Raw genomic sequence first — 72089 nt, 5'->3', positions numbered from 1 at the left:
TTATTTAAAATACAATAAACAATACATGATAAAAAAATATTTGGTAACATTAGATGAGATAATGAAATAATAAAATAAATGTACACGAAAGAAAATTTAAAAGTCGAAGCTCTAACTCTAAAATGTATTGATTTAAAAGAATTTAAAATAATTGTCCGGTGATAAAATTATTTGGGTAACAAAAAATTAATTCTGAACATTAGTTATAATTATTTTTTTTATATTCACACTAAAAAAATCAACGGCTAAATTAAATTAATAGATTTTTCTATATTTATTCATTTTCTTTCATAATAATATGATAAAAATGTTCATTTATTTACTAAACATTATTATAAATATAGTAATTAAAAATAAAAAATTTCACTCTAAATAATATGGCAAATAAATAAATTAAGTGTTTAAACAATTTAAACATTATTAAATAATATTATTATAATATTTAAAGAAATTAAATTGTCAACCTTTATAATTATGAGCATTAAATAGTTATAATAACAAGTTATGAAAAATATAGTTAAAAATTAATAAAAGATTGTTATTGATAAATTATGAATCAATTTATATTCAATCTAACTTAAATTTGTTTAATTCACTGAATTACGTGATTTAGATTTCATATACCGTACTCTTTTTTTTTTCAACTTAATTTACCTTAAATCCATGATAAACCAGAGTTAGAATTCATTTTTATATATATGCTTTTTAATTTTTGAATTTATCAGCTGAATATAAAGTAATATAACAAACAACCCAAATCATATTTATGATTTTGTAGTTTCATTAATTTTAACCAATTAGAAAGAATAAAACGAGCACTACGTAGCTAGTTATTCTTCAACGTGAATTTTTTTGACAAGTTGTTAGCAAAATCTCTATTCATAATCCCATTTTTATCTATAAATCTGAAATTAAAACATCATTTAAGAGAAAAAAAACTTTGGATCAACAACTTGTTGGTCTCACCTTTTCAATTTTAAATTGTTTTATTTTATTTTCCTAATTAAAAGTAATTATTTTCTTGAAAATTCACTAAAATAATTGGTTACGACTGTATAAAGAAGTTATATTTTCAAAATTGATTATTTCATTTTCATATTAAATTAAAATGTTAAATTAAAAAATAGTGTAATCTCTTGTTTGCAAACATAATTTTAATGAATTTTTTTTTTAAAAAAAGTTGTGCTTATAGAAAATGAGATTAATGTAAATTAAAAAAAAATGTTAAACTTTTACTTATAAACATAATATCACTTTTTTTAAAAGAAATTAAATCACACTTCACAATTCTATTTTACAAGTCATTATTCCAAAACACTAGTTAATTATTTACATAGTATTTTTTTTTAAAATCCAAATTAATAATCTTTTATGTAAAATTGGACATTTTTTGTGATTGTTGGACCTTTTTCTGCAAAAGGTAATTAATGCAATTCACGGACAGCTCTTCTTTAATACTCGTCACGTTCCTTTCGTATTAAAACTCAAAAGCTCTCTCTTTGTTTCTTCTTCATCACACAGCTGTCACCACTCATGCATCCACTTCTTACAAACACTCAAATTCTTTATATTAATATCTTGGAAAATCTTTTAATATTTATAAACTATTTTTATCTTACATTTTAGTCTTTCGGATTGAGTTTCTTCTATTAACATTTCAAAAGTTTGGGATTAACTTTTTCATTCTTCATTTTTTTTCTATTAATTACATTATTTTCATGAGTTTATGATCATATAACCTTATATTTGTTTCTGTTTTATTTAAATGATATTAAAAATTAAATTTTAAACCTAATTCAATTCTAAAAATATGTATATATATAATAAATTAGTTTTATCTTTAATCGATGTAAGATTTTATATATATATATATATATATATAACTAAATATTAATACATAGTTTAGTAAAATATAATATATCAAACAAACATAAATTTTACTAAGATAAATTTTAATTTATTAATGTAATATTATATTAAAAATTAAACTTTAAAACTATCTACATGATCCATTTATATAATAAAATTCTAACTTAAAATTCTAATATTATATTAAAAATTAAACTTTAAACTTAATTTAATTCTATCAAATTTCTATTTATAAAATAAAATTTGTATTCAAATATATAATTTGATTTAGTTTTATCTCTAATTATCACAAGACTTTAAATAAATATTTAAATAATTTTGATGACATTGAATAAACTTGTTCCTGTCATTAATATGATAGCCAGTTCATAATCACAAATTTGAATCACTGAAAGAACGTGAAACAAATATGAGAATTAGTTGAAAATATCTACAAATTTTCATCCAATAATTCGGCTGTGCCATTGAAGCCAGAATCTAATAATGAACTCACCAAAAAGTGCTTACTGTATATACAAAAAGTGCTTTTCTCGGCTCTTCTAATAAGTTTTCAACTAATAATAAGGACTTTCCGGAATAGTGTAAGGGAGAATCTCACTGGCATAAATCTTTCTCATAACTATATACAATACAATATTTTTCAAATAATTATTACTACGAGGAAGAAACATCAGTGTAATAATTTCTAAGATAGGTTATGTGGGAATAAAATATGAAAAGAAATTATTCATGAACTTTAAAAATAATCAGTGAAACTCTAGTTTGTAAATTCATGTTTGTTTGTAGTAGTTAGCGTTAAAGGAAAAGGTGCCATGTAAATACTGAATTCAAACACGTAGGACTTTAAAGTACACACGTGAAACAAGACAAAAAAGAGACTTTCATATAAATTAAAATTTGGAAAAATATTTATTGCATCAACTTTTCGAAAAAGGAAAAAACTAATTTTAATTTACAAGTCAAACTTAAGTGAAAAATTATTTTCACATTTGTAAAAGTTTTTTAAAAGTTTATCAAAAACATGTCCTTGTACACTAAGTCAGATTAAACAATTATGTAACAAGAATATGATATGTTAACAAATTTTTTAATAACTTTTTTACAAATTATTTTATATTTATTTGATATACATTATAAAAGTAAAATAATTATAAAAAGGTAAATTAGTATACTTTAAAATAAAAAATAATATCAAATAAATATAAAAAAATTTACGTGTGTAGAAAGTATCATTTCTGTTCTCCTTATATGATGCTACTGCTTTAACCATCTATCTATACAGATATAAATCTGCTATGGAAAAAAAATGCAGATGTATAGTACGTTTGTTCTGTAAGAAATTGAAATAATGGAGGTCAAATTTAGCAGTTGGAAATAGCGATGGAACTGTATCGTGATTATTCATGACGGTGCTTGTAGGAGTGTTGAGAAAACCTATCACTCGTCAATGATTTGTCGTATTTACCATCATTTATAACTATCTTCAACTTTTTGGTATGCTTTGTGACTAACTTATTGCATTATCTTCTTTATGTTGACCAATATCAACCATGCAAGTCCATTTCAACTATAAATATATCATTTCAAAGTCCTACCAGATCAAATTACAACAAGAGAAAGACATGTTTAAAGATTCTTCTCACTTCTATTCAAACCTACTACCATGAATCTACCATTATTGTTATGGTGTGACTATGTCAACTCACTAATTCCAATGGAAATCTATACCATCCATTAGATATAAATCACAACAAAATTTGTATCATATTATAAAACCCTTGATTTTTATGAGTTTTTTTCAACTATATATATATATTACACAACTTGCTAACTTTGAGTTAATGCGATATTTATTTCACTAATGTATCAGAAAATTAAAGTTTAGGAATTTCAAAACGGGTGACGGTGGTTACCATTAGGCTAGTGTGGTAGTTTGAGACTTTCCAATCACACCTTTAGGCTTTGTTCAGAGTGGATTTGGGGGATAGTGATTGAGGAGATTTGAAGGTAAATTTTTTTGTTGTTTATTTGAATGGATTTGGAGGTAAATGAGAATGAATTTGGAAGTAAAGTTTGTGAGAATTAGTATAGAATTTAATTGATGTGACAGATTAAAAAATTTACTTCAAAATCGACTCTCACTTACAACAAAAAAATTTACTTTCAAATTCTCTCAAAATCCCTTAATCACTCTTCCCCAAATCTATTCAAGTAAACAAAGCCTTAGTGTATAATGTTCTTACAGCTACAATGATAAAAATTTAACAGATCAGACTTTCTTGTAGAGAATAATATTTTCAAGCAGTATCAACAAATTGATTTTAAATTTAATTTAATTATACAAAAGTAATTTATAAAATAATATTTATATTTTATCTATATATTATATAAATTCCTTTTATCTCTAGTAGTAGATGAATCAATCAGTAACAAATTTCAAAACGAAAACAAACTTTGAGTAATTAAGAGCAAAGAACATAGATGGAGATTGATGCATACGTATAGCTAAATCACGCTTTTTCCCCGTTGAAGAAAGAAAAAGTCAATGAAAATTAACTTGGGTCATGCATGTTAAAGTCTAAAGGCAAAACTTTCCAACTTGTTCTTATCCACTCGTGAACTAGTCATGATAAATCATGCTCAAGCTAACCAGCTATATTCATGATATATGAATATATTCAATTCTTTTTCTATCTTTTCTAATATCCATAATTTTACTCTGCATTTATATTAATTTACTTTTATTACTTTATCACATTTTTTTCACCTTTTTTTCTTCTTCTTTTCACTGTCTATACAATGATATTGATGTTGGATCCCTTTTATGATAGATTCATCCTGTATTACATGGTGAATGCAATGAATTGAATAGACATTTTGAAATATTCTAAGCATTGACTTCAATGTAACCTATACCTATGAGTACAACTGTGTATAAGGTCCACAAAAGCTTTTGTAATCTGATTTTGAACCTACATATATTAATCTGTCACTATATTGAGTGTTGACAGATAGTTCATAACCCAATCTTTTAATATATACTAATTTTAATACGATTCTTAACGAAGAGAAAGGAAGATATAGTTATTTTAACAGATTTTTTATTTTTATTTTACATTTACTTTTACATACTTTCTACAAAATATGATATTTTTTTATTTAAATTCTTCTGCTACATCATCGGAAAAGATTTTGATGATCATGGATGAAGGTAAATTTTTTAGTTGATATTATTTTAAATTTAGTTAATACGATTATCCATGATTGTTTATATAGTTGTATTTTGATCTTGGTAATTAGCTCTTTCACATTTAGGTCATAACATGCACAATTATGGTATAGTGATAATTAATACAGTTACATAAGCAGGGCAGCAGATGAGTATTTATTATCATAAAAATATTTGAACTAGTTGTCTTTGGAAAAAACAATAACATCATTTTCCTTGTGTGAATGAAGAGTTGGGGCGAATAGAAAACACATGCAAATGTTGGTAACAGAAAATGACTTCCCAAGGTTCATAGCCTGGCCGAAACACCAACCAAATTTAAGGTTGTGGATCCCAGATTCATGTTAACCAACATATGTATTGTCAGTGCTTCAAGTTGAACATTATGCAATTCTCCATGTGCTCACATTCATTCTAAATCCAGCCTTTTCATTCTAGAACATACAATAACTTGCAGTGTATTTTACCCAAGGATCATGCATTCCTTCTCTTTCATCCTTATTCTGTTGTTACAATGGAAGTCTTGTAATATTTAGAAACCAAAATGATTGGTAGTTGCATAAATACTTTCACAAAACTGGAAACATTCACAGGAGACAAAATACAAAATAATATATATTTCAAAACCTAGGTGTGTCCAACTTTTGTAATGAAATTAAACAAATTACCTGAGACCTGTATATGCGATGTATCATTGTCATATGCAACTACAGTGTTTATATTTTCTCCTGAATTGTTTTCTTGGTCCTCTCCTGGGGCCTCTTTAAAGAGCAAGACCATAAAGACTTACCATACATATATACACCCTTTTCAACATCTAGACATCATGTAGTTGATTCGGACATGAGTTCATCAAAGTTTCAAACTAATTAATAAAAATATATTTATGAAAATGAAAAGTTAATTTAAGTTTTTTTATTATAATTAAATACTCGCGAGTTTTTACATTTTTTCTTTTCCTTTGTAAGATTATCTATTCACAAATGCAAAATACACATATTAAAACAAATTATATTAAATCGTTTGTAGAAGAACTAATGATGTAATGTAAAATACGATAATAGTTTTGTAAAGATTAAAACTACATTAGAATGGTTATACGTACTCATGATTTAATATGTACACATATTAGATCGGTTACGAAGAAAACTAATTGGTTAAAAGACATAGTCTATCTAATAGACCTTCTTCTTTATCAATGCAAAATCCTTCTTTTACTTTTCGCAAAGTTTCTTATCTTTTCACCACTTTCTCTCTTAATTTCGAAGCCTCAAAACTTTCTCTTTTAATGTAGTCATTTCTCTTATTCATTCATATTCTAAAGTTTTATAACATTTGTGATTGTAAGGTACATAGAAACCACTTTTGAAATTTCTTTTTTCTTTCTGGTTAAAAGTATTAAATCAGTTGTTTTAGAACGACATGTGTATTACGTTGACATATATTAGATTGGTTGCAAAACCGATCTAATTTGCGTTCCAGAACTGATTTAATATACTTAGTTTGATTTAGTGATTGCATTACAATGACGTGAGAGACTTTATAATTGTTGTGAGAAATATTAAATATTGAGTAATAACATTTATATTATGAATGGAATTAGTGTCCTGTCTAATATATTAAATTTATTATATTATTTTATTTTATTTATAATCACTTTCCTTAGATAAAAATGTTTTTTATTGTGTGATTACCGACATGTATATTTTCTTCAAACCATGACCATGAATTTTGTGAATCAAACTAAACGGCTGTCACTTAATTAGGTCAATGTGATACATCATTTTCCGGTGGGCATACAGTGTTCGAGTTTCTCCCTGGATTTTCTTTCATTCTTTGTTGTCTGACATCGCTGGGGTCTATTTTCTCTCCAGATTTTCATTTACTTTTTTTTCTTTTTAAAATGACTTGTGTTTTGGTCGAGTAATATCTCGTATCCATAAAAATGTATATAAGAATTCATCATGTTTTAATCTTCATGCATGCAGATCTTGATGAGTGAATGCATGACTTTCTCGTTATATAGTTCTTCTGTGGATCCATCATGTGGCTAAGCTTCTGCATCACCTGCATTGGCTGCATTTGAAAAATCATATATGATTGCCAATTTAATTAAATTTCTATCATGTTCCGTTAATTGAAAAGTGAGAAACAAATTACATAACTGATTGAAAAATTCTTGTTATGTTAGCTCGTATCTCTCTTAATGGTTGTTTTAAAAGTAATTGCATTTATCGTTTTAATAAACACATGTAATAATTATTAAAAACTAAATACGTATTTAGTTACTTGAAATATTAGTGAAATTCAAATAAAATTAAAATATTTATATCAAGACTATACTTTTTATTATTGTATTAAAAACAAAAATATGACAATATTTATTATATTGATATTTTCATTTATATAATATATATATACATTCTAAAACTTAATTACATTAATTAGTAATGTATCAATATGTTTACACATAGCAAATCGAATAGTTTCTTCCAAAAACAGGATTATAAATATTAATCATTAATTCTCTAGATACCAAAATTTATGATATATATATATATATATATATATATATATATATATATATATATATATATATATATATATATATATATATATATATATACATATCATGAGATATATAGGGTCAGTACAAGGCACTGATACAAATGTTGATAATAGATGATGACTTTACAAGGTTAATAAGTATATAATGTCTGTCGCAAATACCAACCAAATTTATGATAGGTGGATCCGAGTTTATTGTTATTGTCTATGTCAAACCGACTAAGTTCTGTGCAAGACCGAGGCGTTGATTTCATCATACTGAACCTAATTAATCTCAGAACGATGGCTTTCATCTATGGTTTTGCTTGCATTTCATCCCAATAAATAGTCTTACATTATTTAAAAATTGAGCTTAAGATAATTTAAAAACATTTTTCTTATTTATCTCAGATAGAAAGTTAGCAGAATATCGTTATAAAACACATACAGCATAGCACATGTTGGTTGTATGAATCAAAGTACGTAAGTGGTGTGATCTTAGGTAAAGATGACGTATCCTTCTCAGGTAGTTGTACAATGGACCTCTGTCTCGAGTCTTTCATAGAGGAAAACTCATGTACTTGCTGACAACACTGTGTTAAACCTTTTCAACACCATGGCAATATCTTCATCACATGCAGCCATGTTTTCTTTAACCAGTCTCTATGTTTATTAATTAAAGGGTCAGGATATATAGATTTAAGAGATAGGACTCGGTGTAATATAATTTTAATCTTGTATATAGAATGAAACATTCTTTTATATATATATATATATATATATATATATATATATTTTTAAATTTACTTTATCTTTAATATCTAATCGATTTGTAACTTTTAAGTTGCCGTTAGATTATATTTTTGCTCACTGATCTACGATCATTTGGGGTTGGGTCTAACAGGTGGAGATTCACCAGGGAGACACAATACCAAAGAGATATGAGCACAACCAGGATTGATATTACTTTCTATCAAAAACCTTAAAGCAATGAGTTAATGGATCTTTCATCTTTATAGAATACTCTACTTTCTCATTTTTATCCAATGTGAGACTTAGACTCACACTTGAATTCCCAACAAGCTTTTCTTTTTTTTCTCCAGTGATCTGGATATCCACAAATACACATTGCAACACGTTGCCTTGCATCACTAATTTGCAGCTATAAGCTCCATGGATGTTGTTATCTTCTTGACGGTGGTTTCTCTCCAAGGTATAGGGCTGGACTTCAGCCGCAAGTTGCTCATTTTTCGACAGGGAATAATGTTTTTGAACTTTGGTTTCCTCCGCATGTTTTCAGCTACGGTTCATGGGGTTTTGACCCTATCCTCCACCTTGTTAGAAGAGAAGATGGTTCATTCACAATCAAAGAGGAGTGAATTTATTGTAAAATATAAACTTCGATTTTTTATTTATTTAAAAAGCTTCTATCTTGAATTTATTAAAGGAAGAAACTTATAAACAATCTTATTGAATATAAAAAAATAATAAAAATAATAAAAAATCACACAAATTACTTTTATACTGGTTTGATTATTTCCAAATCTATGCTAAGTTTAATCCACACAATCTTAGGTGTATTTCTCACTAATTTTGGAAAAAAGTTTTATTACAAGATCCTCTTAAAAAAAATCAACTTTTCAGTTGAAACACACTCTAAGAAAGAAAAGAAATCAATTACATAAAGAAAACATCAATTACTGTACGAAATTCAAATCAAATTAGAAAAGAAAATAAAGAAAGATATCACATGATGTATGATAGATTTTATACAGAATTATCATATAGTATTGAACATTTTTTTTAAAACAAATGAAATATGTAAAAAGTACTTTCCAAAACAGATTTCTAAATCACAACAGAGATATTTACATTATAAAAACGACAGGTAAAAAGTGTTTTCAAAAGGATGAGAACTTTCTTTTTTCAAAGAAATTTTAAAGTAACTAACTGATATATATATATATATATATATATATATATATATATATATATATATATATATATATATATATATATATATATTCGATTATTTTTAAATATAATCTAGAAACTATTTTGAACCATCATAATCAATTATTATTAAACATAATTAAACCAACATAATCAATTATTATTAAACATAATTAATTATTTTGTGAATTGAGATCTTTTTAACATAATTGATTATTATCTAAAATAATTTGCTATATATGTGAAAATTAGATTTTGATAAGATAATCAATTATTTTTTTAACATAATTGATTATTTCCAACATAATTGAAGTATATTCAAACAAAGTATAATCATTATTGCAGTGAAGAGTTTTAAAGGGTTTTTTTTTTTATACTTAAGAACCTTCTAAGTAAGCTGGAAATGAGGCCAGGAAAAGGAATTTTGATTTGAATGCACAATAAATTGATTATTGAATTGGCTAAGAATCTTGCAAATCATGATAAAAGTAAATATATTGACGATCGATTTCACTTGATAAAAAAACAAGTAAAAAAAGGGAAAAGTAAAATTGAAACATGTAGAAGTCGAACACAAGTTGCGCACATGTACACAAAACTAATATCAATCACTCTATTCAAAAGTAACAAGAAAATAATTGGAATAAAGGACAAAATCAACATTTAAGTTTATGAAAGAATTTTGTTAAATAAATTTAAATGAGAATAGTTAAAGAAATTCAAAAAATATGAGTACTTCATAGTAATAATTATAGACTTTATTAAATTATAGTTGTTGGACAGATATGTTTAAAATTAGAAAATTATTAATTTTTATTTTAGTAATAATTGATTAGTTATGTATTAATTATATTTTAGTAATAATTGTATTTATTGCATTTTCATGGATAAGACTAAAAACCTATAAATAGTAGATGTAATAATCAAATTTTCACTCAACTAAATATATATATATATATATATATATATATATATATATATATATATATATATATTTCCTTTTCTAACAAACAAACTGTACATGTGCGGTTGTTGATAATCAATTTTCTAGATCTATATTAATGATTCTATTGATTCATTCAAATAGTTACATAAATGTTCTCATTTTTTTTTCCAAAAAGCAAATGTTGTAACTTTTTATTAATGGCTTAAAAAGTTTGTAAACAAAAGCCTACATATTTAATACTCTAAGAAATAGTTTTCTTTTACTAGTTCAAAAGGTGTATTTAAATTTGAACAAATCGATCAAATTTAAGAAAAAAAAATATTTATTATATTTCTTAGTTCAATTGGACCCCCTGGTACTCATGGAGAATACTTGTTACCGTTGAAAATGGAAGAAAATCATACGATAAACAATTTCATAAACTAAAATTAATTTATAGTAAAAAAAACTAAATTCGAGAAGTTAATAGAAACTGATTTCTATAAATTAGTTTACAAGTTGATTTGATTTTTTTAAGTGTATGAAAAGGTTTCAATTGAACTCTACAAAGGTAATCACTATTATATAATAAAGAAATTATATTGTGATGTGAAGTTATTTAAATATCATTATATATTAAATAAATTACTCTAATTTGTTGTTCGTATAATACTGTATATATTTTTAAAATACCTTTTTACTATAAGTGTATGTCTAAAGATAATCACTTATTATAATAATGGAGAAAAATAATAACGTAAATTGAATTTGCAAGTTCTGTAATATAAAATTACTTAAATACTATTATATACTAAATAAATCACTCTAATGTGCATATTATTAGTATAAGGCTATATATTTTAAAAGTATTTGTAGTCTAAATATATGTTTAAGAATAATTACTTATACCATAAGTATCCTTTAAGTTTAATTTAATTTTATATTTTACTTCTTTAGAATTTTATATTTCAATCAATATTAACAAATACTAATGATACTTATAAAAATAGTAGAGACCTTATTAATGATTAACCATATATATGGAGAAGTAACACAGAGGGAGACTGTTTTATCGTCATCCCTATTACTAACACTCGTTTTCTCAATGTTTTGTTTGTTTGTATTAATAATGTCTTTGAAGTCAAGCCTTATAGGTGAAATCTAAATCTTTAAATAATTCTCCATTTGAATAGATTCAAGTTGGTTTGATCGGTCAATGTCTAATATAACTTTAATATACCATAGGGTTTAGATAAAAAGAAGAACGAGACTTGTAAAGAAATTGAAATTTTCATTTAATTTCAATTTTTAATTATCAATTCTATTTTCTTACTCAAAATTTCATAAACTTTAATCATTTTGATTTAGTCTCTAAATAGAATGAAATGTGAGTCTACCTCATCCAAATTCTGAAAGTGCAGTTCAACCAATTTCATTCCAATTCAATAATTATTTCGAAAAAAAGCAAAATAATTCAATAATTCAGCATTTCTTATTACGGAAATCAATTAATATGCATTCGATACCAACGAGTGGACAACTGTCCCTGTCCTTACAGATATCCATCTCTGATTACAACCAAATGTTAAACTTAAATTTTTTGCTAATCCAATTGCTTTATTGATAAGTATAAATTTAATGCCGATGTATTAGTATGATTAGGATTGGGGAGAATATTCTAAACGACAGCAATTTCTTAGTAACACGACTAATATAAAGTCAACATCTCAATCAACTTCCAACACCCATGCGTACGTTAAAATATTCAATATAAAAAAAAATTAAATATTTTTTTCTTCCAAATAAAAGTTAAAAAAATTTCTACAAATACTATTATTTAAAAGTAAAATTTATTTCTAGCTATTAGTTAAATAAAATTTAAGAAAATAATTTGAAAATCTATGTTTAAGGAAGAACTTTAGAAGCTATATGCATGCATTTAAAAAATATTTTGCTCTAACTTAATATATTTTTCTATAATTATGACTTGTTTTCAAAAGTGTATATAATAATAATAACAGCAGTGCACAAATTTTATGCACACGAAATAATGAATATGATATGAGAATACGGTGAGTTAGTATTAAATATATCTAAATAAATATTTTATTCTAACTATGTATTAAACTCTCCTTACTTTACTATTTTGTAATGTCTTTATCTAAAAGAAGTCAACTTATTTAACATTAATACTGAATAAAATTATCTCACAATACATTATATATATATATATATATATATATATATATATATATTATATAATTTCAGTCTTATCCTTATTAAATTTTGTAACTGGAAAGGTCATTTCATCTTATCCCTATCAAAAGTGTTATTACTTTGATGAAATTATATCTTTGAAAATAGGATTGGGTCAACACCTTTCATATTAAACATACACTTTTACTTTGACTATGTAGTTCACCGTATGTGATATTTATTTTCAAGTTTAAAAGAAAATATTTTCATATAGCAAAATATGAAATTAGATAGTTTCAGATATCAAAGTGAGTTGCACTTAATTTTTTTATTTAATTTATTTTTGAAATAGAAAAATTTTAAAAAATGTACCATAAATGAATACTTTTTTAGTAATTACGACTTTAAAATTTAAATGATTTACTCGAAAACATGATTTTGGACAAAATAAGAAGAAATCTTGTTTTAAAATACGATTATTTATTAATTTCTTTTAATCGAAGCTGTGATATATATATATATATATATATATATATATATATATATATATATATATATATATATATATATATATATATTCATAGCCGCTGAAAAATCTTAATGCAACATTCTTTTTCATTCGAACATTTGGATGGGTTTATAAGACTGTGAGTGATCCAACATAAATGTTTATATAATGTTTTAATACTTCATGTGTATTTTACAAAAATAAAATCAAATACAAGGAAACTGATCATTAATTTTATTTCAAAGTGTTTTTTTATGTTTATTGATAATTATAAAATACTATTTCTTTTTTCACATTCTAAAATATAGTATATTTATGATTTTCAAGAAGTATTCTTATATTTACTCGAAAATACAATCTTATAAGCAGTGACAACAAAAACACACAGTACACTTTTTTTTATATATATAACTAAAACACTTTTCTAAAAAGCTATGTCTGATACTTTTTACTTTTAAAAAACACATTTTAAAAACATTCTCAACAAAAGTGTTTTTTTTTTCACTCTTCATTCTAGAGTAACTCAGAATTATCTTTTATCCTCTATATTTTATTTTATTCTTCTTCATATAATGTAAAGAGTTACTTATTAGAATAATTATATTTTAAAAATAAGAATAATACTAATAGTATCTAATTGGATATTCTTTGTTATTTAATAGTGGGTTCCTATCCTGTTGTTTGATTGGTTGTTTATGGGTAAGTGAATGTATTAATGGTATTTAATTATGATATGACCAAAATTGGTTAGGGATTTTATGGACTTTGACTCTGAAAACCTTAGTGCATGTGGAAGTTGTAGACTTGATGAGAGGGAGAAACAAAACTTTCACAACATTCAATTCATATTGGTTATGTTTTTAAGGTTTCATAATAATGAAGCTTAGCCCTCTCCATAAACATTAAGATATTCAGCTTCAGATTTTTTTTCTCACTTATTTATTATTCTCTGCGTATTTCCTACTTTTAGAGCATTATGGGTTGTTTATTAATAAAGTATATTATTTGTACATGTATTATACCTGTTGTTCTGGATATGAATTCTTTGATATTTGTATTACATATGAGACAGAAAATATGGAATTTTGAAAAAAAGGATGAAATATTTGTGAACTAAAACAATTTTTAACAATAATATCATTAAAAAATAACTGGAATGGAATAAATTCAATTAGTTGTTTATATTAGACTTAAATATTCTTTTATTTTTATTTTCGTTGATTTTATTTAATATGAGACTCATTTTTTTCATGTTTAATGTGATTTTTATTTTGATAACGTAAGTTCAGTTTGATATTTTTCATTACATCTTCTAAATAGTTAATGGAAGATGAGTTCAGTCTCAATTTTTGTTAATAGTATTTAATTTAGCTTCAAATTTTGTTCAAGTTCAATCTTAATTTTAAATTTACAAAAAAAAAAGTTCTTTATTATCCTTAAAATTAAATGAAAAATTCTTCATTAAATTTAAAATTAAAAAGAATTTTTTGTATTATTTTTAAAATTAAAAAGAATTCTTTTTTATTTTAAAAACTAGAAGGAAAATTGTTCATTAATTTTAAAATCAGAAGAAAATCTTTATTATTTTTAAAATTATAAGAAAATTTCTTTATTATTTTTAAAATTATAAGGAAAATCATCCAATACTTTTAAAATTGGAAGGAAACTTTTTCATTATTTTTAAAATTTTAATGAAAATTATTAATTATTTTTAAAATTAGAAATAAAATTATAATTTATTTCTAAAATTAGAAGAAAAAATATACTTTACTTTTAAAATTAGAAGGAATATTTTTTATTATTTTTAAAATTAGAAGAAAAAATCATGATTATTTTTAAACTAACTCTAACCTAATTTTCTAAATGTAAAACAAAAATCAAACAAAAATCTAATAATTATATTCTAATAAAATAGTTAGAGTTGGTTTAAAAATAATGAAAAAAATATTTAATAAAAATGTGAATTTCAATGAAAATTAAATTTAGTTTCATTTTGAAGAGAGATAAAATTGGGACCGAACAAAATTAACGAATAATGAGACTAAATTGAACAAAATTAATAAAAATGAGAATTAAATTGAATATAAGACATTAACACGTGATGTTGATGACATTGATATTAATTTGACATGTGACACTTATACTAATTTAACTCACTTATACTAATTTAACGCGTGACATTGACTTGATTAGTAACATCAACGTTATCATGTGGCACAATATAAACTTAACATATAAACAAATTTTTTAAATTAAAAATAACTTAAAAAATTACTAAGTACACACTAATCATTTTTCATTAACAATTTATATAACATAATAAAAAATATCAAATTGAACATAATTTATCAAAAATAAAAATTATATTAAATATTTGAATAAAATAAGTCTCTCATTAAATAAAACTAACAACCAAAAAAAAATAAATTAAAATATTTATATTGCAAAACATTATACATTCGAAAACAAATATGATTCATTGTGTTGAGAGTTTTCACCTCACACTAAACATTAAATATTTTTTCAATGATTATTCAGATAATTATGTGATGAAAAATAAATTCACGAACCACAATTCACTTTTATGACAGACAGAAGAATTAGAGATGTTGTTGCTATTTAAAATCATAAATATCCACAAAATATTACTCATTTGATCGTTGTTATAACTTTTTTGATAGGAGGTTTAAGCTTCTTAAAAAAAGGAAAAAAAATAAAAAGTAAAAGATACAAACTATTAAATATATATATATATATATATATATATGTTTGTAACTTATGTAACTATATCAAATTTTAGTTAAAAAAATTACTCTCTTATATTATAAATTATAAGTTTTAAGTTAAAGATATTTAAATAATTTTCTATTTTTTATTTTAAATTAAAAATAAAAATTATTAAACTCTGTGTTTAAAATATATCTTTTTTTTATGAATTGAGATTTTTTTATCAACTAAAATTTGAAATTTAGTACAATTACATAAATTAGCAAACCTTTTATATATATATATATATATATATATATATATATATATATATTATTTTTATTAATATAAACACATGTGCGTTTGTGTATATGTATTTTTTAAATATCTATAATTTAGTAGATAATGATACTACAATGTTATTGAGTTAATATATGAAATTATATTTATTTAGAATTTATGGATTATTATAAATATTTATTTAAATTTTAAAATTAGTAATTGAAAAGATAAAATTGAAAAATATATTTTAGTTATTAAAATAAAAAATATTATGTAAATAAATTTTTTATTATGAATAATTATTTAAATTTTAAAAAGTATTTATTAAAATGGTAAAATATAAATAATAATTTCATAATGAGTAATCATTTGAATTCAAAAAATAGTACTAAAATGATAAAATTATAAATATTTTTTTATTATGAATAATTATTTAAATTTTAAATATAAAAATTAAGAGGATAAAATTGGAAAAACAAAAAGAGAACACCAAAAAGAGGTGTATCTTTTATATATTATAGATGATAATTGGTTGTTTAATTATTTTTTTAAGGATGCATTTCCTTTATCAACTTGCATTTGTTTATTGTAGAACATATAATATAGTTAATTATGACAATCATTTGTTTAAAAGGATGAAGGAGAGATGGTTTAATTGGTGAATTTATCAGAAAATATAAAGAAGGTTTTTATAAAAAAAAAAAAAAAGAACGTGAAAATGTTACCTCTTCCTTAAATGTGTGTAACTATATTGGGTAAGGCACTTTTATTTTAAAATTGTTTTTCTAATAAAAAAAAGTCTTTTCAATCTACTACTTTTGCGGCTTCTTTATTCGAATGTAAACAACCATAATATAGAACATTAGTTGTTTTGTCTATTTCCTGAAACATAATATTTAAACCACCTCTTAAAATGATTATGATACTTCAACAATTTTTTTATAGAATTGAATAAAATTAAAAATATTCTCTAAAATCACAATTCCAGGAAACGATTACGATACTATATATAAAATTAATTTACCATTGTGATTAATTTTTATTAACTTTTTTATTTCATATTTCCTCCATTATTCAGTTGGACAAGGTTACGTATACGCGTAAGTGTTAAATGGGACACTAACTTTGCAGGTTGAATGTCATGTTTAATTTAGGGTTATTGAATATAAATTGATTGTGGTTTAAATATTCATTATTGTTGTACTAATTCATTTTTGAAAATATTTCTATAAGTCTACCTTATTAAAACATAGTTGACCCTCCTTTCTCTCTCTTGTTTTCTTCTTTATTTTCTCTCTTTTCCACATTTCTAATATACTTTTGTAAGAAATATAAGCCTGAGTAAAAAGTTTTACACTAAATAAAAATAATAAATTTGAGAGACATATAAAAGAAAAAAAGATTCATAGACATTAAATTTTATTAGGTTTTTTATATAGACAACTCATATATTAAAGGTGGTTAATCTTCTAATTATATCTCAGCATTTCAACACTGCAATATGTTCAGTTGTTTGTAGTAAGAGTCAAGTCCAGTTAGCATTGGTGAAAATGTGTTGAGATAAATGAGTCAGATAAATATGCATGTTGGATTGTGGTAGACAAATACACATCCATGTAGTGAATGTGTATTTATTTCTTTTATGATAAAATAATAATAATATAAAAGTGAAATTAAATAATTTTTATAATTTTATTATTTTTGCTTAGATAAATTTTTATAATAGTTATTTTAGTTTTAAAAATAATTAAATTTTAGAAAAAAAAAGTCAAATTAAAAAAAAAACAGTTAAATTTACAAAAACAAAAACTTAAAGGATAAATTTGGTTAAATAATTATTTTAATTCAAAAAATACTTAAAGGATAAAATTGAAAATAAAATATGAACAGTAACATCTCATTTTCAGTAATTTATAATTGATAAAATAAAACCAGATTGATAAAGAAAACATATTTATTTCAAAATACAAGTATATGGTATTAATATAATTATAAAAAATTAAATAATTACAATAAAATATATCTAAAATAACTAAGGAAAATTAATAAATAACATAAATATACTCCACAACTGTCCTACACCAGATTTGCGTCAACGTTTACTATTTACCTACTCATGAATATTGCAAAAGAAAAATAAACACACAAGAAACACAGAAAAAAAAAACATGGTAAGTTAATGCGCAAAAAGAGTTTTCATAAACAATTAAATAATCTAGATATACGCATAAGGTAAACTAGCTAAAAAATATAAAAAATACCAAAACACCTAATGACATGTTAAGTTTCATTATACAACTTTCACATATTCATACATGAAATCAGATTCTTCTAAACTCAATTTATCCAAATATGTGTCATTGAGTCAAACTAATGAAGTTATACACTTGGTAACAAAAAAATATTGCTCTACCGAGCTGACACACACTATGTTAGTCCATGTCACAGTCATAAGAACCTTAGAGTCGTCTTTACAATAGGACCTTCTGCCATTCTCACCATCTAATCATTCTTTTCTACATGAGTATGAATGATTATAATAGAGTTCAAAATGGTTACACAAAAATGGAATGGTCTTTGCCTTGATGCACACCCTAGTAAAACACATTCAATGAGATTCCCTTATTGAAAATGTCCTACAATTCATCCATTCACATTAGTATTTCACTTAAAAATAAAAAGATACAATTCTGCCATCTAAATTAAAAGTTTGTCCCAATGATCAATTTTACAATCTCGATTCTTCTATTAGATGAGTAGAAAGGAAGAACTCTTAAAAAATAGTAAAAAAAAAAACTCTACAAAAGTGGTTTTTAGATAAATTATGTGTTTTAAAACAATAAAATTCCTTTCTAACAACACTATTTATATTAAAACATTCTAATATTAAAATAATCAAGTTTTATTATTTTTAAATTATTATTACTTTAAAAAAACATTATTTTTTAATTCTTTACATCAATAGAAAACTTTCTTTATATAATAGTATAAATATGTAGTTTTATATATTACTTTGGTGTATATTTAAATTGTATTGTATAAAAGTATTCTACAAGCCTTTCGTAGTATTACAGACACAAACCATCAATTTTATGAAAATTAGTTAAAAATTTATATCAAAAGCTATTTGTAAATAATTCATGATATAAAAAAATTACTCCATACAATTAAACCTAACTTAAATATGAACTTTGTTGACCTATGTTGCTTTTATTTTACTAAATCAATAAAGCTATTTAAAATTGTAAGACCCATGAAAAAAAATATTTATAATAGTAAATTTTAGCATTTTATTAGTAATAATAATTTTAATGGATAGAAAAATATATATTTTGAATATAAAATTATAGTAATTTTAGAAGAAGAGGTTAAAATTTTTATAACTTATTTAGTATTTTTTTTAGAAAATCGAATAGTAAAAAAGTGAATAGTAAATAGTAAAAAGTAAATAGTAAAAATAAATTTTCAACATTAAGATTCCTTAGCATGGAAGAAAGTAGTAGGTAGAAATTAGGATCAGATTTGGTGAGAAAATGATTGAAATATTATTTTTAAATAATATTAAAATAATAAATAATATTAAAATATTAATGAATAGTAAATTTTTTTTACCTATAAATAGCCATAGGAGGGAAGGGTATTTTGCACCAAGAGAAGAGGAATCAAGTGAGAGCTTGAGAAATAGAGAAGAAATAGTTAGGGAGAAATTTGTAGTTGCAAGAAGAGTAGAGGTTCTGAAGAGTTTTCGGGGAAACAAATTCGGAGCAGGAGATTAAGTCTGGAATAGAGGTAGGGGAGCTAATCTTTCTAAGCTTTTATATTATGATTTAGTACTGTTTTATTACTATTCATGTCTTGAAATTATGTATGAATATTGTTAATGCTTACTGTATGTTTATCTATATTGATATTCGGTGTAAATATTATATGCTGTTGTTTTGAATCTGTTAATCAGAAATTTGTTAAAAACTAGTTGAGGAACACTTTGGCTAAGGAAATACTTGATACTTAAGTTGTCCATTGTGACGCACCTCTCTTTCCTGGAAGTCTCCTCGACAAGTTTTTAACTTAAATCTTGTGTACAGATTATGTACTGTTAAATTATCATGTAATATATCTTGTTGAAATATATTCAGTTTGTATGATTTCTGAAATGATTGAAGTTTATTTGATTTGAATTTATGCATCTGAACATGTATGAGTATTATGGGGAAATGTCGTAAGGGTATAATATGAGTCGAGGAATGTGAGTATGGTATGAGTCTCGCGGAGAGATTCTGTAATGTCATGGTATGTGTATGAGGATTATGGGTAGATTTCGTAATGGTATAATATGAGTTAAGGAATGTGAGCATTGTATGAGTTTCGTGGAGAGATTCTGTAATGACATGGTATGTGTGTATATGTTGATGTTGAGGGTCATGAAGTTGGAGGTTATCCTGATACTCTAATAATCAATCAGTCTCAAGTAGAGAATGATGAATTATGTGGTGAGAGGGGCAGGAGGTCCTGGTCTATGTGCCGGTTTAGGACATAGTGAGGGGACTAACCTTGTGAATGGTATGGAGGGCAGAATGTCCTGGTCTATGTGCCGGTTTAGGACATAGTGAGGGGACTAACATTATGAATGGTATGGAGGGCAGAATGTCCTGGTCTATGTGCCGGTTTTGGACATAGTGAGGGGACTAAGAATGACATCACAAGTGAAAAACCTTCCGTTGTATCGCTCATCAACATATCGTTGGGATAAGTGCCTATGGAATATCGTTGGGATAAGTGCCTATTGAATATCGTTGGGATAAGTGCCTATTGAATATCGTTGGGATAAGTGCCTATTGGGTATTGTGGAATGAGTGTCTATTGGGTATAGTGATGTTTATTGGGTATTTTGGTGTTTATTGGGTATTGTGGGACGAGTGTTCAATGAGTGTTTATTGGGTATTATGGAATGAGTGTCCATTGGGTATTTTGGTGTTTATTGGGTATTTTGGTGTTTATTGGGTATTGTGGGACGAGTGTTCAATAGGAATTGTGGTACGATGGTATGAGGGTGTCTGACATAATTATTATATGATGTTTGTATCGAAGTAATTATGCATGTCTTATAAATGATTTGTTGCATGTTAGCTCACCCTACTTGTTTGTGTTTTGTGTTTGGGTATGTGCGATGATCGTATAATTCGTTATACGGGAGCAGATGAAGGAATGTCGCCTCACATAGTGCCAAGGAAAGGGAGGAGTAGAAGAACTATAATTAGAATCTTTTTACATGTATAGACTTATATTAACTAGGAAATTTTAAAGGGTGAGATTACGGAATGTTACCGTAAATGTAATGTTAATTATCAAGTGTGAAAATTTGGGATGTTACATTAATGTAAAAAGTTGGGTTGTTACATTAATGTGAGAATTTGGGATGTTACATTAATGGTATCAGAGCAGTTCGTCCTTAGGATGACCTTTGTGTCGTGGGTCTGTCGTGTCTTCTCTATGAAGAATTGAGTCTAAATGGTATACTTACCATTTTCTCCAAGTCTAGATAGTAGAGTATTGTGTTTAACTACTCATGACTTTTACGAGAGATGATTTTCCTTTCTTAATTCTCAAGGTTTATGAAAGATATTAGAATTAGTTAAAGCCTTCATAGGGAGATATAATACTAGAATTTGAGTTTCAAAGGATAAGTGAAGATGTTGGTGTTTAGAAGTTATGTTTTAAGATGTTTGCAGGACAAAATCAGGAGATTATATATCTTACGTTTCACAAAAAGGAGTTAAGTTCAAAGGCTAGATTAAGAGAAGCTTTGGATAAGCATGAATGTAGCAAGGTTTGAGAAATCAGTTTGGTTTAGTATATCAGTAATGTTAGAAGTCAGAATAGAGGGAAGTGTTGATGAGAAACGGAGTGGCATTGTGTGAGATTGGTAACATGGATTGATGTATCAGTGATGGTTGGAATCTGAAAAAAAAAATGGTGGAAGATTTGAAGATAAAGTTTAAAATAAAAAGGGATAGGAATACTGAAGTAGATTAAGGATAAATCAAATATTAGACGAAGAAGAGTAGAAGAGAAATGGTATAAGGCATAAAGAGGATTGAGAGAAAGTTTAATAGAAGGAGAAATTTGTAAGTTAAGAGAACACGAGGTCTTTAGAGAAGAATGAAGTATTAAATGGATTTTAAGCTAAATGGATGATCAAAAAGAGATGGTTAGATTTTTCCAGTAAATGTATTAGAGATAAAATTTGAGAGTATGTGATTTTGGTATGATGAGTGGTAGAGAAAATCCAGGTACGAAAATTTTGGCTTTCAGCTTATGCAAAGTTTTGGTATTTTTATGAGAGGATTGAAGAGTCATGATTTATGGTTGAAAATCTTATTGATTTTGGAATATTAAAGTTAGTAGAGGCAGTATAGGTTGAATTAATATTATGAACATGGCAAGACAAGGAAGAAGAAGAGTTTGGAAATAGATAAAAAGGAGAGTTGCAATACTAATGTGATTAGGGAATTTGGAATAATTAAGAAGTTGTAGGTTGTGATTGGAGCAATTTCATCAGGCATAGTTATATGGTAGTATTCAAACCTCAATGGTGATGTAAAGGATGGGTAAAGATTTATATGTCGCACCTTGATCTCTATCGAGTGATGTGTGTGAGTGAACTTGTTGATACTTACTTTTAGTTCGCATAAGATAAAAAATTTTAGATTTAGTTAACACTAGATATCCTGGGGATATGGTTTTGATCTAGGGAAGCACGTTATAATTGAGGTTGGTTGTGGTTGATTGCCTTGATAATCTCTCTAGATCATTTAACTTATGTGCCATAAGTGGTTTATTTAAATGAGTGGGTGCAGTACTGATAAGGAATCTAGTTAGTTTTAAATTCGGCCTTATTGAGATTAAAATAAGTGGTTTCAGAATTTATAACATTGTTGATTGAGTGATCTGTTGAGTCTTATCAGAGATACACAATTGTTAGGTACTGGGTTAGAGACAACGTTAAGTTTGTGGATTCATGTTAGGTTAGGATGTGGGAAGGTATTTTGAGGACAAGGTTTATATTCCTAAGATTTAGAGTTTATAAGTTAATTCTTGGAGAATGTTTTAACTTAGGCTAGTAATGGTTGCTAGGAAACTAATTACATGAAGGTTGAGATAATTTGGAGTATAATCTTGAAAGAAGTTTGATTATTCTAGTTTTGTTAAGTATTTCAGAAATGTTTATCAGGTGAAGAAAATAGTGGTTCAACATTTAGTGTGGGTTAAATAAAGGATGAGGATCAATATTTTACGGATATCTGACCAATGCAAGTGAATGATAGATATTATAGTCTAAGGGTATGATGCATGATCTTAAGTATGGAAGGGTTTCTATGGATGTTATAAAGCATACTCAATATAGGTATTATTTTTGGACAAGTTCTTGTTAAATGGGTATAGAAAAGAAAAACATAAAGGATGAATTGTTTAGTAATAGTGTTTTGGACTCCGTGTAATCATCAAAGTAATTATAAATTTTACGGAGAATAGAAGTAGAGGGTAAGGTGGAACAATCTAGTATAATTTTGGTAAACATAAGTGGCTTTTAGAGGTGTACGATTTCTAGGAGTAGAAATTGTGTTGAGAAAATATAATGGAAGGTTGTTACGGAAAAAGAATGATTCTTAGAGTTTTACAGGGTCATGAAAGTCTTAAATAGGGATCTATAAGGAGAATCACTTTCTGGTTATAGTAGGAATGAAAAGTTTTCTGGAATTTTGTGATTAATAGTTTATGAGTAATGAGTTCTTTTAAAACATTAATGGATTATTTTGAGACTAGTGGGGTATGTTTAATGGTGGTTTTGACGAGGCTAGAAGTGACAAGTAAGAATGTTTTGAAGGTTTATGATTTTAAATTTTTCGTGAGTACATTTCAATTTGAGATGCTAGAAATTTTATGCACAAAATAAGTAGAGTAAATGAGTTTACAAGGAAACTAGAAGATAAAGTGAAATAATCATAACTTTATTTTTTTATGTCGAATTTTCGAATTTTCGAGGACGAAAATTTTTGTTGTTGGGGAGAATGTAAGACCCATGAAAAAAAATATTTATAATAGTAAATTTTAGCATTTTATTAGTAATAATAATTTTAATGGATAGAAAAATATATATTTTGAATATAAAATTATAGTAATTTTAGAAGAAGAGGTTAAAATTTTTATAACTTATTTAGTATTTTTTTTAGAAAATCGAATAGTAAAAAAAGTGAATAGTAAATAGTAAAAAGTAAATAGTAAAAATAAATTTTCAACATTAAGATTCCTTAGCATGGAAGAAAGTAGTAGGTAGAAATTAGGATCAGATTTGGTGAGAAAATGATTGAAATATTATTTTTAAATAATATTAAAATAATAAATAATATTAAAATATTAATGAATAGTAAATTTTTTTTACCTATAAATAGCCATAGGAGGGAAGGGTATTTTGCACCAAGAGAAGAGGAATCAAGTGAGAGCTTGAGAAATAGAGAAGAAATAGTTAGGGAGAAATTTGTAGTTGCAAGAAGAGTAGAGGTTCTGAAGAGTTTTCGGGGAAACAAATTCGGAGCAGGAGATTAAGTCTGGAATAGAGGTAGGGGAGCTAATCTTTCTAAGCTTTTATATTATGATTTAGTACTGTTTTATTACTATTCATGTCTTGAAATTATGTATGAATATTGTTAATGCTTACTGTATGTTTATCTATATTGATATTCGGTGTAAATATTATATGCTGTTGTTTTGAATCTGTTAATAAGAAATTTGTTAAAAACTAGTTGAGGAACACTTTGGCTAAGGAAAGACTTGGTACTTAAGTTGTCCATTGTGACGCACCTCTCTTTCCTGGAAGTCTCCTCGACAAGTTTTTAACTTAAATCTTGTGTACAGATTATGTACTGTTAAATTATCATGTAATATATCTTGTTGAAATATATTCAGTTTGTATGATTTCTGAAATGATTGAAGTTTATTTGATTTGAATTTATGCATCTGAACATGTATGAGTATTATGGGGAAATGTCGTAAGGGTATAATATGAGTCGAGGAATGTGAGTATGGTATGAGTCTCGCGGAGAGATTCTGTAATGTCATGGTATGTGTATGAGGATTATGGGTAGATTTCGTAATGGTATAATATGAGTTAAGGAATGTGAGCATTGTATGAGTTTCGTGGAGAGATTCTGTAATGACATGGTATGTGTGTATATGTTGATGTTGAGGGTCATGAAGTTGGAGGTTATCCTGATACTCTAATAATCAATCAGTCTCAAGTAGAGAATGATGAATTATGTGGTGAGAGGGGCAGGAGGTCCTGGTCTATGTGCCGGTTTAGGACATAGTGAGGGGACTAACCTTGTGAATGGTATGGAGGGCAGAATGTCCTGGTCTATGTGCCGGTTTAGGACATAGTGAGGGGACTAACATTATGAATGGTATGGAGGGCAGAATGTCCTGGTCTATGTGCCGGTTTTGGACATAGTGAGGGAACTAATAATGACATCACAAGTGAAAAACCTTCCGTTGTATCGCTCATCAACATATCGTTGGGATAAGTGCCTATGGAATATCGTTGGGATAAGTGCCTATTGAATATCGTTGGGATAAGTGCCTATTGGGTATTGTGGAATGAGTGTCTATTGGGTATAGTGATGTTTATTGGGTATTTTGGTGTTTATTGGGTATTGTGGGACGAGTGTTCAATGAGTGTTTATTGGGTATTATGGAATGAGTGTCCATTGGGTATTTTGGTGTTTATTGGGTATTTTGGTGTTTATTGGGTATTGTGGGACGAGTGTTCAATAGGAATTGTGGTACGATGGTATGAGGGTGTCTGACATAATTATTATATGATGTTTGTATCGAAGTAATTATGCATGTCTTATAAATGATTTGTTGCATGTTAGCTCACCCTACTTGTTTGTGTTTTGTGTTTGGGTATGTGCGATGATCGTATAATTCGTTATACGGGAGCAGATGAAGGAATGTCGCCTCACATAGTGCCAAGGAAAGGGAGGAGTAGAAGAACTATAATTAGAATCTTTTTACATGTATAGACTTATATTAACTAGGAAATTTTAAAGGGTGAGATTACGGAATGTTACCATAAATGTAATGTTAATTATCAAGTGTGAAAATTTGGGATGTTACATTAATGTAAAAAGTTGGGTTGTTACATTAATGTGAGAATTTGGGATGTTACAAAAATAATCTATGATATAAAAGAAAATGCTGCATAAAATGAAACTCAACTTAAATATTTATAGTTTTCAATAAAATATATTAGTTTTTTAATTTTTCTGTTAATTGAATTACGTGACTTATAAATAACTGATATAATTGTTATCTCTCTTTATCTTCTTCTTGGATTGCCATCACATATAATTTTATTATTTAAAATTTTACAATCTTGTGAACTACTTGAAACTTAATTAACCTAAAATTAATAAATATACCATATATACTGTTTACACATAATTAATTTTGAAGTAAAACTATACATTCCAATGTTCCAATTTTAGAGAAGGGGCCAGTGGTTAACTCTTAAAAAGTTAGACATTCTCAGTAGGAAAGCAAATGCTCTGACTCGTTACAACAACAAAGGTTGACATTACAAAAATCTGTTTTTCTCATCACTCTTTCAAGACATCTATATATAATAAGTACGTCATATCATCACTTTTCTTTATCTGATTAAATACATATTCTCATACCTACTTATACAAATTTTCACATAGAAACTTAGACGGTGAACAAATTTCTCTTAAAATTATATAATAAATATACTTTCTTTCCTCCTAACTCCTACAAACATTCTCAGAGTGACTGAATTTTAAAACAGGAAATAATTCAAATACTATAATTAAAAAAAAAACATTTAGTTATTACTTAGAAGATTTAGAAATGATGTTTGTAAATATTAAGTGAGTTGTTGGGGGTTGAGACACTGACATGACATGGTGTCTTAGGTCTATCTTCACATGCCCATTGCCCAACTCATTCACCCACTCCAACCCTTCTTATAAAACATACACAGCCCTTCTAGTTTTTAATCCACCATAATTCTCTTCTTCACATCTCTTTCTCTCTCTAAAAAACAGTACAAAAAAGAAACACTCTCCCATGGAGTTGCTCTATCTACTGTACCTCGTCCCAACGTTGTACTCATGTTTACTCATCTGGAAAATGTTGGAGGAGAGACGCGACAGGGAGTGTTACATCTTGAACTACCAATGCTACAAGCCCCCCAACGACCGCATGCTGGGCACCGAATTCTGTGGGAAACTCATCAAACGCTCCGAAAACTTGGGTCCCAACGAGTACCGTTTTCTGTTGAAGGCCATCGTCAGCTCCGGCATCGGCGAACAGACTTACGCGCCAAGAAACATCTTCGAGGGTAGAGAGGCAACGCCCACATTGCACGACAGCATCGAAGAGATGGAAGAGTTCTTCAACGACGCCATCGCCAAGCTTCTGGAAAAATCCAAAGTCTCCCCCTCCGAGATCGACATCCTCGTCGTCAACATCTCCATGCTCTCCACTGTCCCCTCCCTCTCCTCGCGTATCATCAACCGCTACAAGCTCCGCCACGACGTCAAGGTCTACAACCTCACCGGCATGGGTTGCAGCGCCAGCCTGATCTCCATGGACATTGTGAAAAACATCTTCAAGACGCAGAGGAACAAGATGGCGTTGTTGATCACCTCGGAGTCCCTCAGCCCCAACTGGTACACCGGCAACGACAGATCCATGATCCTCGCCAACTGCCTGTTCCGCTCCGGCGGCTGCGCGATTCTCTTGACCAACAAACGGTCCTTGAAGAACAGAGCCATCCTGCGGTTGAAGTGCCTGGTGAGGACGCACCACGGTGCCAGAGAAGAGGCTTACAATTGTTGTGTTCAGCGGGAAGATGACCAGGGAAGGCTAGGGTTTCACCTTGAGAAGACGCTTCCCAAGGCTGCCACGCGAGCCTTCGTTGATAATCTTCGAGTCATGGCACCCAAAATATTACCTGTCCGTGAGTTGCTCAGGTTTCTGTTCATGTCGCTTATTAAAAAAGTCAACAAGAACAACACTCCGAAGTCTGCGATCACCGGAGCTACAAAATCTCCGTTGAACTTCAGAACTGGGGTGGATCACTTTTGCTTGCATACCGGAGGAAAAGCCGTGATCGAAGGCATTGGAATGAGCTTGGATCTGAACGAGTACGACCTGGAACCGGCGAGGATGACGCTGCACCGGTTCGGAAACACGTCGGCGGGTAGCTTGTGGTACGTGTTATCATACATGGAAGCGAAGAAGAGGTTGAAGAAGGGTGACACGGTGTTCATGATAAGCTTTGGAGCAGGCTTTAAATGCAACAGCTGTTTGTGGGAGGTGATGAAAGACCTGGGAGACCCAAATGTGTGGGACGATTGCATTGATGACTACCCACCAGAGACACTGGACAACCCCTTCATGAAGACCTATGGTTGGATCAACGAGGTTGAAGACCCCAACACTTACGAAAATATCCCTGATTTTCTCAAGTGATTACTGTTGCAAAAAGGGACCCTCTTCATTCTTTAGATCTCTCCTTACAGGTGCATTCATGTAATTGTGCATTCAATTTTTCTGTAAACTATACACTTACTATTATTGTTGAACCCAGGCCTCTAGGGTTCATTACCCAATAACGTGTGCTGCTTCTAACACCGTCAAGAAGTTAGCCACACTGTCAGAAGGGTACTATGCTTTTCTTTCTTTTTACTTTTACTTTCGTTTGCATTATTTGTTTCAAATCTGTTATAATAACCCGTTTCTTTTTTTCTTTCACAGAAAATCTAATAACTTTTCTTAGTTTTTGCTCAATTAGATTATGCGTTTTATCTACTTTGCATTATCATGTATTGTTCAGTTCTTCGAGTACATTCTTTCTTCCTGCCAAATATTGGTCAACTATGAATTAAATTCCAATTGAATATGTCACAAACATTCATTCATATGGCTTATAGTAACTTCACAGACGAATTTAATTGTACCAGCAGAGGGTTTAATAGCAGTGGTTGCAAGTAATTGAACGTAGAAAGAAAAAAAAAATGGATTTTGCTTCTTTTTTGTATACAGAAACCACAGAAAGTAAACGCACGAAAGGGACCAGGTAATGGTTGATGAGGGTGTTTGAGCTGTGGGGTCTTGTATTAATGGGGTCTCTCTTTCTTCTTTCTTCCTGTATATGCTGGTTAATGGATAAGACAAAATGACTATATTATAATAGCATAGTACAAAATCATGATCTTAAGTTACTTGAAAAAAACTACGTACAAATAAATATACTTTCAATTTTCTAAATAAATAAAATAATACTTATTATATCTATTACTATTGAAATTAATGTAGTATCGAACTATTTACATCCGTTGTGATTTAGACCCATATAATGCACAATTTTAGTGACAACCCATATAATAAACAGCTAACATATAGTACAATTTACTATAATATAAATTTAAACTATAACTCGTATAATATAATATAGCATATCATTTTAGTTGGGAGTGATTTAGTATAAATTACCACTGTTTTAACTAAATTTTGGAATTGATTTTGAGATGATAAATAATTTTTTTTCGAGATATTGTCAAAATTTATTATAACTTTGATAATAAATTCTTGATCAAATTGTTGTAAGTATAAGAAAGATTTAATTCTTTAAATTGGATATAGGGATAATATGTATATATTTATATATTTTTTTTCTCTAGTCTTTAATTTAAGTTCAGTCTTGCCTCTCTTTTTTCAATTATTTCTCATTTATTTGACTTTTTAATTTAATATTTACAAAATTTCAATTCTTCTCCATCTCTAAGATCCTAGTTCTTTTCTACCACTTGTTCGCTTCCTCCTGCGAATGATAGAGTATGATGGGTGTTGTGAGTGATGATAAAGAGTACGATGCGTTTTGAAATGTAGGGCATGAAGGTGTAGTTACTAGTATAAAATTAGGTTTTTAACTCTTAATACCTTTCGGTTTTGATGAAACTGTAGAAGCAGTGAAATTTTTTATAAATTTCGTGAACATGTAAATTTTGGTTTATTAAAGAACTAAAGTTATATGTTTTTTTTCCTCGGTTAAAAAACAACCAGCAGAGTCTAAAGATGTGTCAAATAATAATAAAAAATTAAAAAATAAATGTGTTTATGGCTTTAGTTCTCTATAATATTGGAATCATACGATCCTACACATTTCTTCTAAAGCTGACATTTCATCTGAAGCTGACATTTCATCTTACACATTTTGACCATGACTTATGGCTTCAGTCCTTTATAAAACCGGTGTGATAGGATCCTAAGGTTTCGAACCTGACACTAGGATTTTAAGTTGAACATTTTCTTAACAGGGCATGTGACTTTGATTTTTAACATAACCGGTGCCATAGGTCTTTCAAAACTGACCGTTGAATTCATCATTAATTGAGTTGCCTGAACAACATCTATTGCTTCGGTTCTGTTGAGAATCAGTAACACAAGTTCTTTATGCTTCAATTTTACTACCAAAAGTTTGAACCAAATTTCAAAATTATCACCAAAAATTTTTATTTTTTATTTTTTGATGACAGACAACAGTTGTTGGTAAAACTGAGAACATATAAGGTTTATTGATTCGATTATTAAAATAATCGAGACAATATGTTTTTAGACTTCGGTTATTCATTCATCCATTCTTTGCTTTCACCATTTGTCTTCTTTGTGACGGTGAACACGATTTTCTTTTTGTGTTTTTGTGCTTGCTTTGGTTCCTAAGACTAATATGTTATTTGTATTTCTGTCTAGTAGTGTATTTTTTGTGTTTAGGTAGTGTATTTTTGTGGTGAGATTTTGTATCGTTCTGAAACGTTGGTAGTTGCATCCTTCACCATTGTTGTCTGTCTTTTACGCACCTAGGTTCCTATTATTATGTTTAAAATTTACTTTTTTAATATGACCTTATAATTTTGTAGTATGTTCTTCATTTTTTATATGTTGGATATGTGATTAATTGTATGCTTAAATATATTGTTGTATTGACTTAGTTTTAGTTTTTCATTTGAGATTCAATGCAAAATATATTTACTATCTTCAAGTTTTTATTGTCAAAATTTATTATAACTTTGATAATAAATTTTTGATCAAATATTGTTGTAAGTATAATAAATATTTAATTCTTTAAATTGGATATAAGGATAAGATGTATATGTTTATGTGTACTTTTTTTTCTAGTCTTTAATTTAATTTCAGTTTGAAATTGCCTCACTTTTTTTTATTCTTTCTCATAGTGTTGTCAAAATGAATTGTAACTCGCGAGCCAACCCGACTCACCACAAGTTTGAGCTGAATTGAGTTTGAAAAAAATGTAATTTTTTTATGCGGGATATTTTTCAACTCGGCTCACTTAGAACCCGACTCATCCGGGTTGAACTCGTGGTAAGCCGAGTTGGCTCACCAACCCACCTAATTTATTTTTTTGTGTTTCGATATTATTAGTTAGCATTTTTTATTATATTGTAGATGGAGATAAAAAATATTTTTCAAGAGAGAAAAATATTATAGATTTATCTATTCAAAACTTTAATATTATAAATGGACACGTGATACAAAAAATTATCAATATTTTAAAAACTTATTTGTTCGTCTTTTGTGTTTGTTTTTGGATTAAACTAGCATTGTATGATTTTTTATTTATTTATTTTGAATTGTCTTTGAAGTTTAACATCATTTTAGAGTGAAATTTATTTAGATTTGAATTAAAAAAATTATAATTTTTTTATTTAAAAAAAAAACTTATAATTAAGTGAGTCAGTGAACCAACCCGTTTAACCTACCAACACATGGTGGGTTGAGCTATATTCGAATTTTTTTCAGCTCGCTAATAAGTTAGTCAAGTTGGGTTGACTTACTAAGTGACCAACTCGTGGTGGGTCGAGCTGAGTTACCCGTTTTGACAGCTCTACTTTCTCAAAGTGTTTTCCTTGTACTTTTCCAAGTTTTTCCTACACCTCCAAAATTACTAATTTACCTTTTTATTAAAATAAAAAAGATTGCACAGATGGGTTAACTGATCGAGGTTGTAGGTCGAACCGCATTGTCTCGGGCTAAAAGTCGAGCCAAGTAGTCTTGGATTGAAGGTCGAGCCAAGTAGTCTCGGGTTGAAGGGTGAGTTGTGTCAGCTCAAGTTGAAGGTCAAGCCGAATCAAATGTCGACCGAGTCCCGACCCAAATGTCAATCGAGTCAGCCTGGGTTGAAGGTCTATCGAGTTGGTGTTGGCTGCTGAATGTGGATCGAGTTGGCGTTTGTCGAAGGTGGACCAAGCTGTCTCATGTCGAAGGTGAACAAAGTCGATTTTGACCCGACCAAAGATCAATCGTGTTGACCTTGGTCGAAGTTCAAGTCAAGTTAATCCGACCAAAGATCGATCGAGTTTGCCCAGCCAAAGGTCAACTAAGTTGGCCTTAGCTAAAGATTGGTCGATCGACCCCGATCGAAGGTCAACACGAGTTGGCCTTGCGAAAGCTGAAGTTCAGGTCAAGTCGACCCTAATCAAAGACTAAATGTCAAACCAAGTTAGTTTTGACTAAAGTCAAACCGAACCAACTCTTTTTGAAAGTTGACTTAAATCGAGTCGAGTTGACCCGATTGAAAATCGAATTGAGTCAACCTATCTTATATTTAATGGACCTGATCGCTAAATATATTAGATAATCATAAATTTAATATAATTAACAAAGTGAATTTCATTTATATTTTAATTCAATTTTAATTAAATTGAGAAAAGAAATTCAAATTTAATTCTTGAATTAATATAAACATGACTTATACATCTAATCAATTTTATTAGATTAGATTGAATATTAAAAAATCCAATTTGTATCCCTTATGTTTTTCTCTAAAATATAAATTATTATTTTTAATTTTGTGTGACATATGAAGAGTTTAATTACTATTAACATTTATGTATATATAAATACATGTCATAAAATTTTTTTAAAAACATTATTTAAAAAAGTCATCACATTCTTTAAGTGAGAGAAAGCTACAATATGTATAAAAAGTGTGACATACTCTACATCAAATGCATTATAAATAATTATAAAGTAATTCAAAATATTAACAAGTAATGAAATTTTAATAATTTTTATTTTGTATATAATTATTTGAAAATGTATGAATATTGGAGTAAGTAAAATAATATTTAGATATTACTATTATATAATTACTAATTGGTCACAGAAGGAGTCATCAAAATATTATTTTATATTTAAAAACAGAGTTTCAATGTAGGAGAAAGAAAATTAAAACTCAACAATAATTATCCCATCTAAGTTTTCGGCTGATAGCTTAGCCAATAGGATCTTATACCAGACATGGAAACAACCCGGTTGTTGAAGCTCAATGTGGCCGAAGATATATAATGAAAACTTTATATTCCTGGAATTAAAAATTTTAAAATCTTATAATGTATGAAAGAAAAATTACATTTTGATAATTGGATTCTGTTTCATAATTTAGAAACTGTCTTAAAAAGCTTATCCTGAATTATAGCAGTTTTCAAACGTTTCTAAACTTTGTCTTTCATTATATTTGTCTTTTTTTTTAGTATTTGTCCTCAATAATATAAATGAAAATTGTGTGATAAAAGATATTTCAACATTCAAACCCATCTTTTACATTAACAAATAATATATACGTAATTAATAAAACATAATTAAAACACTTTAGTAATTATATTATTTATGGATTTTATGGATCTAGATTTGGATTCAGTGACCCATTTATTAGTAAAATAAGAATGTTTAATCATGTTTTAATAACAATTATAAAATACTTTGTGTGTCATAAGTATGAGTTAGTACTAATCACGTACCATGTAGATAGTACATAGTTAAGTACAAGTACATAAGACATATTGAGCTAGCTATGTAGTCTGGTTTGCATTGTCATATGATCGAGGAATTCTTGATCATATCAAGTAGTAAAACAGTTTTTTAAGAGTAAAGTGCATGAAAAAAATTTCTGAACAAAGAAAAAGTACTACTATCATCAACTAAAGGAATCAATCTTTAATAATAATAGTTTATATATATATATATATATATATATATATATATATATATATATATATATATATATATATATATATATATATATATATATATATATATCTTGGTAAATTTTTAAAACCATTTAGCAAATAAAAAATAAAAAGAAATGATGAAAAACACAGTTGTTGAGACCACATGGTTTATGAATTGCCTTTTATCCAGAAACACAATAAATTGGAATATAAAACATTCATATATGGAAAAACCAGGAGATGGGAGCCCATCTGTGGGGCTATTTCTGCAGCAAAAATTAACCTCAATAAATACACCTGTAATAATTTCTAGCACCATCCATCCCACTGTCATATTTCAAGCTCACAACTACAAGTGTTACGCTTTTAATTTTTTCAGAAACTTCATCAAACTTCTATATGCTGATCTAGACATACAGAGTCTCTTATATATGCATGCATCATATATATATTTTAAAAATATAGTAGTAGTTTTTAAGAAATGAAAGTTAAAGCAACATGTATAATTTGACAAGCTGAGCCAAAAAAATTCCTTAAAATGATGTGAAACTGATTAAAAGTAGTCTGCAAACGTATTAAAAAGTTGAATTTTTCTAATATAAGATGAATATAGGTCTGCTGCATACAAGAATGTTCTGGCGTTAAGGAAGAAATTGAACTCAAATTTAGGAAAGAAAGAAAAAGGTGTTGTGAAAAGTTAGGTGCATGTCTTTTGTGGTCCTTCTCAAAAGAAAAAAAAATCACGCTATGTATAGCAGAGGACAGCTAGCTAGATAGAATATATAAAATGGTAAGTTTTTTTGTGGTCCGGTTTATGCTCTCACGGCTTTCCTCTTTCAATAAAAGTCTCTTAAAATGCAGCAATACTGCTGAGATATCATAACATAACAAAGGCTAATTCAAAGTTGATAGATGTATCAAGATAAAGCTAATTTATAATATATAAATGGATACAAATTTTATTTTATAAGCTGGTTTTGTAAGGTTAAATTAGATTTAAAACTTATTTTTTAACATAATATCATAATTATGAGTAGAGTCTATCCTAACAAATTCTATTGGTATTTTGTTTCACCCATTATGGTCACTATCTAATCACCCATTATTTTACTCTTCTGTACCTCGACGTGAATGTGATGATATTTGTTATACCCGAGTGACCCAACAGAACAATAAATGTTTGTGTAGAGGGAACTTGTGTTGCCCAAAAACAACACAAGCGTGATGCTAATTAAGACTACTGGCACAAATGCTGAAAGATTCAAAGTGTGTACAAAAATTACAATGCAAATATCACTTTATAAAAGTAGGTTAAATTTAAAAATTATACAATTTCTATTAAAATTTTAAATCTCAATTCGATACCACACTGATTAAGAACGAACAATATATAATATAGAAAACTTAAAAATATATTAATTTTAAGTTTTAAACGAGATGGTAACTTTTGACTACATGGTCCATGGTTGAAGTAGTAGTTTTCTTTATTAAACTTCATATGATAAATATAATTGTGAATCTTAACATTTTAAATTAATAGACTGAAATACTTTAAAGTTTATTTATCATTTATTATCACATAAATAGTAAAACAATACGAAACATGAAAATCAAACTAAATTTACATCCAAAAGATATAAAACAAACTCTGGATAAAAACAATTACACCACTCAAAATACAAGAAGTTCATACTTTCATAATATATATTTTTTTGGTATAGCTTTAAAACACCATTTTTGATGGAAGGCGAAAAGGGAGAACTTTTGAGAAGATAATAATACATGACATGATTTGTGTGAAATAAATGCCACTTGTTGGTGATGAGGTCCAGAACACTACAGATGTCTGGTTCTTCTCTATGTGCTTTCAGATTGTGTGAATAAAATCAAATGATATTTATCACACAAAGTATAATCAATTGACACATGGGTTAGATTCATGACCTAATTCGCTAAAAATGTCATGTATATATAATTTAAACTTAAAAATTGATGTTGAAGCTTTTAATTAGTTGAACAATACGAGTAGGTTCTATCAATGTTACCAAAAGTATGATTCGATAAAATACTTTTGGATCCTATTAAACTCGTCAAGTTTAGATTTTTTTTTTTAACTAATATTATTGGTTTGTTTTAACTAATATTATTAACTTACCATATTGATCTAAATTCGTCTACTTAAATAATGTTACTCTTATAAAATTATAAAGTTTAATGAATCCAAAGAATCTTTTAAATTATAAGAATAATAATGTCCTATAAAATTGTTGTAATACTGGCATGTGTAGGTTGGAATGATCATTTAACTTTTTATCCTAACAATATAAAAAGTGATAATTTTAAAATTTAGAGAAACATAAAACAAATAGTTTTTTTTTATATAAGAATCAAAAATCAAATTTGATTTCTTTTGAAGAGTACAATAATTGTTAAGAATATTAAATATTGATTAAAAGGAGAAATATATTATTTAAATGCATGTGCATGGATTTAAAAGTTGTTTTGCAAGTTGAAGTGTAAGGTATCCGTTAAGCACATGCTAAAACATTTCATAACGTAAAGTCATTAACATCAATACACATCTTCATAACTCAAGAAAATGAAACGGAATGCGATCTTTCAAACACGGTCTTAGCAATTCAAGAGAAGGATGAAAATGACATTAAAATGTATTTATATCATTCAGATTTTTCGAATTTATATGGTTCGAGTTTATATGTTTTCCAAATTTTATTGCAATGTTCGTTTTTGTCACCACTTGTTTTCTTATCTGTTTAATCTAATGGGAAGATTACTAGTAGAAAATATTCTAATATTAAAATAAAATAAAAAATTGACTAGTTCAAAAATTAATGTAACAAATGTCATTTATCTATTTATCTCAAATTTATATTTAAAGATTTTGTAATGAACTTTGAATTATTGACTAGTACTAAACGTGTTTTGTCATAAACCAATCTCTATCAAACATAATTATTATCAAAGGATAACCATTCGAATTCCATGGTACAATGGTTGGTTTAGTGATAATCTTCATGACATTTCTGACTGTGTAAACTGTTCGATTCTAAATTAATCAAAATGTCATAAGTAGAACAACCATTTTAGCTTAACTCATAACACTAATATAAAAACATCATATAACGTCGGTCATTTTTGGTCTCTAATGTCGAATTCGAGGTTGGCGTCATATCGGGAGACGTTAAATTAACGTTGAACATAGAACAATCCGACGTTCACAGAACTTTGTCAATATTCGACGTTAACCAATTTTTTTTTGTTTTTTTTAATTAATTGTGATCTTTTTTACAACTCTACTATACTTAAAAAGTAGAAAAACAACACATTTCAGTTTTTGGTATTTTATAAAGCATGAACTATGAACGTGTAGTGGTATCAACAACAAACAACCATAACAAAAAACAAACAAGTTCAATCAAACAAGAACAAACAAGTTCAACAAAAAAAAACAACAAACAATTTCAACAAACAATTTCAACAAATAAGTTCTTCAAAACGAAAACGAAATCTAATCTTCAAAACGTGGGTTCGTCGAAATAAAGTATTACCACCAGTGAGAGAGAAAGCAGAATGCGCCTATAAATGACAAAATCACAAAAATTGAGCAGAGAAGAGGTACTGCGCGTTAAGATAAAGCGAATGAATTTTCAATCTTCCGCTCAAATTTTGATTGAAGTCACTCACCTTCTAACATTCGACGTTTTATATCCTTTTTACGTATAATATTAGTATTTGTTTACAAAAATATTATAGGTCATTTTTAAGGTTGGATATTAAGTGGTTGAACGTTGAATGCGCGACAATATACTTTATTTTTCACTAGTATAAGTAAATTTTCGAATTAAAATAATTACCAATGTTCCACCGTATTAAATATTTCTATAATATACGTAAATAAATGTTCGAATCTTAGTGAGAGAGATATCAACATAATATCTGTCACCGTTCAAAATTCGATTGTCTTTAGAGAAAAATAAATGTCAGAATATAAAAAATAAATAAATCAAGAGAAGAATATATTAGTTTTACTCAATTTCATACATTTTAAGAGTTATATATAATTTAAAGTAATTTTTATTTATATGGATATAAATTAACCATTCTTTATACCCCATACAAATAAGTTTGATGATGATTATTACCCTTCCGAAAGAAAAAAAAAAACAAATAGTGTTTCTGAAAGTAAAAAACAGTGACTTATACCTCGTAAATCGATTTCAAAGTCATGGTCTTTCTTTTACTTTTAAAACAAGAAAAATAATTGTTTAACACTATTAGAAAAAAAAATCATTTTACAACCCTATATACTCCCTTTATAGTAATATAATATTATTACAATTTTAAATAAAAATATAAAGATAATTATATATTATTATTTAAAATTGTCATGTATTTTATTTTGGATATATTTTATTTAAAGTTGTCAATATATCATCACTAACAAGTTAATATCTCATATCAATAACTTTTATGACTAAGATGTGACTAATATAACATCTCTATTTCTTTCAACTATCAATATAAATACTTTTTTCATTTAATTTATTTTAGAGTAATATAACATACTCTTTACAACATAACAGGAATAATAAAATTAATACTCTTTCTTTTATCTATAAAAGTTATACAAATCTTCAACAAAATATTTGGATGTTAAAATCGTATAAAAGTTTATTGAGAGAACAAGATATATAAAATATATTTAAAGTTTAAAAAATATTTAAAATTATATATTAAAAAAATTGGAGGGGGAGGGGCTTGTTTATGTTTCTTTTAAGAATGATAATGTTTTCAAATAATAGTATAATGTTTCTTTATATTTTCACCTTATCAAATTAGTACAGAAGCAAAAACCAATACTAGAAGAGAAAAATATACCAAGAGAAAAAGTAAATTTTACATGTTATAATAAATTAATAAGTTACAATTTTATAATAAAAATAATAGTTATTATGATTGATAAAAGAAAAATTATCAAGAGCAACATTTACATTTATTATGACGGGTAAAAAGTAATGTGATAATAAATATAAAAGAAAAACTTATTTATAACCTGAGAAATCTACTTATTTTATAACAAGTGAGAAAATTGTAATTATGTTCCAAACTTATTTTGAGAAGTTTGGAAAGATATAATAAGTGTTTATCAAGACTATTAATTTATTAATTCCTAATTTCACATTTATTTTAGTTCATTCCATACATCTTTTTGTTTATCTTCACAAACACTCTTGCAAGTCGTTGCCTCTACCGTCGATGTCATTACCTCTCCATGTCGTAGTCTCTCCCACATGCAGTTGATCAAAGACACTCTCATGTCCCATCTAGGACTAGGCTTAATTCAACAAATTATACTAAAAAGTACTGTATTATACTAAAAAAAACTAAACTGTTTTTTTTTTACTAAAAACTAATTAAACTATTCTATAATTCAGATAAAAGAAATTGAATTTTACACCATTAACTCTCAACCACATTTTTTTTCCCTAGTTGAGAATTTCACCCGAAATTAAAAAATCTCGAAGCCAGGGTTCGAGAAGATTGAGAGAAATGCGAAGAGAATTCCATGGTTCCTTCGCGAAGATGTATTAGGAGGCTCGATTCAAACTTCTCCCTCGCTTCCGTTTCCTCATGTTGCTCCCCCTTCCTTCCCTCTACTTTCTCTTTTCAAACCCTAGCCATTTGGATTTCTTCTCCGTCATCGCATGCTCAACAGTACTATTGATTTCCCTCAATCTGGCACTGTTGCTCTTCACTCGATTGTTCCCCGCCAAATTTTCATCATCTTCTTCTTCCTCCTTCTTTTCTACTCACCCTGTGGTGTGGTCCATTGGGTCGAACCCTAAGCAAGTGAAGAGCACAAGTTGGAGATGTTGGGTTCAAGTTTACAGCAATGGGGATGTGTACGAGGGTGAATTCCAAAAGGGAAAGTGTTGGGGAAATGGGGTTTATCACTGTCACATGAGTGGGAGGTATGAGGGGGATTGGGTTGATGGGAAGTATGATGGGTATGGTGTGGAGACATGGGCAAGGGGGAGCAGGCATAGAGGGCAGTATAGGGAAGGTTTGAGGCATGAAATGGGGATCTATAGGTTCTACTGTGGTGATGTATATGGTGGTGAGTGGTCTAATGGGCAGTGTCATGGGTTTGGAGTCCACACTTGCTATGATGGGTGCCGCCGCTATGTTGGGGGATCAAATGGGGTGTCAAACATGGACATGGACAGTAACATTTCAGGTTTGTTTTTGCTTTTCAATTTACAATTTGTACAAATGCTTTGGTTATCTTGTTGGAACTTGTTGAACATTATTTCCAAAACCATGATTTGTCGGGGAACTTCTATCTTATCTGATTCAAGCCTATTTTATTTTCTTTTGATGAAAACGTCGGAACTCATAATGCCAAAGTTTTGTTGCTCTAGCTAACACGAATGATTTTCTATCGTCTTTACTTTTACACTGTAGTTCAATCAATTTTTTTCTATAGAAGTCAAATGGGTTGTTTTATTTTTTCACTAACCACGATTCAACCATTTAATCAATTATTGATGATTAAAGCACAGCCTGCATGTGTAGTAGATCAAAGTTTTTTGGGTCACTTTTCTTGTGGACAATTACCTGCTTATTGATGATCTCCTTGAAGATTATGAATTTGCTACCTGTGTCCTTGCTGATGTTAATTAGTCAAGTATATTATGTCTCAACCAATTTTACGTCCTGCTATAATATACTTGAGAAATTATGTGGAATACTGGCTCTGTTACTATGTAACAGTGTAATTGCGTTTGAAATATTTGTCAGCTACTATATCTAACTTCTTTAACCTTCCAACATTAATAATTGAAACTCACTATTGAATTTGATCCACGTTTCCAGACTGTATAATTTTCGTATTCTTAACCACTTCTCATTTTTTAACATGAATCAAAGAACAATCTCAGTGGAAGGTGCTACAAGGCTGTGATTGTCATTAATGGAATCTTTAGTTCACTGCATATATTGAATGCATCACAATAGAACAATTGTTATGGGAAGGCTTGGAAATGTGTCTTTACACTCTGTCATTTTATGTGTACTGTAGAAATGGGGACAAATACACTGAATATTTTGCCGACAAGATGCATGGTCACTATTCCGAATTTAAAAATTGTCTATTTCAAAAGTAATTATTTAGAGTTGAGAATTTTACATAGTTTATAAATTGGCAGTATTTTAACGAACATAAACAATTTCTTAAACATCTTAATATTGTATCAAAATAACAATTTACAATCATTTTTAAAAGTCATTATATTGGATGCCCTTTATATAGGATTGTCTCCTATATAATTAGTTAGTTAGAAAGAACAAATAAATCAGAGAACTTAAAATATATAAAAACAACTAAAACTTAAAGATGAAAAATAATCACTTTTGACTGTTATTTGAAAGAGAGTTGAGAAAAAAAAAAGTAAAGTTAAATGTTTGGGTTAAACACATCCAGTAAGGTTTTCGATTATATTTTAGTTTAAAAAATTAAATACTAAAAATATATTTATATAATATGAATTTAGTAATAATTCTATGTTAATTTTAAAATCTAATAAATAGTAAATTGAGTAAATTTTATGAGTAATAATTTTAATAAAAAATATATTTAAAATATTTATTTACTTTCAATTGTTTTAGAAAAAAATTATTGAGTATTATGGGTATAGAAAAATTAAGAATAATTTCTTTGACTTGTTGATTAGTTATTATGGTGTGCTTTAAATATTATATGAGAAATATAAAACAAAGAGTAATGATCATCTTTATAAAAAGAAAATATTAAATTATTTAATAATAAATTATAAATAAATTTGAAACCTAACATTGATACTGTATTGAGGATTATCTATATAATAATATTTTGACAACATTTTTTTGACAACATTTTAACATCATCTACGTGTCATTCACAGTACTTTTTCTTTTCTTTTCTTGACACCATATTTATGAATTTGGAAATTTCCACTTTTACGAGAATTTGTGAATAACAGTAGGAGTATTCGTGCGATCGTCTGCATCAGTCTAATACTTATTACTGTCGTTTTTCCAACTACGCCAAAAAATACCAAATAAAATAGAAAATCTCCAAAAGCTAAAAACATATACATTTTCAAACAAACAAACAATCTTTTACGCTAGAACTACATTATCCTTGATTCTCCATCAAAGTTGGAGATATGTAGGGGTTACTCCTTGTTAAGTTCACTTCCCAAAAATCCAAACTTATTCCAAATCATTTTCCAAACAATTTCTTAAATAAACATTCCTAAAGAACTACATAATCCTGATTTCTCATATTGAATGAGAATACGTAGAGCAAGGTCAATCCTTGTTGGGCAAGAAAACACTAAAAAATATATTTTGTTTCTTTAGAGTGTCATTTTCGAGAATAATTAAACATTTTGAAAATCACGTCACATTCGTGTATTTAATTAACGGTACTACCTTCAGGCAGGCGTTGTAGGATGCTAATACCTTCTCTACGCGTAACCGACTCCCGAACCTAAAATCTTGTTTTGTAGACCGTGTCTTCCTTTGTGGTTTTTTCATAGTTTTTCATAATAAACTATAGTAGCGACTCCAAAATCTCTTTTTCAAACTCGTCTTTTTTTTGGTTCGTCGTCCCATCACCGTTCCGATTGTGAGACAAGATAAATTTCAGACCAAACAAAAATTGTAATGTAATATTAGTTCTTATCATTAGATTTTAAGAATTATTAAATTTGAAGTTACTCACTAACTTAACTTTGTGTAGAACTGTCAAGTCAGCCCCATTAACAAGATTTGGCCCTAGCCCATGTGGGTTGGGGCCAAAAAAGCACACAGGGCCAAAAAAAATCTTTTATTGAAAAAGCCCCCAGGGCTAAAAGCCCCCAAAGCCCTATGGATCAGGGCCAACCCATGGGTATTCTTTTTACAAAAATTTATGTACAAAAATATAAAATCATCATATCAAATTATACCAACCAGATCACTCACACAAGGCATTATGCAGGCACCAGAGAATAAAAAATCTAGTCAAATCAATCCTGCATTCTTTCTTGGTACATGGATATCAGGTTCTTGGTACATGGATATCAGAGAGCAGCCAGTTAGTACCAGGAGAAAAACATCACCATGTTTCATCCATCAATTACTACTAAGATAAAAATAAACAATGTTCCATTTGTCAGATTCAGTACAAGACAACACCAGAGTCATTGCTCATTGACATCCAGAGATGTTTTTTCTCCGCAAGCTTTATCAACACAACATAAGTATATTAAATAGATCCAAATCCTGTTATTAAATATGAACCAACTAAGTTTAAAGGTCACAAAATCACTATTAAAATCATTATAGCTAACAACATAAAGCATAATATGAAAAGACAACAACATATTAAAATCATGATATTAAAATTATTTATCCATATATGAAAAGACAACAACATAAAGCATAATACCTAATATGAAAATTCAAACAAAAAAAGAATGTTATCTTAATAAGAAAAAAAGAATATCCCACCCATTCAATACTCAGAATGCAGGCTGTAGGAGTTCAATAAAACAAAAAAAAACAAAAAATAAAACAAAAGGCAGATAAAACAAAATGGATCATTAGTAACATTTACCCGTTATGTTTTTATCCCGTGGAGTATCAATCAAAAGTGCAATACCTGTTAATAGAACAAGCAGTGTATTGGTTGTCCACGTTTAAAACTTATAGGCTGCCTATAAGCTAAACAAGATACGAATCCGGATCATATAAGAACAAATTACTGCTATAAATTAAGCAATAAAGCTTCTTTCTCATCTTTTTATAAACAAAAAGATAGTGATTAATTTAAAGAGGTGCAGGGTTTGATATCAGAAGCAAAGCTTAAGAGATAACATTTTCCGGTGACAAATGTGGAAAGAAAATAAAATAAGGATCATGATTTCATAATGTTCAATATTTTCAAACAACCTGATGAAAATATTGAATAACAATTTGACAAAAGAGACAGTAACTCGATAAGCTTCACTTGCTCCCACCCAAATATTCTTTCAAGCGAAAGCCATAACATAATATCATAAAGCAACATACTTCTTTTGCTTTCAAGATCTCCATGAACGGATGCTTTGACACAAGGTACATCTACACGGAAAAACTAAGAAATCACATAAAAGGTGAAAGGGAAAAAGAGAATTTTCACTAGCTCTACGCTTTGCTATTGGTCTTTGGAGATGGAGGGTTTATAGAAAAGAAAGAAACTTATTTAAAAGAATGATAAGTCAAAATTTATCCCCACTTGCCGAGGTTTAACTAGTACAATATTGTGAAAAAGGAAATGAATTAGTTCCCAATAATTTAAGAAAAGTTAGAGATAATGAAAATAGAAAATGTTTTAAAAGACTACAAAATATTGAAATGAATAATGAAATAGTAAAGAGTAATTAGTATTTTGGTTCTATATTGAAGGCAAAAATTCCACAGTTCTTGCAATATTCCTAAGATGCATCAATACCATTCAAGGAGCAATTTGGTTTTAAAATAACACAACATATACATGTAATGTAGTAACTTCTTTCTCAATGATTAATCTCAACTACTACTAAAGACATTAAAAATCTAAAATAGACATGATACCATCTCCAGACATTTTCATTAAAGTCACCTGTATAGCACTACTAATGTACAGATTGAAGTACCTATGCTGAAGTAATTATAGTACATGCCTTCATAACTTGCAACCGGTAGTGCTTCCTTAATTTCAAAGCTCTGCACACAAAAAATTGCGTATTACAATTCCCCAACAACAGCAATTGAGAAAAAAAGTTACAAAAAAAGTGGGAAAAGTTGCATGTTGAAGCAAATATTTTGCAGTCTTATCCAACTTTATAGTAAAAACAACCCTATGTGATATTTTTAAGAATTATACTTTTGGGTGTATTTTTAAGGGATAAGCAAACATGATGAGAGCGTTATGTATGTTCTTGGTATTAAGGAAGCTGCGAAGAAGAAGGTACAGTTTGGTTCTTCCAAAGATGGTTTTCAATTTGAAGTTCTAGAATTTGTTAAAGCATGTTCCGTTTTCAGATCCAATTTCTTTTGGATTATAATTAGATTTTTAAAAGTGTTTCTAAATTAGAAGGAGATAAATTGAGTCAACTCATCATACCCACTCTCCCATGAACTCACTCAACATTGAAGAACTATAAATACTTACAATTAGTAACATTACAAATAAATCAATCAAGAAAAAAGAAAAAAAAATCCGGAGAGACTTTGATAAGGGGGCAAGAATAAAACCCCACATGTTTAAGTAATCAGAAAAAATGCATTGCTTTTAGATATAGAAAAGGTTGAAAAGTAATGGAGAGATGATTAACCCAGATTGAAAGGTTGAAAAGTAATGGAGAGATGATTAACCCAGATTGAGAAATGTAGAGAATAAGTTTATGATAGATGAAAGATGTGTGCATTTGGGAACCCGAGTAAACTGTTCTCAGAACATCACGGTTAAACTAAAAACACGAGAAGAAGTATTTGAAAGAAAACCTAACCTCGTTCACGATTCTTCTTTCAACCACTCGATCGTTGATATCGTCGCCGCCTATACCACCGTGCGTTGCCGTCAAGTGCTGTGTTGCCGCCGCCTGTACTGCTATGCGCTGTCGTCTCAGTAGATTGTTGTGGAGCTCTTAAAGGTAAACGTTTGTCAAGAAAACAGGATGTCCAGGGTCAACAGAGAAAAATGGGGTTTTGGGACTAGGGGCTAACCCGGCCCTAATTTAATCCCAACCCATTTTCTGGGGTTTTGGGGGCTAGGGGCTCTGGAAAAAGCCCCCTCAAAGGTGGGTCAAACAAAATGGGCCTCAGTGTAGAAAAGGCCAGGGTTGGCCTTGGGGCTTTGAAAAAATTTGACAGCTCTAACTTGGGAGTTGCTCCCTCCACCCCCACACATCTCATCCTCCACCTCCCCTTTACTTTTTTGCCCCTTCCTCCATCTTTCCTTTACTATTTTGCCCCTCAGTAAAATTTTATTTTTAAAATTATTATTTTTTAATTTTATTCATTTATAACATATTTCACTGATAACCTACGTAGTTCCTTGTATGAGTAAAATATTTTTCTGCAAAGTTTGGTGATCGTGAAAAGAATTATCAAGCAATCTTCCTCTTGTTCTCGGTGCAGTACGTGGTACAGTGCGTTTGTGGTGTAGTGTCCTTGTCGTGGTTCCTCTCCAGGTACGTAGTCATAATCCTTCCTATAATCCTAAACCCTAAACCCTTCCCATACTTCCAATAATCCTTTTAATATCGAAGCCTATAATCGTTGCATGAGCCGCAAAACGCAGTAAAATAAAATCGAAACATAAAAGGAAACTGCCTCTGGACGGATGACATCCTTCAACGGATGTCAACATCCGTTTAAGGCGAAACGGATGTCGACATCCGTTTTGCCTTAAACGGATGTTGACATCCGTTGAAGGATGTCATCCGTCCAGAGGCAGTTTCGTTTTACGTTTCGTTTTTATTTTATTTGTTTATTTTATTTACAGTAATTTATATTTAAATTTATAATTTTAAATGTTATATATGGTTAGTTTTTAAACCTAATAATTTTGTTAAAATATGAATTTGTTATAGATGATTTTTGTATCTTTAATTCTTTAATAATTTGATAATTATATAAAAAATTATTTATTACTCTATTTATATCAAATATATAATTTAATTATATTAATATTTTTATATTTGTTTGATTAATTATTAATTATGTTAATAAAGGTCATTATAATTTTGTAGGTGATTATTATTTAAAATGGATGAATATCTTCATATGGATTCTCAGATTGGTTGTAGTTTGAAATCTGATTTGTCTTCATCAATTAGCAAAGTTGTAGAGAGAGATTTAACAAATAGATTTAGGTTTAATAGCCAATTTAGTCCCCACTTTGATTGAAAAATCTCAATTTAGTCCCTCGTTATAAAAGTGTTTTGCATTAGTCCTAACTTTTAAAATAGTGGGTCAGATTGGTCCCTTTCGTTAAATATAAGTTAACGAAATTAATGGATGATGATGTGACACAGCTTAAAGCTGATGTGTTAGATTGGTCCCTCGTTAGCTTTAAGTTGTGTCACATCATCATCCATTAATTTTGTTAACTTATATTTAACAGAAAGGACCAATCTGACCCACTATTTTAAAAGTTAGGACTAATTCAAAACACTTTTATAACGAGGGACTAAATTGAGATTTTTCAACCAAAGTGAGGACTAAATTGGCTATTAAACCATAGATTTACAACAAATGAAATATTTCATTCACGGGACCACTTAATTCAATGGGTAAGAGGGATGGCTTTTGATTTAGGATTTGTTGTGGTAATAGTAAGATCTGACATAGCTACTGGTGTACGGGGAAGAAAAACGTATGTCAAGCTTGGATGTGAAAGAGGAGGAAAATATAGGAAATACAAAGCTGATGCAGTGGCTAGTGTATACGGCACTCGTAAATGTGAATGTCCGTTTAGATTAAAGGGTAAACCATGTTCAAATGGGGCCGGATGGGTGTTGAAGGTGATGTGTGGACATCACAACCATGAGTTGGCTGAAACTTTAGTGGGTCACCCTTACGCTGGCAGGTTAAATACGAGTGAGAAGTCATTACTGGTTGATATGACAAAGAGTAAAGTTACACCTGCAAATATTTTATTAACACTCAAACAAAATAATGATCGAAATGTGACAACGATTAAACAAATCTACAACGCAAGGCATGCGTATAAACGATCATTAAGAGGGTCCAGAACTGAACTACAACAACTTATGATGTTGTTGGATCGGGATAAGTACATTCACTGGAGTAGGTGTGTTGATGATTCAAAGGTTGTTACTGACTTGTTTTGGACACATCCTGATGCGGTGAAATTGTTAAACTCATTTAATGTTGTATTTATGATGGATTCCACATATAAAACAAATAGATATAGACTTCCGTTGCTTGAGATTGTGGGTATGACGTCTACAGGGTTAACCTTCTCAGCAGCATTTGCTTTCTTGTCTACTGAAAGGCAGAGTAATTTCACATGGGCTTTGGAAAAGCTGAAAGGTTTATTTTTAACATCTGAGGGTGGTCCTAAAGTTATTGTGACTGACCGAGACTTGGCTTTGATGAATGCCATATCAAGTGTATTCCCTGAGTCATATCAGATGTTATGTCGGTTCCACATCCTTAAAAATGTTAAAGCTAAATGCAAAATGTTAGTTCATTCTACTGAGGTTTGGGAAGTGTTGATGGATGCATGGGAAAATGTGATGGATTGTGCTGATGAAAGCTTGTTTGCTGAGTATGTGAATGGTTTTGAATACGCAAGCAGATCATGGCCTTTGTTCTTTGAATATGTTAATCAGAATTGGATTATTCCGTACAGCACATACTTTGTAAAGTTCTGGACGAACAAAGTAATGCATTTAGGGAACACAACCACAAATAGGTATGTTGTAATGTTATTTTATTTATTTGTTTTGTAGATAAATATTTATTTGTACTTGTTGAAGTTTTTTTTTTTGTTTCAGGGCTGAATCTGCTCATTGGAGCCTGAAGAAAGTTCTGGCCAATAGTATGAGTGATTTGTGTTATTGTTGGGATAGTATTCATAACGTCATTATCTTACAACACAACAAGATTAAGGCGTCATTTGAAAGTAGTTTGTTGCTCAGGAGTGACTATTTTAAAGGCTACATATATAGAGAACTTATTGGGCGTGTGTCTCGATATGCATTGGATCTCATTGCTAAGGAATTGAAAATAGTGCACCAGATAGGATTGGACTCCTCAAAGTGTGGATGCGTATTGAGACGTACATTTGGTGTCCCATGTGCATGTGAATTAGCACGATATGATCCTAGGATGATCCCATTAGGTGAATTTCATATCATGTGGCGAAGATTGCATTTCTCAAATGTTGAATTAAATGAAACTAAGCCTCAGTTATCCATTAAAGATGAGTTGAAACAAGTAGAAGAACGATTCAATGAGGTTGACATTGGCGGTAAAGTCACCATCAAGCAGAAGTTACTTGAGATTGTTTGTCCTACATTGACATCAATGGTCCCTCCATTACATAAAGTCAAGACAAAGGGTGCACAAAAAAGTAAAGTTAAACGAAGTGAAAGGTCTACTACGCGGGATCCATCATATTTTAAGTATGTGGACGCCTTTCATTCAACCATAGAATCTTCATCTGTGAGAAGTAAATTACAATCAAAGCCAAAAGCAATGAAGAAAAGGAGAGTTCCAATGATAGACCAGTTTCATTCTACTACTCACCCCTTCATTGTGGACGTTGTTGATGTTGTGGCTGATGGTCACTGTGGGTATAGATGCATTGCTGCGTTGTTGGGACTCGGAGAAGATTCATGGCCCGTTGTGAGGAATGAGTTGTACAAAGAACTCAGTGCTTGGCGTGATGAATATGCAAGCCTAGTAGGAGGCTATGATAGACTAGAAGAACTGAGGTCCTCTTTGTTGGTGCAGTCACTGTCCGCGGTAAGTGTTTCCCGTTTTATGTAGTTTCTTTATTACATGGTTTTTTCTAACAACTTTTATTCATAACAGGCTAACACGAGCAAGTGGATGACATTACCAGACATTGGTTATGCAATTGCTAACCGATATAACGTTATCTTAGTGTGTTTGTCATACTCTCAAAATTATACTATCTTTCCACTACGTTCCACACCACCTTCTGATATCACTCAACATCGCTTAATTTGTATAGGACATGTTCATAGATGTCATTTTGTGCAGGTAAGTCCATTTTGTTATGAATTTATTTTAAAATTACTTATCACTCAATTATATTTTGTTATTTGTATAATGTAGGTTAAGCTACAAGAAGGTTGTCCGTTGCCCACGGTGAATATCATGTCCTCAACCCACTGTTATCCTGAGGCACGAGCATGGTCATCTATTTATACTAGTAGGATGCACGCATTTGAACAGTTGATGGACATAACAACATCTTATGTTGACTTAGGTGATTCATGATATTTATATTATGTATGAAGATATGTAGAAATACACTATTATATTTTGTTATTTAAGTACTTATTGTCAGTATTCATGACAATTATATTTTTATTATTCGTGATATTTATGTAGTATTTATTTATATATGATCATATTTATATTACTTGTTGTTAATTAAGTTCTTATTTTTATCCACTTAAACATATAAATATTTGATCATCTATATAACCAATATAAAAGAACATGTAACTCAAAATGAAAACATTGAAATTATAAGAAATTATAAATGTCTATTACAAATACAAAGATAATAGAAAGTCCTGTAATACATAATCAGAAAAAGGAAATATAAAGTCCCATCAATTAGACGTCGACCGTCTACCACGCACATGCCTCTGCTCTCTCCTAGTGGTGGAATATTCGTCGATGCCTTCATTAGCAATCTGAAGCAGGTCCACTGACACCTGATGTGCAACAATACCCTCGGTGACATGATGACACGATATCAAGGACTGTAACATTCTCGCCATTCGCCTAAATCTAGCCTGCATTATAATTATATCAAACAATTAAATAAACAAGGTGATCAAAATTTAATAATATAAGCAATGAAAAATAATATACCACGGCGCCAGATGGTGAAGGTGGAGACGATCTACGATGGGGTCGTGCCTCCCGTGGAACATCGGGGCGTTGCCTAGGTGCAAGAGCCGGTCGCGCGTCATCTGCAGCAACAATAATATAAGGATGCGAAACCCTCCTGAACCACTGAATGTACCCATCAACACAGTCAGAAGGGGATGCTGCATGTCTGACATTACTCACAACGTGAGCTCTGAAGTGCAACCACATATGATCAATGGCCACTACATCTGCATCTGGAACCGTAGTCGGTGATCGTGGAATGTCTTGCTGAAACCCAAATTGCCTCAGCACACGCTCAGGCAAATGACGACAAAGGGTGTCACCAATCCGAATCCATCCAGAATACATACAGATGCCGAAGAATGGCCGAATGCCCCGATGCCCCTCATACGGATGCCATACAACTCCACTGTATGTCAGCGCATCCAACTGTGATCGAATCTCTGTGAGAGTGGAACTCTGCCTAGGGCTCTGCCACCTCATGGCACGTGGTGTGGTGTCATCGTAAGAAGCTACCAACCGCCTCCTCCCCATACTAGGGAAATGTTCGTATATCCAACTCTAAAAAATAATTATTCAATTAAATTTCATCCATCTTCGAACATGGAAATAAATACATGAAATAAATGTCAAAGTTATAACTGTACCTGAAATAGAGTCAAATATCCAGCCATCTGCTTCGTGGAGGCGAGACTCGCATCCCCGAGCTGGTCGTACAAATAGGCGAGTGCAGCAACACCCCAGGCATATCTGCCACACGCGTGTACGTCTCTAAATAACAATAAGTAAGACACGCGTATAGAACTGGCACTCTTATTTGCAAAAATTGTGCATCCTACTAGATGCAACAAATATGCTCTAGCAGCATAGTCCCAATGCTGCGACTCACACCTCTGAACATATATCTCTCTAAGCCAGCTGAGTCTGACTTTCGGACCACGTGCGTCCTCCATCTCAGAACCTGCTGTGCCACCATCAACGCCGAGTAGTTGCACAAGGGCTGTACGAGCCTCCTCAAACTCCAACTCCTCCAAATCACACATTTGCCCCATCACGGGCAGGTGAAGTAATGTCGAGACGTCATCAAGAGTAATCGACATCTCCCCTATAGGGAGATGGAAACTACTGGTCTCAAAATGCCACCTCTCTATGAATCCGAGGAGTAACCCCTTATCAACGTAATCATAACAAATCCCTGTAAGAGGCATCAAACTGGAATTCAACAGAATGTCTTGAATTCCCTCGTGGCATGGTCCTAACTTATTTACTTTTTTTCCGTGGGAGATCAACTTCAGTGTGTCCCCTCGATCCTACACATCAATATTTAATAAATTTTCTATTAAAAAAATAATAAAATAAATTTTATTTTTGCACTCACCCGGCCTTGGGAAATAGCATAAGCTACATGCTGAACATAGTGCGTCAGCAATGAATGATCGTGTGGACCTCCAGGAAATCCAGCGACATCCTCTTGTATGTCATGAACATCTGCATGCTCCTCCTCATCGTCATCATCGTTAGGGGCCTCAAATGCATTCTCCTCTCCATGAGTCTCATACGCCTCATATGTTTGTTCCTCAACGACTCGCTCCTCAATTATGGGGTCATGCTGGATAGGAGCTGCCCGACTTCTACGAGCAGAAACGGTAGGTCTTCTTCGAGCTTCGCCCTGCGACGAACTCTCTCCTCGAGAACTCTCTCCTCGAGAATTAAAAGATGCACCACGTGTTCTTGCCATTTCTAACAATAATTTGTTTATTTAATTTCAAAAATTAAAATAAATTATTGTTTCAAATATCATTAATAAACTATAAAAAATGCAATTCAAAATAAATTAAACTAATAATAATTAATTTATTAACTTACAAAAAAAATTAAATAAAAGAAACAATTAGCTAATTAATTAAAATAATATATTTAAATACATTTTCATTTAATTATTATTAAATTAATTATTATTACAAATACAAATTTACTATAAATAAAATAAATACAAATACAAATTTACTAATATTAAATAAATTAAATTGATAATATTTATTTTAAGAAATAAAAATAATTTAAATATATAAAAGTTTTCGTATCTAATTCTTAATCAATTTATTTACAAACTACAAATAAATTTTTTTATAAAATATTCAAATAATAATCTAAGTCAAAAGAAAATTTAAAAACATTTAACAATAAATATATCAAATATATAAATATATATTTCAGTTATAATAATTTAAAAACAATTAAAAAAATAAAAAAAATGCAGCACAACCGAAACGGATGTGGGATATCCGATTAGCCTTCAACGGATATCCCACATCCGTCGACGGAAGTCGGACATCCGTCGAAGGCAAACGGATGTCCCACATCCGTTTTAGCCTTTCGTGCACAGTAACATCGTCGACAGAGAAGGGTTGAAAGAACGAACCTGGAACGCAGATCTGCTCTTCCACGCTGTTGTTCCTCCGCACACGCTATTCCTCTGCACCAGTTTTGCTCCACACCAAACGATCTTCTACAAAAACCAAAAACAAAGAAGAAAGAAGAAATGGAGAAAAATGGAGAAGTTGGAGAGGTTACGGAAGTGAGAAGTGAGAGATGGAAATGAAAGGTTGGTAGGTGTAGGGCAGTAAATGAAAAGTAAAAAAATTTTACTTTAGGACATAATTGGAATTATATAAAATTGGGTTAGGACATAATTAGAATTATATAAAATTGGGGAGGTGGAGGGAAAAGCACGTGGGGGTGGAGGGAGCAACGCCCCTCTAACTTTGTGTGATCGGTAGGGTGATAATATAGAGATAGATGAAGCAAGAGAAATCGAAGAAAATCCAGTCACTCAATGCAAACATGACACCATTTTTAATGAGGAAATATGGATATACTGCAAATGATGTGGTTGGATTGAAACTGAAATTAAATATATCACACCACCGTTTGTAAGTTCCTTTGAACTTTTGACGATTGTTTGTAGAAAATATTTTCCACTTCTTTTAATCTATTAAATAAATTTTAACTACCCCATTAAGAGTAGTTACTTTCCACATGTGAACCTAGGCATAAAGGATGATATTTTTATTTTTCATTGAATCATGATGCTGAGTATAATTTAGCATTTGAGTTTTCTTTCGTAACGTATATTTAATGGATGTACGATAAAGTGTTTAAATGATTGTATATCCTGTTCTATATTTCTGCAGATGAAGCAAATCAGACAGAGCAGATAGATATTATCACCTTATCGAGCACACAAAGTTAAGTTAGTGAGTAACTTCAAATTTAAGAATTCTTAAAATCTAATGACAAGAACTAATATTACATTACAGTTTTTGTTTGGTCTGAAATTTACCTGGACTCCAATTTTTTCAGATTGAAGCAACATCTCCATTTCTTCCCACAGCATATCTGACTCAGATTTCTCAACAGGTTAATCTTTCATCAAAGCTGCAACAGGTTTCTCACCTTTATCACCTTTCATAGATGCTACAAAACACCCTTCACTTTCCTCATCCCTCTCTTCCTCCTTAACCTAAAAATCCTTGGTTTCGTAACACTCAATCCTCACTTCAGCCCATCATGGCCTTCGAGGTCAACCACCTCTTGGATCAGGATCATCCTCAGCTCTCCCAAATACACGAAACCATTCTTCATATCATCTAGTGATGAACATGAAGCCCTAGACGCAAATGCAAAATTTCTCTCTTGCAGCCCCTTTGTCTTCCAAATTTTCTCCCAAGCAAATCACTTCATCCACCTTTGTTCTTTTCTGACCCATTGTCAAATCACCACCGACCACCCAAGGTTTCTTACTTCGAGTCCTGTGAGCAACTTTTCAAACAACAGAAAAAAAACGAAACAAAACAAAAGAACATATTTTTTCTTGTATTCTCCAAGGACGTAGGAACGGCAAAACCCAAATGAGAAAAAGAATGAGTTGGATGATGGTTGGGAAGAAAACAGAGTGAGCATATCAAGAGTATCAGAGTATTAGAGTGCAATTTCCAAATTCTCGTAGATATATGAAGAGTATCAAAGTGTAGTTTCCAAATTCTCGTAAATATGACGAGTATCAGAGTGAAATTTCCAAATTCGTAAATATGGCACTAAGAAAAGAAACAAAAAAAAAAGTACTAAAGCAATTTTTTGCAATGCAAACCCAAATATGAGCAAATAATAAAAAGATATGCTAAGATATCATCAGTACAAGAATATCAATGTTAGGTTTCATATTTATTTATAATTTATTATTAAATAATTTAATATTCTCTTTTTACAAAGATGATCATTACTCTTTCTTCTATATTTCTCACATAACATTTAAATCACAACACAATAACTAATCAACAAGTCAGAAATGATTCTTAATTTTTCTATACCCATAATACTCAATTTTTTTCTAAAACAATTGAAAGTAAATAAATATTTTAAATATATTTTTTATTAAAATTATCACTCATAAAATTTACTCAATTTACTATTTATTAGATTTTAAAATTAACATAGAATTATTACTAAATTCATATTATATATATATATATATAGTATTTAATTTTCTAAACTAAAATATAATCGAAAACCTTACTGGATGTGTTTAACCCAAACATTTGACTTTACTCTTTTTTTGTCTCATCTCTCTTTCAAATAACATTCAAAAGTGATTATTTTTCACCTTTAAGTTTTAGTTGTTTTTATATATTTTAAATTCTCTAATTTATTTGTTCTTTCTAACTAACTAATTGTACATGCGACAGTCATAGATACAATGATTTTTAAGAATGATTGTATATCACTATTTTGATACAATATTAAGATGTTTAAGAAATTGTTTATGTTCTGCCAATTTATAAACTATGTAGAATTTTCAACTCTAAATAATTATTTTTGAAATACACATTTTTTTAATTCAGAATAGTGACCATGCATCTTGTCGGCAAAACATTTAGCGTATTTGTCCCCATTTCTGCGATACACATAAAATGAGAGTGTAAAGACATTTCCAAGACTTCCCATCACAATTGTTCTATTGTGATGCATTCAATATATGCAGTGAACTAAAGATTTCATTAATTACCATCACAGCCTTGTACACCTTCCAATGATATTGTTCTTTGATTCATGTTAAAAAATGAGAAGTGGTTAAGAATAGGGAAATTATACAGTCTGGAAACGTGGATCAAATTCAATAGTGAGTTTCAATTATTAATGTTGCAAGGTTAAAGAAGTTAGACAGAGTTAGAGTTATAATATTCTTATATACTGATATAGTAGCTGAGAAATTTTCAAATGCAATTCCAATGTTACGGAGTAACAAAGCCAGTATTCCACGTAATTTCTCAAGTATCTTATAGCAGGACGTAAAATTGGTTGAGACATAATATACTTGACTAATTAACATCAGCAAGTACAGGTAGCAAATTCATAATCTTCAAGGAGATCATGTAATTGTCCACAAGAAAAGTAGCCCAAAAACTTTGATCTACTACACATGCTTACAAACAGGCTGTGCTTTAATCATCAATAATTGATTAAATTGTTGAATCGTGGTTAGTGAGAAACTAAAACAACCCATTTAGCTTTTGACAGTAATAGAAACAACTGATTGAACTACAGTGTTAACTAGAGCAACAAAACTTTGGCATTATGAGTTCCAACTCGTAAAGCACAGTAAATCCAAATCAATATACCTGTAAATCTGTAAAATAAGATAGAGAATGTAAAACCTCATAAATCAAAAACTTTTGTGTCTAATACACGCTGTTGACAATTTGAATGGTCATTGTTGTAAAACTGAAACTTTATATAAAAAAGGGGCCTATAATCATAATGACCAGCAGAGGTAAATATCTCCTCACATAATATGGTAAATTTAAGAAGTCATAATTGAAGCATTGAGACATTGGATATAGTAATGCTTTCCTGGCCAAATGAACATATTTCTAAACTTTGGCTATGGAAACACCGATGTTTTCATCAAAAGAAAATAAAAATAGGCTTGAATCAGATGAAGATAGAAGTTTCCCAACAAATCATGATTTTAGAAATAATGTTCAACAAGTTCCAACAAGATAACCAGAGCATTTGTACAAATTGTAAATTGAAAAGCAAAAACAAACCTGAAATGGTACTCTCCGTGTCCATGTTTGACACCCCATTTGAACCCCCCAACATGGCGGCTCCCATCATAGCAAGTGTGGACTCCAAACCCATGACACTGCCCATTAGACCCATTCACCACCATATACATCACCACAGTAGAACCTATAGATCCCCATTTCATGCCTCAAACCTTCCCTATACTGCCCTCTATACCTGCTCCCCCTTGCCCATGTTTCCACCCACACCCATCATACTTCCCATCAACCCAATCCCCCTCATACCTCCCACTCATGTGACAGTGATAAACCCCACTTCCCCAACACTTTCCCTTTTGGAATTCACCCTCGTACACATCCCCATTGCTGTAAACTTGAACCCAATGTCCCCAACTTGTGCTCTTCACTTGCTTAGGGTTCGACCCAATGGACCACACCACAGGGTGAGTAGAAGAGGAAGAAGAAGACAATGATGAAAATTTGGCAGGGAACAATCGAGTGAAGAGCAACAGGTTGAGGGAAATCAATAGTGTTGTTGAGCAAGCGGAGAAGAAATCCAAAGGGCTAGGGTTTGAAAAGAGAAAGTAGAGGGAAGGAAGGGGGAGGAACATGAGGAAACGGAAGCGAGGGAGAAGCTTGGAAGTTGGTCCATTGAATCGAGCCTCCTAGTGCATCTTCGCGAAGGAACCATGGAACTCTCTTCGCATTTCTCTCACTAGGGAAAAATCTGTGTTCACAGTTAACGATTCAATTTCTTTTAACTGGATTATAGAATAGTTTAATTAGTTTTTGGTGAAAACCAATTTAGTTTTTTCAAGTATAATATAATATGGTTAGCTGTAATTTTAGTACAGTTTATTGAATTATGCCCAACCCTAGTTTAAACATTATTATATTTCACTAACATTTTTATAAATAATTTTAAATATAATCATGATTGCCAATTTAAATATTTTATAGCAATGTTCAAGCTGTGTGTCTATATCAACTATATCTGTATATATCTGTATCGTCTTATCCTGTAATGAAAATGATCAAACAACCTTTCACAGTTTATCCAATCTAACTTTTCATGAGATGAATCTTCATTTTATGCTGGACCACATTGTTGTAGATTTTGAGCTAATTTGAAAGAAACAAAAAGAAAAATGCAATAAGATTTTTCCTTTAAAAAAACTGAAATGTAGTTTTTAGTATAGTATGATATGACAACAAAATTATCCAACAATAGTGCAAGGAAATTGACCATTCTATTCTTTTACATACAACTTTAAGAAACAATAGTTAAAGATAATTACACTGTACAAACAAAAACGGTTCTCTATAATTTTGCGGTATGAATGGAGACCTCTGCCAACAAGATAGTTTTAGTTCTTGGTCTTGTTCACTTGAAAGTAAAAATACAGACAGATATTAAACATAATTGATAAGTAGAGGTGAGCAAAATTGATTGAACTGTAATTAACTATTAAAACTTGTAGTGAACTAAAAAATAGTTTCTTTTGAACTAAACAAAAAGTAATTCAGACAAACTGAATTGAACTATTTTTTATTCTATCAAACTGTACTAAATTATATCGAACTACAATAAACTATAATATAAATTAAACTGAACTGTACTAATTTTAAATTGAATTACACTCATGTTTGCTTGTGTTTTGTATCGAACAGAAAACTGTTAGTGTCGAATAAGGGGGTTTGAAAACCTCTAGGAATCTTTAGATAAAATAAAAAAAGAAACATGATGAAAGCATATCATACTGTGATACGGTATTAATAGCACTGTGAGTTTATCATTAATACCGTGATACTGTGATCATCACCTACTTAAACTGAATCACAAGGAATGGTAATAAACTGTCTCCCAGTGTTTAAACTATACTAATTTTTCCCAATTATACTGCAGTAACAAAATTCTAAACCAACGCTCAATGCATCTGATAAGACCAGATCAATTTAACTAGAACACGTAGATTTAGCTATATTAGGTAGAATGAATATACAAGTTAAACATTGAAAACTGTTGATGCTAAGTTCTCCATCTTCTTTCAGAAGCACACCACCAAATACAAACAATAATGATAACAAACGAAAAAGACACTGTACTCATCAGGCATGCTTCAGCCACTCTGTAGCGTGATTCTGCCAAGTGCTGCTATTTGGTGCTATTATTGACAACTATATCTAAATACACATACAAAATCTGCCCAATACTACTGTTGCGGAAAACACGTTGTGAATATTTGAATATAGTCATAGCAGGTCTTCAGCTTCAACTTTTACTATAATTCCATTTCAATCATTGATCTACTTGTTTTCGTTACAACTCCTGACTCACTAATGGTTAAATTCACTGTTATAAAACCAATATTCATAACCAAAAACAAAAGTCAAGAAATCCTTAATTTACTCATTCATGAAACACAAGACAGGCCAGATGTCTGTCTTTCTTAGAATCATTATATAATAAAAATCTATTGACACAGGAAGAAAAAGGAGGTAATTAATACTATTTTATTGTTTTAATTTTATTTAACTTTTGTCTAATCCATCTTTTCTTAGAATTTATCTAAAAATAAAAGATGGTTCTTAATAATAAACATCAGATAATTATAAAGAACACTTAAGAGTATAATCCCAATAAATAGTATATACAATTAGTTAACATTTTAACACTTTTTGTTCTCTCATTCAAAACCAACAGAGTGATTATGCTATGAAGTAAATATTCATGCAGAAAAATAGATAATTAGTGGGACAGACCAGAAACGTACCAGAATACCATTGACAAAGCTTATGAGAACAGTGAAAACAAGAGCAAAAGTGGCGACTTCTCTTGAACCAATATGACCAACAAAAGCCTGGCTTATAACATTGATACTGAAGGTGGAGAACCTAGTGAATATGGCTGGTGCTGCCACTATCCACATCAACTTGCTCTCATTCCGCACCCTCTTCACCAGTGATGATTCCTCTTCTGATGTTGATGTTCGCTCTTTGATCAACAACCTTTGATCTCCCTCCATTTCCTTGTTTTGGTTGAAGAGGCTATGCTAGGTAGTGTAAGGAAGAACAAAGGGAGTGAGTATATAACCTTGAACTTTTGGTTTTATATATACAAAGTCTTCACGTGACTTCGACAAAACCAGCCTATAGTTCAGCACACATTTAAAATAAACGAACTAATCAAAGCACACATTTAAAAGGAAACTGTTAGAGAATGGAGGGTCTATGAGAGAAGAAAGGGAAAACAGAGGACTTAACTGCTAGTCAGCTAAGTGGGTTTGGGAAAGAGGCCTATATAAGGACCTCTTTGTTGTATCAGTTAGTTAGTTAGACATTTGTTGATTTGTTGACCGGTCATAGCACCTGGTGAAGGAGGTTAAGCTCCTGGACTATTCTGTATTCTTGTTTCTTTCTTGTGAATACACACCCATTATTCATCCCATACTATGTGGTGTTTGTTTCTGTGAGCGTAAGAGTGTGAGTGAGCTAGATTTCTTACCTGAATCTCTAACAGAAACTGTTCAGCAAGTTCATTTTTGTCTTGAAATTAAATCCAAAGAACAATACAGGGGTAACAAAAACTGTGAATGTCTCGGTCCACTCTAGTAATTCGGCTGCCTAGAGCACACAAATCAGCCTCAAAAACTCACATGACAGCTTGGAGTTATTCAAAGAATATTTGACAGCCAATATAAACTAAAACAGCACCTGCAATTGCCCAAACAGTTCAGATTCATTCAAACACTTGGTAGCCATCACGCACAAAGTCAGAAACCACTAGTCCTCCTAGATATATCCTAGTTAAACCTAAACTGGACAGAAAAAACGTTGTAGTAACAGGCCTTGAACATGACCATCTTGGACCACATTTTGGTGCTAAAATGGATAGCTAAAAACGTTGAAACAGCACTGGAAAGCTCACTTAATTGAACCAGAATAATGCTAATCTGGACAATTTTAAACACTGCAACCACAGACCTATACTGCTTACCATATTGGACTGCTACAAGTGCCAAACTGACTAAATTTAACACTGCAGACCAGCCCCTGAACTACTCCCTATAATTAACCATTCTAAAGCTAATCTGGACAGTTTCAAAACTGCATAATTCACCTCTGGAAACTAACTATATTGGACCATCTTTAATGCTAACCTGGCCAGAATTAACACTACAACAACAAGCCTGAAACACTTACCACTTTGAACCACTTTTGGTGCTACTCTAGACAATAATGGAAGCTGCGGGAACAAACCAGAAATGCTCACCACACTACCTATTCTACTGCTACTAAGACAGTTTTGGGAGGCTATAGAACCAATACTGGACCACTCACAGAAAGGACTAAATTGGTAATACGAGGACCAGTTTTTCTCCTGCAGACCCCCTAAACCAGCTGCTGCATCTGACCTTAATTCCCCCACCTAGCTCACGGTTCACTCTCAAAACCATGTACCTAACTCACTACCACTAAAAGTTTCCCAGTTAGGCCAGTAACCATGTTCCTGACAGCTGATTGGCACTAAGACAGACCAAACATGGACCAGAAACTCTGCACTAACCCCTCACCAGTCCATGATTCTATCTAAACCCCAAACTTGCACTAAAACACCTCCAACGAGACAACGGTCAGCTACTGCCCTGCACCAATACTCACCTCAATTCCCTTCATTCCAGCCCTCAACACATGCAATTATCATTCAACCAATTAGGCAAAGAGGAAACAGAAGCACCTAGGCCAGTTTTCGTTCAATAAAATATTTAAGACTATCCTCCAATTATTATAAACTCAAAACTGACACACACAAGCCACGACCATACTTCAAGGCATGCTTAGACTATTCAACTAATTTGGATTCATATAGTTATCAAACTAGAATTTTATTTCAATAAAACAGTGAATTGATCCTGTATTGACTGCAAGCAATATTACAATATAGCAACTAAAGCACCCCTCAAACCTAACGCACCCTACATTAATTCTGCATCAAGGCAGTCAATCAAAACCTTTCCAGAATTAGGACCAGCAGGCACGTGAAATCACTCCTTAAACCAAACATCTCAGGCCAATTTCTATTACACAGAAAACAGATTGAAGTCTACTATACTAGGGATTTGGTACAAACCTGGCTGCTGCCCCTGCTCTCAGTTTTCATTCCAAGAAATAATTGCCTAACCATATATTTCATAGTATTTCAAGCAGTGTATGCTCAGTTCACGTCAGCAATTCAAGTTCAACTAATTTATCATGTGATCACCCCAATTTTGACATCAACAATAGGGGAATGATGCATCCAATCAAACAACATGTGAACATACATCAGTTCAAGCCAGTGCAGTAAAACAGGAACAGCAAAGCCAATTCAGAACCAGCATTCTCAATTTTCCAGAATTAAGACCAGTTTAGCATCCCTTACATTGGTTTATCCTAGCTTTTCTTCCTCTCACGGACAAGTTCACAGCACCAGCCTATAGCTTCTCCCAGCCTTTGTCCTTGCACAGAAACAGTCCACACACCAGCCCCTTTTTTTCTCAGCCACCAACTCTCTCACGGCACACTCTAGTCTAGGTTCAAAGTACCTAGTTTATCTGATGCATAAAAAAAACTGACGAAACAAAGCTTAAAACCCTCCTAGGTCCATATCATAGGTTGAAACCCCTTTACCTTAAGTGTCATACAATCATATCAACCATTAAGCTATCAAGATTCATTTGATTATAACATGCACCACAAACTTCAGGTTTTGAACACAAGACCACCAGTTCAAGAAGGAGCTCTCACCGAGTTACACATCACTTCTAAAAAACATGACTTTTCTTATTAAATAAACATAAGCCCTGTTACAATATCACTTTAAAATGCCAAGTTTTCCCGATCTTACAATCAGTGCATCTAAGAATTATTAATTGGTTTGGTTTAAATAGTCCAGACTATAGAACTAAAGGTATCCAAAACCTACACTATTGGAGCATTGATTACTGGACGAGCTAGAAAAAAAATCAATGAATCTGAAAACAAACAAATTGAGATTCCCTCGGAAGATCAAACGCCACAAAAGAACAAGTATAGAAAGTCATATTGAAGGCATAACTAAATCGCCTTGTTTGGAAGCAGTGTGAAGTGCATTAAAACCATTCCTTGACTTAATTCCAACACCAGCAAGATCCATAATATGGAATCATCTCCCTAACCATATCAACATAACCACATTCGGTAACAACATAAAACATCGTTTCACCAGCATGGTTCTGCTTTGTCAACAATGCACACAGTTCACCCCTTCAGTGCCACTAACTGCGTCTTTCAAAACGCTCAATGGAGCCAATAACCTTGCGGTACATAGAATGTGTAATCTTTGCTATTCTGACTCCACGTAAATAACTGTTCAACTCTCTTATCGCAAACGTCTCAAACTAATATTAAAAGGCATAATTGAATGTTCCAACCACTTCTGTAACAGATTTAAGACGCTTGATCTTCCTTACATTTTGCCACAATCAGTTCTAACTATTAGTAAAGAGAGAATCCGGTGTCTCAGTTTTGCTCATTGAACTTTGATGCAATTGGAGTGGTCCCCCAAATATGGATATTTTCTGCGTCAAGCTCTCAAGGGCCTCGTGTCTATTCGCTAGTTCCATGAGAACCTTAATTCTTCTAAACGACACATTACTCGGTTTCTGCCCCTTTTCAATCATCTCCAAGAAGCACTTCTCTGCTTCTTCCAACTTCCCCATATCACAAAGCAAGTCAAACAGCACGTCAGAAACCAAGGTATACGACCCAAAACCCTTTTCCACCATGTTCCCCCATAACTGCAGCGCCATATCCACCTTCTCATACTTTCTAAACAACCTTATCAAGAACATACAAGACTGCGTATTCGGAAGGCACCCCTCAACCATCATCCTATTGTACATGGTCCAAGAGTTATGCAAATCATTGGACCAGTAAAATACCCTAAAGAACAAATTGTAAGTAGTTGCATTCGGACTCAAACCCTTGCTCACCATCTCCTCCACCAAACCATAAGCATCACCAAGCCTCTTTGCAATGCAGAAATTCCTGATGGCAGCATTGTAGGCTGCAGCATCAGGGTAACACCCATACTCCTTCATCTCCTTCAAAACATCTCTGGCTTTATCAGGCTGCCCAATCAACCCTAACCCACCAATGATACATGTATACGTGATCACATCCGGCGACAAATCCTGTTCACGCATTTCCTCAAGCACCTTATACGCCTTCTCAATTTCCCTCCCCTTGCAGTAAACATCCACCAAACTATTGTATGTAACAACATCAGGTGTCACCCCCATTTCCTTCATCTCCTTCAAGAACCCCTCAGCATCCTCAGGGGTCTTCCACCCGGAAAGAAGAATGTTAAAAGTCTGTAAATTAGGGCGAAACTGATGCTTCAAACTATGGTAAACGTTTCTAGCATCAGTCATGCTCTTCTCCTGACACAGCGTTCTCAACAGAGCATTGAAACAATTAGTATCAAACTCAGTCACCAGCTTCCTGAACTTTCTAAACGAGTCCACCGTTTGTCGAACTGAACACACTTTGGCAATTCTGGCCAACACGACCATAACGGTGCGAGCCGTTATGGCCGTTTGGTCTTTTCGACGGCATTCGACTAAGAGGTCCCAAACGTGACCAAACATGCGGCTTCTTCCAAGAATGTAGAGCATGGTGTCGAGGGAAAACGCAGTGTGGTAAAACCCTTTCCTTCTTCCGGTGTAACGAAAAAACTCAAGCGTTTGGGAGGGGTTCCCATGGCTGAAGCGAACCCTCTTGAGAACTTGATCGATCAATTCATTGGAGAGGAAAACACCGCTTGATTTCAGGGATTGTTTCAGTTGCTCCGGCGTGGAGGTGCTGCTGAGTATGCCGAACACTTTTTGTACGTCATCGTTTTCATTGGAGCTTGAAAACCAGTGTGGAAATACGGTTGAGGGAAGAGCGCAATTCAACGGCGATTTCACTGAGAAACGCCTCACCAACATTTTTTAAATTTGTGAAGTGAAGGAAAACAAGAACTGAAACAGGTTCGGATCGCTTTATGTAATAACTATAATGGTTTGCAATTGAGCTTAAACCCAATAGCAGCCCAAATTAAAACTGCTTCAACAACACCCTTCACTGTTGTACCACACCACCATATTACCACCACCCACACCACTGCTGTAAAGGAAGAAGATGCAAATGAGGACTCACGAAGAAGAAGAGAGAAAATGCAAAAAAAAAAAAGTATAAAAAATAAAATAATTAATTTCAAAATATATTTTGTGCGTTTTGGAAAGCTTTTTTTTGAACACATCTCATATGACATTTTATATATGAATTTTCTGAAATATTTATTTTAGAAGATATTTTATAAGTTCGAAAAAATTAAAAAAATTATTTCAAAATATATTTTATATGTTTCAAAAATTATATTCTGAAATTTTTGTTTCAAAAATATTGTTTTGTAAACTTTAAAAAGTTTTTTCTGAAAAGTTTCTAAATAATATAATTTAGAAATCAATTTCCCGAAAAGGTAAAACGGTCATTTTAAACTTTGAGGGGTGCCCGAAGAAATTGAGGGGGTGCATGAAGTAAAGGCCATTAGAACTCAATGCTACCTTTCAGTAGGCCCTATAGCTCTTGACGAAGCCGGGGTCGGAGTTCGAAATTCGGTAAAAGGTAATCGTCGACGTTGCGATGGAGAAAGATGCCACCACCGTGAACCCTTCTTCCTTCACGGTTCTTGTGTCGACTCCTTCTGGCCTTTCGCCTTCACAGGTTCATTACACTCTCAACCCTCACCATTCCCCTCAAACGCCTCTCGCTAACCAACATTTTCTGTTTTTGAAGATTTCCGTGGACTTCAGCGACGCCTACGACCGCATCCTCCACTCCGACGTCAGCTTGGAGAACACAATTTCCGAGGTGGATCGCATTCGTTTACGTTCGATTTCTTGTGCTATCGTTTCCTCTTACGCTTATCTTCTGTTTCCGTTGCGTAGATATGGGAGCAGAGGAGTCTGAAGAACAATTCACTGTTCAATGGAAAGAAGTTTAGGGTAATGAGATACTCTTACCTTCTCTCAAATTAATTCACCAAAATTGAAGTCATAACACTTGACATTGGTAATTAATAACCGTACGTGCTAGTGATATTAACATATAATTATATTAAGTTTGATTCCGTTGATAAACTTCTGAAGATATTAACTAATTACTGTTGTATTATACGGTTTTTTTGGTTCTTGTTAATGTGTATTTGCCTGGTTGATGGCCCCGTGTTCTGAGAGTATTTGGTATCTTAATACTGTTATGGTATGAATCAGTTGAACGATAGAAGCTTTAATGTTTAATAATCGATGGTGCTATATGAAGGAAAATGTGGCCCATGGAGTCATGGCATGTTTATTAATCCATGTGTATATTCCACGATATAATGTAATGACTTCAATCTCTTCATTTTAGTCCTTTATTGTTTTCATGTAATGTCATGCATCTGAGAGGTGTTATTGTAGCTAGAGTGAAGTTTGAGGCCTTGTCGTCTGAATTTGTCAAGGACTATCCCTTATAGTGCGTTATATCTTTTTCTGTTGCAATTAACACAGTATGGAGGCTGTCTTCTGGACGCAGGAGATGTATCCAACCATGAACCTCGTTTATGCCTTCACCTGGGTTTGACGGATTATAGGTGTGACCTCAGCGCTCCTCTTTTAAATGTATGTTTTCTGATTAGCATGAGTAGTGATCTTGATGGGATTATAATGATTCTATAATCTTGAACTAAAAATTATTTATAGTTTCAGCTTTCATTAGGATACTTTAATGATCTTAATGTATCTTTGTCATTGTTCATATTCATGACTGTAATATGCCTTTATTGTTGATAGGTTGAGAATAGTTTATCGTATTTGGTAAATTAGTCGGAAACTTGTGCATTTTCCAAATTAAATTTCTATATAGCAGTGATTTTTGCTGAGAAAATTTCATAGTATACATTGTGGCCGTTGACATGTTATACGCTGTACAGTTAGTTATCTTTATTCTTTGTCTTAAACTGTTGGAGGATATCTCTGCAATGCATGCTTTAAGCACACAGTTGAATCTTACTGCTGTTCTCTCCTGTATTTTTGCCTCAGTTCTAGTTCCCTCTATTTACTAATTATTTTAAACTTGCTTCAGGACTTTTGTGGGGACAAATTTAAGTCCTTTATGGGAAAGGTTCCTGGTCCCATCAGAAGGTAAAATCATTACAATTTTTCACCCTGTTAACTCTAATAATGTTATTTTGTTGTTCCCTATGACCTTGCACTGTTAGCTCCTGAACTTAGGCAATGTGACACCTGACTTTCAAAATGAATCTGCTTTGATTCCCATAAAATTATCAGGATGGAAGAAAGGGGAAGGGGATCAAAGTTGAGTCATGAAAATCTAAGGCGGCAGTAGGACGTCTCTCTTCTGTTTTTCTGCTTGGGTACTGTGGAGTTTCCCTTTATGTCTGAAAATATGATTCTCATTCTTCTCTACATTCCCAAGTAGAGGACATATAACTGGATCCTTTAATCATTATGTATTGGGAACTTGAGCATGTCATCACCATATAACTATCCATTTCCGTAACTGTTAGTATTAGATATCTAACTTCTTCCACAACATTCCTTTAGGAACCATAATCTTCATTTAAATCATAACTCCTTCCTCGTTTGTGCCTTCTTTTCATTTGTTGTGTTCCATTTTTAATTGGAAAAAATTGAAAAGGGTAGATCATGTATGACACATTAGTTGTTTCATGAGTTGATTGTGTTCATTAAGAAATAACTTACTAGTCACAGATGGAAGATAGAGAAGTCCATTTATGATTAGTTGTAGGAAAAGAATGTACTTATGTCATAGTTCAGATTCTCTGTATATTTGTTTTTTATCCATGGCTTTTCAGGGTCAAAGTCACAAAGTTTACACAGCTTTTATCAAACACTGTACAGACATGTAGTTTCATCCTAGGTTTGTATGTATTGATTGTTTGATTTCATCTCTTTGGTTAAATATTATTAAACAATGATGGATGTAATTATATAGACCAAAATTGCAAAGCTGTTATGTTCCTTCTGGTTCTGCCTCCTCCTATTTCATCATTTCTTTGCTGCTGAAGTGGTATTGATTTATTTGTCATAATCTTTTACCTACATCCTTCTCCCCAGATGATTCCGTTCTTTGTCAGCACACCTCAAGCCCACTAGGAAATGGTGCAGTGGTGGAAACAAAAGACAATAAAATACTTGTATTACAACGAAGTAATAATGTTGGTGAATTTCCTGGACATTTTGTTTTCCCTGGAGGCCATCCTGAGGTATTAAATGGTGAAATGAACGTGTTAAATCCTTTTGATGCTATAGTACATTTTTTTCTATATTAAATCTGGAACGGACAGTTAGTTCTAAAATAATCTTTGATTTGATTTTTCTGTGTGATGCATTTATTTGTCATGATATCTGCTCCTCTTTTGCTTTACTATCTTGTTTTCCGCACTTTTTTACTGAATTGTATTGTCTTCTATTAAATGATTAATTCATTAGTGAATAGAAGCACGTAATTTTTCTTGTTGATAAAAATTCTGTGTAGACTTTGCTATACATTGACTTTTCTTTACTAATGATTGACAGCCTCAAGAAATTGATATAACATCTCATCAATATGTCAAGGAGTTGGCAGAATCTCTTAACATAAAGGTTTCACAGGAGATGTTTGATAGCATAGTTCGTGAAGTAGTTGAAGAAATTGGAGTGCCAGCCTCATCCCTTGTAAGTTTAATAATTCCTACTTCAAGATGACAGTGACAACACAATATGCATGTCTTTTACCTTTATAAGTTAGTGAACTTCAAAGCCTCCCAATATGCTAGCTTTGGTAGACTTTGTGACTTTTATGTTTAGGGTTTTTCGATACACCTTTTCTGTGTGTATTGATTGCAGATAAAATTCCAGATGCTTTGCTAATCTTTATCTTCTGTTTCCTTTTTCTTTTAAAATGGGGTTGAATGGGTATTAAAAGATTCAGTATCTAATTTTGATCGTTTGTCATGTAGAGCATCCCCACGTTCATTGGTATATCTCGCAGGAATTTGAATGTAAGACCGGCTGCATTTTTCTTTATCAAATGTAGTCTTGATTCAAAGGAAGTTCAGCAGTTTTATTCTAGCGCACAAGATGGCTATGAATCGACTCAGCTATATGCTGTTCCAATGGTGAATCTAAAACTTGTTCTTATTTTGTTGGCATGAAACCCGTTCTTAGTAATAATTATGTGATTATTTTCACTTTATTTTTTGGCTGTTTCCATTTAAGAACATTTGCACTATTTCGTTAGTGGCATTAGTAAGAGACACGAGCATGTCCATTATTTTTTTTTCTTGTGCGACAGAAGGCCCATCAAAATGATTGTGGGTTCAGACTTCAGACGAAGCCCCTTGCAGCTGTAGCATGATAAAATGATGATAATGACATAGCTACATATTTAGCACTAAATGCTAGTGATATTTCTTCCTCTAGCTTATAATGGGATCTGTTGGAACAAAAATGCCTGATATTTTATTCTTAGTAGCTAGTCTACTGTTTCTAAATTTAAGTCCTATATTTACAACCCCAATCTTTTAGTCTTTGAAGCATGACTCTGATTTTTAATCTCAGGTTGAAGTAGAAAATATGACTTCTAGGATGCCTGGCTGTCATCGAGGTGGATTTGCTCTCTATAAACTGATGGTTGACAACAGAAAGATTACTTGATGGAAGATTGTAGCGCTCACAGTTTTCAAACATGGTGTTGCAAGTTGTACTACATGTCTTGAAAAGGATTTTTCACTGGTGATGTAGTTTGAAGCTGACATTCCCTTTCCGCTTCTCCACCCAATCAATGAAAGAAATATGATTTAACCGAGCTCAAATCTTCCAACGGGATGATACACACGGATGATATACGTACTAATACTCCTTTTCAGTTCATACCAAATAAAATAAACTGGCAAATCTAATGCTGTTTATATTTTATAGCATATCAAGAATAATGAATAGCATTATTTCACTGACCACTGTGTAATATATTCGTTATGAGTCCACCCTCCACAAAACGTACCATTTAAGCTCAAGTGCCTTCAATTGTCAATCTGCTTATTGATGTCCGTTTAACATGGTTACTTTCTAATTGTGCATATGTAATTTTCTGATTGGACGTATATGTGATACTTCATGGTGACTATTTTTAACTGATACTTTCTTTCATTGAGAAAATGCTGCAAATTAATTTTTAAATGATTTAATATAAATCTCTGAACTCGAGCCCTTTTAATATCGAGCTTTTTCACTGCACCAAAATTTTGCTTTTCTTTAAGACTTTTTTTCCTTTGTGGGGTTTACTTGGTGAAAAGTGTCAACTGTGATTCTTCATGCCTATCCATCGGATGGCACCGTGACCTTAGCTGATCGTTAAAAATTGTTGTAGAGCTGACTATATCAGTAGCTATAAAGTATTACAAATTCATAGTTAGGCCAAATTGTTCCAATTCACTCATACAAAACAATAAGCTTTTCAACTGGCGCAGGGGTTCACTAGCTGTGATAGGTACCAATAGGGAGGCCGTGATCTCTCAGCCAAAAGAATTTCTTATGTCAACTGTTTTGTATACTTAATGTAATTATTTTGGAAGATTTTCATAAAGTTTAATTTTGTCCAGTTTGAATGTGTATGTAATCTTACCTAATACTTTGTAATTATGCCTACCCATCTAGTAAATTTTCCTCGTGACATGGCACGAGCACACAGTTTCTGAGAAAAGTTGTTCTGCTGTCTGTATTAATGGTGCGTGCGTGATAATGATATGATCAGATTCTAAGCATTATCTTCACATCAAAAACTCAGATAAAACCTAATTATCATCTTGTACATCACGAAGAGTTCTATAATCGAACGAATACAGATGCTATACTTTGAAAAATACCGTATGGATTATTCTTGGGCATACTGGGAGAGTGGATCAAACTCGTATTTCAGGTCATGCACAATATTTGTTTAAGTCAATGGTCAACGGCCGAAATATTAAAAACTGTCATCTTCCCCGGTCAACTTTGATTTCACGTCAAACCAAAACTTTAATTGATCTTTTTGGACTATACTACAAGAAGGAAATACCAAAGGCCACTATGACAAAAAAAGTCTTGTTAAATTTTTACCCCATCAAGAATTGATGATGATGGTTATAGTAACAGGTCCTACTACCATTTAATATTCAACAAATTAGAGAAACCGAACTCTTCACACGCCTTTATCATACAAAAAGACTTATTCTCCATATACCCTTTAGCAGAAGAGATTTACCACATTTCTTACTACCTAACTCAACACTGTTTTGAATATTAAATTAATAACAACTAATTAACAATCGGATTTGTACTATACATACTGACATACCGACTGGTCTACGTCATTTGTACTATACATACCGATTACGGTTAACTGCATAAAAAATCAATTTCGAAAATCCCAAAATAAGTTAGACCAAACAATCTTTTATCGATTTGATGATCATTCGGTCTCTTGCACATTAAAGATTTTATCATTTGATTAAAGTAAAAATATAATTAGATAATATTATGATATAATTAGATTAATCCTAATCAAAAATCCATTTCATAAAGTGAACGAGATATTAAAGAAGAGATAAATTGAATTAAGTGAATAGGATTAAAATTCTCGACCCACCATATAAAAAAATAGTATTACAAAAACAATATTTAATATGCACATCATTAAATTAAGAGAAACACCTCTCTCGTTTTTTTATTATCAATATTTGATGCAATTTCATAAAAAAAAAACGCACGTACTTTGAAACTAAACCAACCACATGGTTAACCCATTCATGGCACGGTGGAATATTTCTAACGACCAAATGGAGTGGACTTGCAATAATAAAATTTCT

The 72089-nt window shown here is 30.8% G+C and overlaps 8 protein-coding genes and 1 long non-coding RNA gene across 11 annotated transcripts; 5 read left to right on the top strand and 4 right to left on the bottom strand.

Moving 5' to 3' along the window:
* The first annotated feature begins 27279 nt into the window (after window positions 1-27279).
* On the top strand, window positions 27280-29109 carry LOC108339663 (3-ketoacyl-CoA synthase 12). Its single transcript, XM_052878561.1, has 2 exons — window positions 27280-28820; window positions 28889-29109. Exon 1 carries the CDS (start codon window positions 27361-27363, stop codon window positions 28768-28770), a length of 1410 nt encoding a protein of 469 aa, XP_052734521.1. The 5' UTR covers window positions 27280-27360; the 3' UTR covers window positions 28771-28820; window positions 28889-29109.
* Window positions 29110-39831: 10722 nt separating this feature from the next.
* Window positions 39832-43510, top strand: LOC108339448 (phosphatidylinositol 4-phosphate 5-kinase 8-like). Of its 3 annotated transcripts, none has more exons than XM_052878558.1 (2): window positions 39832-40587; window positions 41431-41549. In XM_052878558.1, the coding sequence occupies exons 1-2, from the start codon at window positions 39981-39983 to the stop codon at window positions 41547-41549; spliced, it is 726 nt and encodes a 241-aa protein (XP_052734518.1). In that variant the 5' UTR covers window positions 39832-39980. The 3 variants fall into 3 exon arrangements, with proteins under 3 accessions (XP_052734518.1, XP_052734520.1, XP_052734519.1); XM_052878560.1 differs by lacking the exon at window positions 41431-41549 and adding an exon at window positions 43375-43510 and having other exon boundaries at window positions 39835-40587; XM_052878559.1 differs by having other exon boundaries at window positions 39835-40587; window positions 41280-41561.
* Window positions 43511-43517: 7 nt separating this feature from the next.
* On the bottom strand, window positions 43518-46270 carry LOC128196817 (uncharacterized). Its single transcript, XR_008249213.1, has 4 exons — window positions 45908-46270; window positions 45053-45122; window positions 43993-44037; window positions 43518-43658 (listed from the first exon to the last, which is right to left on the bottom strand). It is a non-coding gene; the product is annotated as an uncharacterized LOC128196817 (long non-coding RNA).
* Window positions 46271-47156: 886 nt separating this feature from the next.
* LOC128196735 (PKS-NRPS hybrid synthetase cheA-like) lies at window positions 47157-49606 on the top strand. Its single transcript, XM_052878256.1, has 3 exons — window positions 47157-48843; window positions 48926-49534; window positions 49585-49606. Exons 1-3 carry the CDS (start codon window positions 47705-47707, stop codon window positions 49604-49606), a joined length of 1770 nt encoding a protein of 589 aa, XP_052734216.1. The 5' UTR covers window positions 47157-47704.
* LOC128196755 (uncharacterized) lies at window positions 49587-50544 on the top strand. Its single transcript, XM_052878302.1, has 3 exons — window positions 49587-49898; window positions 49968-50159; window positions 50235-50544. The coding sequence occupies exons 1-3, from the start codon at window positions 49629-49631 to the stop codon at window positions 50397-50399; spliced, it is 627 nt and encodes a 208-aa protein (XP_052734262.1). The 5' UTR covers window positions 49587-49628; the 3' UTR covers window positions 50400-50544.
* An 83-nt stretch (window positions 50545-50627) lies between these two features.
* On the bottom strand, window positions 50628-57268 carry LOC108339731 (protein MAINTENANCE OF MERISTEMS-like). Its single transcript, XM_052877452.1, has 7 exons — window positions 57134-57268; window positions 54370-54838; window positions 53449-53535; window positions 52405-52766; window positions 51674-52336; window positions 51006-51587; window positions 50628-50926 (listed from the first exon to the last, which is right to left on the bottom strand). The coding sequence occupies exons 4-7, from the start codon at window positions 52762-52764 to the stop codon at window positions 50741-50743; spliced, it is 1791 nt and encodes a 596-aa protein (XP_052733412.1). The 5' UTR covers window positions 52765-52766; window positions 53449-53535; window positions 54370-54838; window positions 57134-57268; the 3' UTR covers window positions 50628-50740.
* Window positions 56637-60138, bottom strand: LOC128193358 (uncharacterized). The gene is made up of 4 exons (XM_052878255.1): window positions 59887-60138; window positions 57330-57777; window positions 57134-57278; window positions 56637-56712 (listed from the first exon to the last, which is right to left on the bottom strand). Exons 1-4 carry the CDS (start codon window positions 60136-60138, stop codon window positions 56637-56639), a joined length of 921 nt encoding a protein of 306 aa, XP_052734215.1.
* A 2776-nt stretch (window positions 60139-62914) lies between these two features.
* LOC108338806 (putative pentatricopeptide repeat-containing protein At1g02420) lies at window positions 62915-65368 on the bottom strand. Its single transcript, XM_017575835.2, has one exon. The coding sequence runs from the start codon at window positions 65122-65124 to the stop codon at window positions 63622-63624; it is 1503 nt and encodes a 500-aa protein (XP_017431324.1). The 5' UTR covers window positions 65125-65368; the 3' UTR covers window positions 62915-63621.
* Window positions 65369-65749: 381 nt separating this feature from the next.
* LOC108339618 (nudix hydrolase 9) lies at window positions 65750-70376 on the top strand. The gene is made up of 9 exons (XM_017576780.2): window positions 65750-65902; window positions 65975-66049; window positions 66127-66183; window positions 66730-66812; window positions 67304-67362; window positions 68320-68468; window positions 68782-68919; window positions 69204-69362; window positions 69805-70376. Exons 1-9 carry the CDS (start codon window positions 65822-65824, stop codon window positions 69898-69900), a joined length of 897 nt encoding a protein of 298 aa, XP_017432269.1. The 5' UTR covers window positions 65750-65821; the 3' UTR covers window positions 69901-70376.
* Window positions 70377-72089: the final 1713 nt, after the last annotated feature.

Source organism: Vigna angularis, chromosome 5 (genome assembly GCF_016808095.1).
Source record: "Vigna angularis cultivar LongXiaoDou No.4 chromosome 5, ASM1680809v1, whole genome shotgun sequence".
Taxonomy (NCBI): domain Eukaryota; kingdom Viridiplantae; phylum Streptophyta; class Magnoliopsida; order Fabales; family Fabaceae; genus Vigna; species Vigna angularis.
The sequence above is the reverse complement of the archived record's forward strand: the minus strand, read 5'-3'. Positions and strand labels throughout refer to the sequence as shown.

Excerpts from the sequence above, each read along its gene's own strand:
- LOC108339663 (XM_052878561.1), top strand. The coding sequence starts at position 27,361 with ATGGAGTTGCTCTATCTACTGTACCTCGTCCCAACGTTGTACTCATGT.
- LOC108339448 (XM_052878558.1), top strand. The coding sequence starts at position 39,981 with ATGTTGCTCCCCCTTCCTTCCCTCTACTTTCTCTTTTCAAACCCTAGC. Across the intron at positions 40,588-41,430 it reads CATGGACAGTAACATTTCAG|AAATGGGGACAAATACACTG; the intron begins GTTTGTTTTTGC and ends TGTGTACTGTAG.
- LOC128196735 (XM_052878256.1), top strand. The coding sequence starts at position 47,705 with ATGGCTTTTGATTTAGGATTTGTTGTGGTAATAGTAAGATCTGACATA. Across the intron at positions 48,844-48,925 it reads GGGAACACAACCACAAATAG|GGCTGAATCTGCTCATTGGA; the intron begins GTATGTTGTAAT and ends TTTTTGTTTCAG. Across the intron at positions 49,535-49,584 it reads CGAAGTGAAAGGTCTACTAC|AATCTTCATCTGTGAGAAGT; the intron begins GCGGGATCCATC and ends ATTCAACCATAG.
- LOC128196755 (XM_052878302.1), top strand. The coding sequence starts at position 49,629 with ATGAAGAAAAGGAGAGTTCCAATGATAGACCAGTTTCATTCTACTACT. Across the intron at positions 49,899-49,967 it reads TGGTGCAGTCACTGTCCGCG|GCTAACACGAGCAAGTGGAT; the intron begins GTAAGTGTTTCC and ends TATTCATAACAG. Across the intron at positions 50,160-50,234 it reads ATAGATGTCATTTTGTGCAG|GTTAAGCTACAAGAAGGTTG; the intron begins GTAAGTCCATTT and ends TGTATAATGTAG.
- LOC108339731 (XM_052877452.1), bottom strand. The coding sequence starts at position 52,764 with ATGGCAAGAACACGTGGTGCATCTTTTAATTCTCGAGGAGAGAGTTCT. Across the intron at positions 52,337-52,404 it reads ATGCTATTTCCCAAGGCCGG|GATCGAGGGGACACACTGAA; the intron begins GTGAGTGCAAAA and ends ATTGATGTGTAG. Across the intron at positions 51,588-51,673 it reads GATATTTGACTCTATTTCAG|AGTTGGATATACGAACATTT; the intron begins GTACAGTTATAA and ends ATTATTTTTTAG.
- LOC128193358 (XM_052878255.1), bottom strand. The coding sequence starts at position 60,138 with ATGGAGGGAGATCAAAGGTTGTTGATCAAAGAGCGAACATCAACATCA. Across the intron at positions 57,778-59,886 it reads GCTTTGTCAATGGTATTCTG|GAGGCTCGATTCAATGGACC; the intron begins GTACGTTTCTGG and ends AAGATGCACTAG. Across the intron at positions 57,279-57,329 it reads ACATGGGCAAGGGGGAGCAG|GTTCTACTGTGGTGATGTAT; the intron begins GTATAGAGGGCA and ends GGGGATCTATAG.
- LOC108338806 (XM_017575835.2), bottom strand. The coding sequence starts at position 65,124 with ATGTTGGTGAGGCGTTTCTCAGTGAAATCGCCGTTGAATTGCGCTCTT.
- LOC108339618 (XM_017576780.2), top strand. The coding sequence starts at position 65,822 with ATGGAGAAAGATGCCACCACCGTGAACCCTTCTTCCTTCACGGTTCTT. Across the intron at positions 68,469-68,781 it reads TCCCTGGAGGCCATCCTGAG|CCTCAAGAAATTGATATAAC; the intron begins GTATTAAATGGT and ends AATGATTGACAG. Across the intron at positions 68,920-69,203 it reads GAGTGCCAGCCTCATCCCTT|AGCATCCCCACGTTCATTGG; the intron begins GTAAGTTTAATA and ends TTTGTCATGTAG.